Here is a 69,644-nt window from a genome sequence, read left to right on the forward strand (position 1 = left end):
TTGGTATTAGAATAATGCTGGCCTCTTGGAATGAGATTGGAAGTGCTCCCTCTTCTTCAATTTTCTGGAAGAGTTTCAGGAGGATTGGTGTTAATTTTTTAAATGTTTGTTAGAATTCTCCAGTGAAGCCATCTGGTCCTGGGCTTTTCTCTGTTGGGAGATTTTTTATTACTGATTCAATCTCCTTATTCATTATTGGTCTATGCTGATTTTCTATTTCTTCATGATTCAGTCTTGGCAGGCTGTGGCTTTCTAGGAATTTATCCATTTTATCTAGATTTTTCAATTTTTTTTTTTTTCTAGAGATGGAGTCTTGCTCTGTCACCCAGATTGGAGTGCAGTGGCACAATCATAGCTCCCTGCAGCCTTGACTTCCTGGGCTTAAGTGATCCCCCTGCTTTGGCCTCCCAAAGTGTTGGGATTATAGGCGTGAGCCACTGCGCCCAGCCCCAGTTTCTCATAAAAACACGTATGTAGCATTTAGGGCCCAGCAGGGTAATCTCCCTATATCTCAAGACCCTTAACTTAATCACAACTGCAAAGATCCTTTTTCCATGAGGTAACTCTTAGGGGCTGAAGTGTGTCTCCTCAAAATTTATATGTTGAAGCACTTACTCCAATACCACAGAGTATGACTGTATTTGGAGATAGGGTCTTTAAAAAAAATTTTTTTTTTTTGAGACAGAGTCTTGCTCTGTTGCCCAGGTTGGAGTACAGGGGCGCAGTCTCGGCTCACTGCAACCTCTGCCTCCTGGGTTCAAGCGATTCACCTGCCTCAGGCCCTGGAGTAGCTGGGATTACAAGCATGCACCACCACACCCAGTTAATTTTTTTTTTTTTTTTTTGTATATTTAGTAGAGATGGGGTTTTGCCATGTTAGCCAGGCTGGTCTTGAACTCCTGACCTCAAGTGATCTGCCTGCCTCGGCCTCCCAAAGTGCTGGGGTTACAGGCATGAGCCACCATATCCGGCCTATGTTATTCTTAAAGCAGTTCCCCTCTTAGAGTTTACAGTCTGGTGTAGAGAGGCAGAAAAAGAAGTATAATATATTTTGTACATGGTGACAGGTGCTCTGGAGTCAAAGAAGGCAGACACAGACTGGGCGTGGTGGCTCATGTCTGTAATCCCAGCACTTTGGGAGGCCAAGGCGGGCGGATCACCTGAGGTCAGGAGTTCAAGACCAGCCTGGCCAACATGGTCAAACCCTGTCTCTATAAAAATACAAAAAATATTTGCCAGGCATGATGGCGGGTGCCTGTAATCCCAGCTACTCAGGAGGCTGAAGCGGGAGACTTGCTAGAACTCGGGAGGTAGAGGTAGCAGTGAGGTGAGATTGCACCATTGCGCTCCAGCCTGGGTGACAGAGTGAGACTCCGTCTCAAAAAACAAAACAAAACACGGAGGTAGAGCCAGGTGAGGGAGTGCTGAGCAGGGGAGGAGGGTGCAGCTCGCAATTTTATTTATTTTCTAAATAGAGATGGGGTCTCGCTGTGTTGCCCAGGCTTGTCTTGAACTCCTGGCCTCAAGTGATCCTCCCACCTCAGCCTCCCAAAGTGCTGGGATTACAGGCACGAGCCACCACATCCAGCCCAATTTACAATTTTAGAAAGGGGTCAGTGTAGGACCCTCTGAGAAGGTGACACTTGAGTCAAGACCTGTAGCAGGTGAGGGAGCCAGAAACACAGATGGCTGAGGGAAGGGCGTTTTGGGCAGAAGAGATAGCAGATGCCAAGGCTGGCAGTGCGGTGACCTGCTGCACTCAAGGAAAAGTAAGATGGCCAGGGCAACCGCATAGCTCAAATAGCAGAATGTGGGGTCAGAAGAGCTGGTGCCATGCAAGAAGGGGCTTCTTGGCCATAGAAAGACCTCTGGCTTTGTGTCTGAGTGACATAGGAACCACTGCAGGATTTTGAGTAGATGCATGACCCGAGTTGACTTATGCTTTGAAAGAATTGCTTTGGGCCAGATGTAGTGGCTTATACCTGTAATCCCAGCACTTTGGGAGGCAGAGACAGGCGGATCGCTGGAGGCCAGGAGTTTGCGACCAGCCTGGGCAACACAGTGAGACCCCATCTCTACTAAAATTTAAAAAAAAAAAAAAAGGCCCCTGCTTGGTAGTGGGTACCTGTAGTCTCAGATACTCAGGCTCAGGAGTCTGAAGTGGGAGGATCACTTGAGCCCAGGAGTTTGAGGCTGCAGTGAGCTATGATCGTACCACTGCACTGCAGCCCAGGTGACAGAGCAAGACTCTGTCTCTAAAAAAATAAACCTTTTTTTTTTTTTTTAGACAGAGTCTCACGCTGTCGCCAGGCTGGAGTGCAGTGGCCTCACCTCAACTCACTGCAACCTCCGCCTCCCGGGTTCAAGCGATTCTCCTGCCTCAGCCTCCTGAGTAGCTGGGACTATAGGTACGCACCACCACGCCCAGCTGATTTTATTGTTAGTAGAGATGAGGGTTTCACCATGTTGACCAGGATGGTCTCTATCTCTTGACCTTGTGATCTGCCCGCCTCAGCCTCCCAAAGTGCTGGGATTACAGGCACGAGCCGCTGTGCCCGGCCAAAAATAAAAAATTTTAATTAAAAAAGAAAGGATTGCGGCAGGGAATGGTGACTCTTGACTGTAATCCCAGCACTTTGGGATTACAAATCCCTGTCTCTACTAAAAACACAAAAATTAGCCAGGCATGGTGGCACATGCCTGTAGTCCCAGATAGGAGGCTGAGGCAGGAGAATCACTTGAACCTGGGAGGCAGAGGTTGAGTGAGCTGAGATCACACCACTGTACTCTAGCCTGGGCAACAGAGTGAAACTCCATCTCAGAAAAAAAAAAAAAAAAAAAAAAGATTGCTCTGGTTGCTGAGTGGAGAGAAGGCTATAGGGGAGCCAGGGGAGAACCATGGAGCTCGGGAAGCTATTTCAGTAATTCAGGCAAGAGATACTGGGGACTGTGGTTTAGCCCTGAGACGTGGTGGGACTCTGGATATATTATTTTTTTTCCTTTCTCTCTTTTTTTTTTTTTAGACAGAGTTTTGCTCTTGTTGCTCAGGCTGTAGCACAATGGTGCGACCTCAGCTCACCGTGACTTCCTCCTCCTAGGTCCAAGTGATTCTCCTGCCTCAGCCTCCTGAGCAGCTGGGATTACAGGGGTGCACCACCATGCCCGGCTACTTTTTTTGTATTTTTAGTAGAGATGGGGTTTCTCCATGTTGGTCAGGCTGGTCTCGAACTCCTGACCTCAGGTGATCTGCCCGCTTCAGCCTCCCAATGTGCTGGGATTACAGGTGTAAGCCACCGCGCCTGGCTGACTGTGGATGTATTCTGAAGGTGGTGCTGTATTATTTGCTGGTGAATCCACTGTGGGGAGTGAGGGAAGAGCAGAGTCAGAGATGGTTCCAGAGTTGCAGGCCGGAACCTCTGGAAGATTAGGGCTGCCCTTTACTGAGATGGGAAAGGCAGGGAGGGAAAACCATGCTCCCTATGCCACGCCTATGAGATTTCCAGGTAGAGATGTTAGAATTGGCCTTGGATGTGCAAGTCCTGGGCTCAGGGGAGTGGTCCATGCTGGAGATGTCAATTTTCGAGTCACCCATGAATAGGTGGTATTAAATATTTAAAGCCACGAGCACACCAGGTGAGGTGGCTCACACCTGTAACCCCAACGCTTTGGGAGGCCAAGGCCAGGAGTTTGAGAGCAGCCTGGGCAACATAGCAATATTCTTTTTTTTTTTTTTTTGGCGGGGACAGAGTCTTGCTCTGTTGCCAGGCTAGAGTGCAGTGGTGCGGTCTCGGCTCACTGTAGCCTTCACCTCCCGAGTTCAAGTGATTCTCCTGCCTCAGCCTCCCAAGTAGATGGGATTACAGGCATGCGCCACCATGCCTGGCTAATTTTTGTATTTTTAGTAGATATGGGGTTTCACCATGTTGGCCAGACTGGTCTTGAACTCCTGACCTCATGATCTGCCCACCTCTGCCTCCCAAAGTGCTGGGATTACAGGCATGTACCACCGCTGCCCAGCCGCAACATAGCAAGATTCTGTCTCTATAAAAAATTTAAAAATTAGCCGGGCATGGTAGCATGCGCCTGTAGTTGGGAGGATTGCTCCAGCCCGGGAGTTTAAGGGTGCAGTGAGCTGTGATGGCACCACTGCACTCCAGCCTGGGCGAAAGACTGAGGCCCTGTCTCTAATACATAAATAAATAAAACCATGAGCTATGAGAAACCAAGACAGGGAGTCCACAGGCTGGAATGCTGGGGCTTACTGACTTTTAGAGGCCAGAGACCTGAGGAAAAACCAGCAGTGGATATTTTTGTTGAGTGAAGTAATGATGGATGGATGAAAGGATGGATGGACTGGTGGGTGGATGGATGTGTGGCTAGATGGATTGATGGATGGGTGGGTGGATAGGTGGGTGGATAGATGGGTGGATAGATGGGTGGGTGGGTGGATGGGTGGAAGGAGACATGGATGGATGGATGAATGGCTGGGTGGGTGGGTGGATGTGTGGGTGGATGGATGGATGGATGGATGGATAGGTGGAGGGATGGATGGATGGGTTGGTGGAGGGACGGATGGATGAGTTTGTGGACAGATGTATGTATGTATGTACGTATGTATGGATGTATGTATGGATGAATAGATGGGTGGGTGGTTGGGTGGATGGATAGGTGGAGGGATGGATAGGTGGAGGGATGAGTGAGTGGATAGAGGGATGGGTGGATGGGTGGAAGGGCAGATGGGTAGATGGATGGGTGGATGAGTGTATGGGTGGACGGGTGTATGGATGGATGGATAGATGGATAGATGAGTGGGTGGGTGGATGAGTGGGTGGATAGCTGGGTGGATGGGTGGATGGATGGATGGAAGGAAGGGTAGATGGGTGGATTAGTGCATGGATGGACAGATGGGTGGATGAATGGATGGATGAATAGATAGATGGATGGATGAGTGAATGGGTAGATGGGTAGATGGATGGGTGGATAAGTGTATGGATAGATGGGTGGGTGGGTGGGTGGGTAAATGGATGGGTGGATGGATGGACAGGTGGGTGGATAGGTGGGTGGATGGGTGGGTGGATGGATGGGTGGATAGGCAGACAGATGGATGGGTGGGTGGATAGATGGGTGGATGGGTGGATAGATGGATGGGTGGTTGGATGAACAGGTGGGTGGATGGGTGGGCGGATGGATGGGTGGGTGGATGGATGGATGGATGGATGGATGAATGTATAGACGGATGGATGGGGGATGGGTAGATAGGTATATTGATGGGTGGATGAGTGTATGGATGGATGGGTGGATGGATGGACAGGTGGGTGGATAGGTGGGCGGATGGGTGGGTGGATGGATGGGTGGATAGATGGATGGATGGTTAGATGGACAGATGGGTGGGTGGATGGGTGGGTGGATGGGTGGATAGATGGATGGATGGTTAGATGGACAGGTGGGTGGGTGGGTGGATAAATAGGTGGATGGGTGGATAGATGGATGGGCGGATGGGTGGATAGATGGATGGGCAGATGGGTGGATAGATGGATGGGCGGATGGGTGGATGGGTGGGTGGGTGGATGGATGGATGGATGGATGGATGAATGGATAGATGGACAGATGGATGGATGGATGGGTGGATGAGTAGATTGATGGGTGGATGAGTGTATGGATGGATGGGTGTGTGGGTAGATGCATAGGCGGTTGGATGGACAGGTGGGTGGATGGGTGGGCGGATGGATGGATGGATGGATGGATGGATAGATGGATGGATGGGTGGATGGGTAGATAGGTAGATTGATGGGTGGAAGAGCGTATGGATGGGTGGGTGGGTGGGTGAGCAGATGGATGGGTGGATGGATGGACAGGTGGGTGGATAGATGGTTGGATGGGTGGATAGATGGATGGGTGGATGGGTAGATGGGTGGAGGGATGGATGGATATCCTTTGCCACCACTGTAGGGCAGGCTGTGTCACCCCACCCTGGACTATTACAGCAACCCTCTTGTGCATCTCCTTGAATCGCACCGCTCACTCTCTCCTAATCCATCCTCCATAAGTCGTCAGTGCTGCCCTCTCCTACCAGACATTCTGGTTGTCCTGTCCTCTGCATGAAAGGCCTCACCCTCCTCTCTGTTCTATTCTTTGCCTGGTAAAATGTTTTTTGCCCTTTGTTGTTCTCTGGGAAGCTCTCCCTTAGCCTACCTCCACCAGCTTTCTCTTTCCCTCCCAGCTCCTTCTGGGATCACAAGGATCCTTGTGTGCAAACCCACATATGCTCCAGTCTGCACAGTGAGCTCCATCCACACTCTCCACGAACAGCTGTTGCCACGTTTCTGGCTTAGAGGTGTGCACACTCAGCACGGGGCCTACTCTCAGGAGGACGGCACAGGCCTGAGGCCGAGTGAGCCCTGGTACCCAGAGCGTGGTCCACAGGTAGAGAAGTGGGCTGCAGGTGACCGCATTCCCGGGCCCCATGGATTTCTGGCCTCAAGGGGAGGAGGAAGGGCCAGAATGGGAATGGGTGCATCTGAATAAGGGTGGAGCTGAACCTGCTGCTGGGTGTCCCCTGCATTTCTCAAGTCAAATGATGCCTTACATGGGCCACCCATGAGAGCTGGTCTTCCTCAGAGGGGACAGTTTCAGAGGAAAATGGTTACCCTTGACTGTCTTCTGACTTCTCTTAGGTAAGCCACCTTTCCTATCTGTCTCTCTCTCTCTCTCTCTCTTTTGAGACAAGGTCTTGCTCACTTACCCAGGCTGGAGTGCAGTGGTGCAATCATAGCTCACTGCAACCTCGAACTCCCAGGCTCAAGCAATCCTCCCACCTCAGCCTCCTGAGTAGCTGGGACCACAGGCATGCACCACCACTCTTGGGTAATTTTTATTGTTGTTGTTGCTATGGGGGTCTCACAGTGTTGTCCAGGTGGGTCTCTAACTCCTGGCCTCATTGTTAAAGAATAAGCCAAACTTGGAGAAAGATCGATGCCCCAGAAGCCGGCTGCAGGGGCTTTTGGTTGGCAACCTCTCAAATACACTGTGGGTGGTGGAGGTTCCCTAAAGCAGAGCCCTGATCCCCATCCAGGCCAGGGAGTTGAAGGCAGATTAAATCGATACGAAGGAAGCTAAGACACAGTTTCCTTTAAAGGTTTTCATTTATTAGTCATTTCTGAAGCAGTTAATTCTCTTTTCTTATTTAAAAAAAAAAGGTGTGTTTCATCCAGAGTTATATCAGAGTGATTAAAATGATTTTTCTACTGGGGATACAGCTCCCCCGATCAGAAAAAAAAATTTCTCTTTTTTTCAATGAACCACAAAAATAAAACCAAAAGAGAACATCAACAATCAAAAATAATCCCCAAATATCCAGGACAAAAAATAAAATATTTATTGATCTATCACAGCGAGACACAAAAAGATGGGCGGGGCAGGAGTGGGAACTGCTCTGAAGTTCAGTGGACCGAGGGAGGGATGGGGGGGATACAGTACTGCATGTGGGGACACCCCAGGTGGGGAGGAGATGCCTAGCACCCCAGTCTGCATAGCCCCGCACACCCTGGGGGAGTGTAGGATGGGGTGGAGGCAGGGCACAGGCTGCCATGACAGGTCAACCAGGTTGATGGTGGGTGCACCCAGCCAGCTAGTGGTGCCGGGCGGTCAACTGGGGACATGGATGGATGGACGGATGGGTGAATGGACGGATGGGCGGATGGATTCCACAAGAACAAGGTGGCTATTCCCAGTGTGGGGTGGTTTTCCAACCCAAAGGTGCCCCAGATGTGGGGAACAGCGATTGGTGGGGAGGAGACGGCCAAGTGGACGCAGGAGAGGAGGGATGCTATGGGCGAATCCAGCTTTGAGGCTTCAGGTGCTTGGGTACCAACTGGACGGCAGCCAAGGGTGGGTCCTGGTGGGCAGGGGGAGCTGGGACTGCCCAGGAAGTGTCTGCACCATCTTTAGAGGAGTCCCAGGGAGGGGGTTCCCCGAGGGGCCATCCTTCCCTCCTCCCTCCCCCCAGGAAGATAAGAGCACCGGCGTGTAGCACCAAGTTTCCCTGGAGATGGAGGCTGTGTGGAGGGGGAGCTCCTAGGTGGGAAGGGATGGGGTGGGGGGCCAGGACTACACAGCCCTTGCCTCTGAAGTAGGGGGCCTCCTGGTCGGGGCACTTGGCCACTCCCCTCTTATTTCCTTGCCCTGTGGATCTGCAAGGCCGCCCGGCCTGCCCGTTCCCTCCTGGGGTGGGGAGTCGGGGGGCATGGGATGGGGTTACAAAGGGTTTACATTCTCCACCAAGCAGTAGCACCAACGTTGATGAGGTCGTGAGTCAGGGGTCCTGGGAAGCTCATTTTCTCTTCCGGCCACAAGCTTTCCCCAGGCAGGCCGCACCTGGATGGGAGGAGGTGCACATCACCATGAGTCCGTCCCCTCTCAGTTTCGGCTCTAATCCCCGCCTGCTCTGACCCACTCGGTTGGAGGCTCCAAGAAGTCACCAGAAGCCAAGCCGTGGCCCCAGGCCAAACTCACACCTGATCCATGCCATCAACTTCCACTGGACAGATGGGGCCGGAGAAGCCCCCAAGATATTACTTGGATGAAACCAACACTTGCAGAAAAGGGGGCAGGTCATGGGACCTGGCTGGGGAAGGACTGGGCCTGGCACTGGCTCCTGGCTCCACTGCTCCAAGAAGCCTTTCGGGGAAAGGCTAAGGGCAGCTCCATCAAGGAACATGGGATGAAGGGAGAGTCAGTGTCTGCAGGAGATGGCTCTCTCAGGGAGTGGGGTGGACCCATACATCTGAGAGGGCATCGGATAAGTAAATCAAGGCCCAGTAGAGGGAGAGAGGGTCTTATCCACATAGTGTCTGAGCTGGGACCCAGACCCAGGATTCCTACACCTCCTGGGAATGGTCTGATGGGTGAACCCTGTTTCAAGGCATCAGTCTGCCTTAGGTAAGGCATCATTGTCTAGTGGCGGGCCCGGAGTAGTTCCTACCCTTGCTTGAGCCAGATATGGCTCCTTACCGCCACCTGGTGGCTGTGAGCAGAGAGTAGGGCAGGAACAGACATCTGTCTCTGAAGTTTTTGTTTTTTGTTTGGAGACGCAATCATCTTGCTCTGTCGTCACCCAGGCTGGAGGGCAGTGGTTTGGTCTCAGCTCACTGCAACCTCTGCCTCCTGGGTTCAAGCAATTCTCCTGTCTCAGCCTCCAGAGTAGCTGGGATTACAGGCGCACACCACCACACCCGGCTATTTTTGTATTTTTAGTAGAGACGGGATTTTGCCATGTTGACCAGGCTGGGGTCTCGAACTCCTGATCTCAGGTGACCCACCTGTCTCAGCCTCCCAAAGTGTTGGGATTACAGGCATGAGCCACTACACCCAGCCCTCTCTCTGAAGTTTGTCCCCTGGTTTGGGAAATGCCATGATAGGGCCACAAGCAAGACTGTCGCCCTGTTGAAAGCTGGGCACCCTGGAAACAGTCAGTTTGATTTTGCCTCTGCCCCTCCCACCCCGGCCTCAGCTGTCTCATCTGTGCAATGGGGAACAGGACTGCGTGGAAGGGAATTCACAGTCCTGAGTAACCACAGGGGCACGGCTGTGACTTCTCTGGGACTCCTTTTGGTATCATATGGAGGACCTTGCGGGGAGGCAAAAGAACCGCCCACACCCTCCCCAGAGGTGGATCAGCCTATTTTATTTTTGAAGCAGGATCTTGCTCTATTGTCCAGGCTGCAGTGCGGTGGCACAATCACAGCTCACTGCATCCTTGAACTCCTGGGCTCAAGCAATCCTCTCGCCTCAGCCTCCAGAGTACCTGAGACTACAGATGTGCACCACCACACGCAGCTAATTTTTAAAATTTCTGTAGAGACAGGGTCTCACTCTGTTGCCCAGTCTGGTCTCAAATTCCCGGTCTCAAGCGATTCTCACGCCCCAGCCTCCCAAAGTGCTGGGATTACAGGCATGAACCATCGCGCCTGGCTAGGTCTGCATCTTTTTTTTCTTTTTTGAGATGGATTTTCGCCCTTGTTGATCATGTGCAATGGCATGATCTTGGCTCACTGCAACCTCTGCCTCCCCAGTTCAAGAGATTCTCCTGCCTCAGCCTCCAAAGTAACTGGAATTACAGGCGTCCACCACCATGCCTGGCTAAGTTTTTGTATTTTCAGTAGAGACAGGGTTTCACCATGTTGGCCAGGCTGGTCTTGAACTCCTGACCTCAGGTGATCCACCCGCCTTGGCCTCCCAAAGTGCTGGGATTACAGGCATGAGCCACCACGCCTGGCCAGGTCTGCATCTTTGTGAAGGAATGTGGCTTAGCCCTAGGTGGTAGCTTCAGCCCTTGCTGCCCAGCCCAGGGCACCTTGCACGTCCCACGCCCACACCCTCTGCTTTCCCTGACTCTGCGGCTCCAGAGGTCCCAGCCCTTCTCCTTTCCTTCTCCTGCAATGTTTTCCTTCTCTTTTCCAGTTGACTTCCTGTAGCAGGCTAAGGGACTTTGGGAGGGACAGCCAGGCCTGGCCTGGGGTGAGCTTAGAGGGCCCTGAGTCCACACCCAGCTCTGAATATCTGTGTGGGAGGTAGGAGGGATGGGCAGGAGGTATCCATCCCCCTTCCCTAACCTCCTTGCTCCAGAACCCAGGCTGGTGGACCATCTCTCCACCTCTGTCTCTGCCCCTCCTGCCCTGCCTCTTTAGGGGGCTGAATCTCTACTCACCTTGGTATCCCAGGGCTCCCAGGGCCCCTCCAAAGGGCTTGGGGGGTTTTCCTGTGGATGGGGAGGACAGGATGGAGGAGGGAGCTGGGCTTTCCTGCCTTTCCCTTTCCCTTCACCTTGGACCTGGCCTCCATTATGTCTCAGCAGGTTCCAGAGTCCTTCCTGCCTCCAGCCTGCCCCTCAGCCCCACCCAGCCTGTCCCCCTCTGTCCAGCTATGCTCCTATGCTCCTTGCAAATCACAGATGCATGCTGTCTGTGGAGACCTCAGCGACTCAGCAGGTACCTCACCCCACCCCACCCCAGTCAGCCCTGACACATTTCCCAGTTTTGGCCTTGCCCACGTGACCACTCAGCTTCCCCTCCCAGCCCACCCTGCTTGCCCTGACCTTATTCTTCCCTTACACAGCTTATTTTTCTTTCTTTTTGAAATATTTTAGGCTGGGCATGGTGGCTCATGCTTGTAATCCCAGCACTTTGGGAGGCTGAGGCAGGTGGATCACTTGAGGTCAGGAGTTCGACACCAGCCTGGCCAACATGGTGAAACCCCATCTCTACTAAAAATACAAAAATTAGCCAGGTGTGGTGGCGGGCGCCTGTAATCCCAGCTACTCAGGAGGCTGAGACAGGAGAATTGCTTGAACCCAGGAGGCGGAGGCTGCAGTGAGCTGAGATCATGCCATTGTACTACAGCCTGGGCAATGGAGCAAGACTTCATCTCAAAAAAAAAAAAAAAAAAAAAAAAGAAAGAAATATTTTGTAGACATGGGGTCTTGCTATGTTGCCCCGGCTGGTCTCGAATTCCTGGCCTCAAGCGATCCTCCTGCCTCAGCCTCCCAAAGTGCTGGGATTACAAGCATGAGCCACCTCACCAGTCTTTATTTCCCTTTCTATGGGACCTTGTCAATCTCTTCAGTTAGACAGTAAACTCCAGGGTGACTCAGGTCCCTGTCTGCCTCTGGGGGCCTTGTCATGGGCCAGGCCAGGAGCCTCAGGAATCAAGATCCTGCCTAGCGCTGGATCCTGCCTAGCGCTGGAGTTCCAGCTTCCATGATTCCCCTGTGGGCTCCCTGAACCCCCCACGCCAGGGGGCCAGCCCAGGTCCATGGTCACTCCAGTCACCCCATGAAAGGAACTCAGGGGCTCCCTGCTTGAAATGGGCCCCACCAGGCATCAGGTGACTTCTTGTTGTAGACTCACCACCAACTCCCAAGCCTCCAGCGCCGCCACCTGCAAGGCGAAGAGAGGGGCTGTGAGTGTACCCACTTCTGGGGCGCCCGTCAAGCCCTCTCAGACAGCATGGGTTCAGCCTGAGGCTGGGGGCGGGGGCAGTGTGGGCTGCAAAGGGCCAAGTTCTGGGCTTGTGTGCCCTGGGCTCTGCCTCTGCTCACTGTGTGATCATGGAGCAGTCCCTGGCACTCTCTGAGCCTCAGTTTCCCCCCTTTACAACATGGTGGAAAAGCTATCTGTCCTCCATGGACCTTGAGGAGCACGAAATGTGATTTTTTTTTTTTTTTTTTATTTTTTAAACGGAGTCTTGCTTTGTTGCCCAGGCTGGAACGCAGTGGCGCCATCTCAGCTCACTGCAACCTCCGCCTCCTGGGTTCAGCCGATTCTCCTGCCTCAGCCTCCCGAGTATCTGGGATTACAGGTGTGCGCCACCACACGTGGCTAATTTTTGTATTTTTAATAGAGACGGGGTTTTGTCATGTTGGCCAGGCTGGTCTCAAACTCCTGACCTCAGGTGATCTGCCTGCCTTGGCCTCCCAAAGTGCTGGGATTACAGGCGTGAGCCACCACACCTGGCCATGAACTGTTTTAAAAAACCGAACGTTCCCTGTTTTTGTAAGAGGTCAGCAAGAAGGAGGGGAGGCTCTATGTTCAGCTCGGGGTCCAGCCTCATGTGACCTGAGGCTGTGGGGTCCACCTGTGGGTGCTGGCTCAGCCCTTCTGAGCAGGAGATGACACAGCAGAGGAGGGAGGAGGTGGCTGGAGCTCTAGAGCAGGGCCCAGGGGCAGGGAGCCTGGCGTACCTGGGAAAATGGGAGACAGTCCGAAGCCGGGTCTCGCTGCCACTCCTGCAGGAGAGATTTTGGGTTGGTGGGTTGGTAGGGGTGGGAACTGGCTCTACCTCATCACTCTCTGCCTGCACCGGCTCACCCAAGACCCTCTGTCTGGGATCATCTCCTCTCCATCCCCCTACTATATAATTTTTTTTTTTTTTTTTGAGACAGAGTCTCCCTCTGCCGCCCAGGCTGGAGTGCAGTGGCCGGATCTCAGCTCACTACAAGCTCCGCCTCCTGGGTTTACGCCGTTTTATTGCCTCAGCCTCCCGAGTAGCTGGGACTACAGGCGCCCGCCACCTCACCCGGCTAGTTTTTTGTCTTTTTTAGTAGAGACGGGGTTTCACCGTGTTAGCCAGGATGGTCTCGATCTCCTGACCTCGTGATCCACCCGTCTCGGCCTCCCAAAGTGCTGGGATTACAGGCTTGAGCCACCGCACCCGGCCTATATAATTTTTTATATTTTATTTTATTATTATTTTTTGAGACAGGGTCTTGCTCTGTTGCCCAGGCTGCAGTGCAGTGGTGCGATCTTGGCTCACTGTAAGCTCTGCTTCCCAGGCTCCAGTGATTCTCCCGCCTCAGCCTCCCGAGTAGCTGGGATTACAGGTGCCCACCACGTCTGGCTAATTTTTGCTTTTTTTTTTTTTAGTAGAGACTGGGTTTCACCATGTTGACCAGACTGGTCTTGAACTCCTGACCTCAAGTGATCCGCCCACCTAGGCTTCACAAAGTGCTGGGATTACAGGCGTGAGCCACCGCGCCCAGCCAGTCTCCCCCATTATAGCCAGAGCAGCTTTCTCAACACAACGTGCCCCCACCTAGCAACCAGGTGTGGCACCCCGTGGCCTCAACCCTGAGCTCAGCCTGGCACTGTCCCCAACCTTACAGCTTGCCCCTTTGCCCAGTACATCTGCAGTCCTAGAGTATCCTCTCCAGTCCCAGTCTCCTGTCCTTGTGTGGACATGGGCTCCGGGAGTCCCCACTGCTAGACAGACAGGCCCTCTCTAGATCTGGGCAGAGCTGAGGACTACATAGCAGAGCTGGCCACCCCTACCTCCAAGTGGGAACTACCCGGCACCCCCTAGGACACCTCCAAGGCCAGCAGCACCTGAGAAGAGGCAGGTGGGTTCAGGACAAGCACCCCCATTTGGAAGAGGCCCTGATATCCCTGCTGGGTTCTGGGGTAAGGGATGTCCCAGACAAGATCTTCAGAGGTAGGGGGAGCCAGAGGGAGGCCTGAGCTGGGCTGGGGGAGGGTGGTGATGGGCATAGCAGGGGGTGCAGGCCACTGGCAGGAAGGCATCAGAGGGGAACTCACCGTATTTAGCTGCTTTGGCGGCTGCAGCTGGAGACACACCTGGAGAGATGAGGCACATGATGGCTCAGGAATGCCACCTGTCAGGTCCTGTCTCTTTTTTTTTTTTTTTTTTTTTGAGGCAGTCTTGCTCTGTCGCCCAGGCTGGAGTGCAGTGGCGTGATCCCGGTTCACTGCAACCTCAGCCTCCCAGGTTCAAGCGATTCTCCTGCCTCAGCCCCCTAAGTAGCTGGAATTACAGGCACCCACCACCATGCCTGGCTAATTTTTGTATTTTTAGTAGAGACGGGTTTCACCATGTTGGCCAGGCTGGTCTTGAACTCCTGACCTCAGGTGATCCACCTGCCTTGGCCTCCCAAAATGCTGAGATTACAGGTGTGAGCCACCGCACCTGGCTGGGCCCTGTCTTCTGACCTACTCACCCTTTACCGTCTGCCCACGGACTCATCCTCCCAGTATCTATCCCCCCATCCTTCCTTCATCTGTCTAGGGTCTTGCTCTGTTACAGCCCAGGCTGGAATGCAGTGGCTCGATCACAGCTCACTGCAGCCCTGAACTCCTGGGTTCAAGTGATCTTCCTGCCTCAGCCTCCCAAGTAGCTGAAACTACAGGCACACACCACGCCCGGCTAAGTTTTAAATATTTCGTAGAGATGGGGGTTGGGGGGGTAGGGTCTTGCTAAATTGTCCAGGCTGGTCTCAAACTCCTGGCCTCAAGCAATCCACCTACCTAAGCCTCCCAAAGTGTTGGGATTACAGGCATGAGCCACCATGCCCGGCCCCAAAAGTCCTTAACTGTTAAGCTCCTCTTGTGTGTCTGGTCTTGTGGAACTCACAGGAAGAGCTGTGCAGGCCGGTTTAGAGGGGGAGACACAATGACAGCCCAAGAAAGGGGGAAACGGCCACGCAAGATCAGCCACAATGGCGGAGACTTAGGGAAAGCAATTTCTTTCTTTTTTTTGTTTTTTAAGACAGAGTCTCGCTCTGTCGCCCAGGCTGGAGTGCAGTGGCCGGATCTCAGCTCACCGCAAGCTCCACCTCCCAGGTTTACACCATTCTCCTGCCTCAGCCTCCCGAGTAGCTGGGACTACAGGTGCCCACCACTGTGTCTGGCTAATTTTTTTGTATTTTTAGTAGAGATGGGGTTTCACCGAGTTACCCAGGATGGTCTTGATCTCCTGACCTCGTGATCCACCCTCCTTGGCCTCCCAAAGTGCTGGGATTACAGGCGTGAGCCACCGCTCTTGGCCAGGGAAAGCAATTTCTCTCCAAGCTTTGATTTCTTTCTTGGAGAATGGGCAACTTCCACCGCAGTGGTCATGTGGGTTGAAAGAGAGGAGAGGGGGAGGATTGGGACCCTGGCAACCAGGGATAGCCCCAGCTCCCGTTTGCCACATTCTTTGTTTTTATTTTGTTTTGGGAGGAGGTCTTGCTCTGTTGCCCAGGCTGGAGTGTGGCAATGCGATCTCAGCTCACTGCAACCTCCACCTGCTGGGTTCAAGCGATTCTCCTGTCTCAGTCTCCTGAGTAGCTGGGATTACAGGCATGCACCACCATGCCCGGCTCATTTTTATATTTTTAGTAGAGACATTGGTGGAGTTGCTGGAGCCCATGTTGGCCAGGCTGGTCTCGAACTCCTGACCTCAGGTGATCCACCCACCTCTGCCTCCCAAAGTGCTGGGATTATAGGCATGAGCCACTATACCTGGCTTCTTTTTCTTTTTCTTTTTCTTTTTTTTTTATGACAGGGTCTCACTCTGCTGCCCAGGCTGGAATGCAGTGGTACCATCTCAGCTCACTGCAGCCTCCGCCTCCTGGGCTCAAGTGATCCTCTGGCCTCAGCCTCCCAAGTAGCTGGGAATACAGGCACCCACCACCACGCCTGGCTAACTTTTGTATTTTTGGTAAAGATGAGGTTTCACCATGTCACACAGGCTGGTCTCAAACTCCTGACCTCAGGTGATCTGCCCGCCTTGGCCTACTAGAGTGCTGGGACTGTAGGTGTGAGCCACCGCACCTGGCCGAGAGGACGTCTTGAGCAAAGACGTGGCAGGGCTGGGAAAGAAAGTCTCTGTCTCTGTCTCCATCTCTGTCTCTCACACACACACACCACGCACTCACTGATTTCAGAACAACTCTTACCTCCAAGGCCCCCAACACCTGGGACGGCTCCAAGCCCTCCGACTCCGAGTCCTCCGACTCCGAGTCCAGCGGGTCCCCCTAGGCCTGTGGAGAGAGCTCAGCATTGGACTCTGCCGGTCAGAAAGGTGGGACTGAAGCCTCAGCCTGCGGAGGGTGGAGGTGTCCTCTGGGGACCCAGGTGGAGCCTGAGCTCTCCCGGCCTTCAATGGCACAGTGGAGCCAGGAGGTGTCTGGAGCAGGAAGTCTGAGTCTACAGTGCCTGGTCAGAGGCTCCTCCCACACCCTGGGGGCCTGGGGGTCTGGCAGCAGCTCCCACCTCCACCCAGTGCTCACCAAACTGGGCGGCTTTGGCAGCAGCTTTGGCTGCAGCAGCAGCGGCGGCAGGTCCGGCTCCTGGGAATACAGACCGAGTTCAGGGAGGGACTCAGTACTGATTAGCCTCCCTCCCCAGCCAGCCCTTCCTGGGGTTTCAACTCACCCACCACACCGCCTGGGATGCCTACTCCACCGAGAGCCCCAACCCCTCCAAGGGCCCCAGGCACTCCGGCTCCTGCGTGGAGAGGAAAGAAGATGAGTGGTCCATTTCTGAACAATGGATCTCCCTGCCCCAGGAACAACAACACAAGCAGACAGGTGGCAGGGGCCATGTGACACAGGGGAGCAGCAGCGGACAGGAAGTCCAGTCCTTGTTTTGTTTTGTTTTGAGATGGGGTTTTGCTCTGTCACCCTGGCTGGGGTGCGGTAGTACAATCATAGTTCATTGCAGCCTCCGACTCCTGGGGTCATGCGATCCTCCTGCCTTAGCCTCCCGAAGGTGTGCGCCGCTGTGCCTAGCCTTAAAAGTTCTTTTGTAGGCCGGGTGCGGTGGCTCACGCCTGTAATCCCAGCACTTTGGGAGGCTGAGACTAGTGGATCACCTGAGGTCAGGAGTTTGAGACCAGCCTGGCCAACATGGTGAAACGCGGTCTCTACTAAAAATACAAAAATTAGCCAGGCGTGGTGGTGCGTGCCTGTAATCCCAGCTATTTGGAAGACTGAGGCAGGAGGATCGCTTGAACCTGGGAGGTGGAGGCTGCAGTGAGCTGAGATCGTACCACTGCACTCCAGCCTGGGCAACAGAGCAAGACTCTGTCAAAACAAACAAACAAACAATGGCAATAGTATCTACAGCAGGCACTTAACATTCTGAGTGCTTCACACTTAGCAGCCCATTTTTTATGCATTGCAGCAGGAAAGGTAGGCACTATTGTCATTCCCATTTTGCAGATGAGAATGCTGAGGCAGAGCAGAGGTTAAGCAGTGTGCCCAGGGCTTCAGGGGCGGGAAGTGGCTGGGGAGCCTGCACCCTTCGTGGCTCCACCACGTGACGTCACTCTGTTTCCCTGGCAATGTCTGTTGACTCAGGCCTGCCAAGCAGTCAGCAGTGAGCAGGGGAGGAGGCAGGGCCGCTGGGGGTCAGGGCTGAAGAAGCCAGGATTTTCCGAGGTAGAAACTGGCCCCAAGTGGACCTGCCCGGTCGGTTGGTGGATCCCTGGGGGAGTCTTCTACCTCCCCCTAACTCTGCTCACAGGAGGCCAGGAATGCAGGGGCTACAGACAGCATGGGTCTGGCCAGGTGGGACTGCCACGTCTTCTGGGCTGGCTCGTGGCGGGAGCAGTCCTGCTGGCAGGACAGGAAGGCAGGCGGGGGGCCGGGGGTGCCCAGATGAGGAATACCAGCTCCTCTGCTCGGGCCAGAGAGCTGGGGTGGAGTCAGAGACTGTCCAGACTCCTCATACCCACAGCAGGCCCAGCCCCTTCCTGGATGCAGGGACTATGAAACTGTCAGGGTCAGAGCGGGCTTAGGGACAGTGGAATTACCTCCTGGGGGGCAACTGGGATTTCAAGGGTGTTTTTGGTGGTCACAGGGGTTGAAGGCACCACAAGCATTTAGTGGACAGGGGCCAGGTTTTTAAACTGTCATAAATGTGTCCTAGAAACTGCCTTTTTTTTTTTTTTTTTTTTTTTTTTTGAGACAGAGTCTTGCTCTGTTGTTCAGGTTGGAGTGCAGTGGCGTGATCTCGGCTCACTGCAGCCTCCATCTCCTGGGTTCAAGTGATTCTCCTGCCTTAGCCTCCCGAGTAGCTGGGATTATAGGTGCGCACCACCACGCCTGGCTAATTTTTGTATTTTTAGTGGAGATAGGGTTTAACCATATTGGTCAGGCTGGTCTGGAACTCCTGACCTCAGGTGATCTACCAGCCTCAGCCTCCCAAGTACTGGGATTATAGACGTGAGCCAACATGCCCGGCCGAAACTGCCTTTTTCTATCGTGACCACCCGAGTCCTGTGCTGTCAGGGACTGTGTGGTGGTGGCAAGGGAGCCACAAGTGGTTGTGGGGTACACTCACCATATTTGGCTGCTTTAGCGGCAGCCAGGGCTCCAGGTACTGGGGAGAAAGAAAAGTCGGGGGGTGGTCAGCAGCCGAGCTCTGTACCTGGGAGTTCTACCGCCTCCTCTAGGAAGCCCTCCCTGACCTCCTTGGCCTTTTGCTTCCTCAAAGCCCTGAAGCTGTACAGGCACAGAGCTTTAGGGCTGAACAATGCCTCTGCCTTCCATCTGGCCCCTCCTTCTCTCCTCAGGCCTAGCATGGCCTGCCTGAGGCTGGGGACAGAGTGGGGCTCAGTAACCAGCTGGTGAAGATCTGGAGTTCCTAGTGGCCCCCTGGCCACAGAGCACTACTGAAGGGGAGCCACGCTGATCTACCTGCTCCTTCCCTGGTTGGAGGGCAAGCTTTTTCTCAGTCTGCAGCCCTGCCACCCCTCTACTGAGGAGGCAGATACTCTGCAATTGGGCAGCCTGGGGTCTCTTGGCCTGGTCTGCCCTCCTCCCACTGTCCGTTACCCCCAGATACTTAGGAGAACCTAACAAGGATTTTACTATGCACCCCTGGGTGGTGAGGGGGTGCTGGGGAGGTGCTGGGAGTAGGAGGGATCTCGTTCCCTGAGCTCAGGGGACAGGCTCCGCCTAACCCCTAGAAGCCCCCTCACCCGCACCTGCCCCGAAGCCAGGAACACCAGCACCAACTCCAAGCCCAGGAACGCCGACACCAACTCCAAGTCCAGGAACACCAACACCAACTCCAAGTCCAGGAACAGCACCAAGCCCAGCTGCAGCTCCTGCAGACAGAGGGCAGTGGTGGCGACAGCAGGCAGGGAGCATGCCCCTGAGGAGGTGTCCTGCCCAGGGAGCTGAAACTAGTCCCAAAGGAAGGGGCCCAGATCCAAGCAGCAGCCTCTGCCCTGGCCGTTGCTCCTAACCAGCTCTGGGCTCGTTGGGGAGAGGAGAGAAAGGTGGGTGAGGCACTCACGGAGCTGGGCTTTGGCGGCTGCCTTGGCAGCAGATTTCGCTGCCGCTGGGGCTCCCACTCCTGGAGGAAGAGAGAGGGGATTAGAGATGGAGGTGGGGCCGATGGAGGCTTCGGGGGCCCCTCAGGCTCACTGACTCATGAAACTCACCTGCAACTCCACCAGGGCCGATGCCAACGCCAGGAGCTACGCCAACACCAGGAGCCACACCAACGCCAGGAGCCACGCCAACGCCAGGAGCCACGCCAACACCAGGAGCCACGCCAACGCCAGGAGCCACACCAACGCCAGGAGCCACACCAACGCCAGGAGCCACGCCGACACCAGGAACTAACCCTGTAAGATTGAGAAGAGCTGATCATTAACCAAGGCCCAATCAAAGAGGACAGAAGCTTATGGAAAGAGGGCTGGAGCCTCGGCCCTGGCATAGATTTGCTGTGTGACCATGGATCAGTTACTTTCCCTTGCTGGGCCTCAGCTTCCTCATCCCTAAAATGAAGTGTGTGCAGGCTCAGGAGTTCATAACCTTGTTTTTTTGGAGACAGAGTCTCACTCTGTCATCCAGGCTGGAGTGCAATGGTGCGATCTCGGCTCACAGCAACCACCAACTCCCGAGTTCAAGCAAGTCTCCTGCCTCAGCCTCCTGAGTAGCTGGGACTACAGGTGCGCACCACCATGCCTGGCTAATTTTTTTGTATTTTTAGTAGAGACAGGGTTTCACCGTGTTGGCCAGGCTGGTCTTGAACTCCTGACCTCGGGTGATCCACCTGCCTCGACCTCCCAAAGCGCTGGGATTATAGCTGTGAGCTGCTGCATCTGGCCAGGAGTTCTTAACCTTTTCAGGGACAAGGACCCCTTGGAGATTTGAGGCTGATGGAGGCAGATTTACATTATATAAGGGGCTTTGTAAGACAGAAAGGCTTTGGGTTCAAATCTCAGCTCAGCCACCGTTTAGCTGTGCAACTGTAGGCAAGTTACTTAAGCTCTGGGAACCTCAGTTTCCACATCTGTAAAAGGGAAAAATAAACTCAACTCTATAAGATTGTTTGTAGGCCAGGCACGTTGGCTCATGCCTGTCATCCCAGCACTTTGAGAGGTCAGCGTGAGAGAATTGCCTACAAATTTTTTTTCTTTTTTTTTTTTTTTTTTGAGACGGAGTCTCGCTCTGTCGCCCAGGCTGGAGTGCAGTGGCCGAATCTTGGCTCACTGCAAGCTCCGCCTCCCGGGTTTACGCCATTCTCCTGCCTCAGCCTCCCAAGTAGCTGGGGCTACAGGCACCCACCACCTCGCCCGGCTAGGTTTTTATATTTTTTAGTAGAGACGGGGTTTCACCGGGTTAGCCAGGATGGTCTCGATCTCCTGACCTCGTGATCTGCCTGTCTCAGCCTCCCAAAGTGCTGGGATTACAGGCTTGAGCCACCGCGCCCGGCCTCTTTTTTTTTTTTTAAACTGGGCATGGTGGCACGTGCTACTAGGGATACTAATGGGGAAGAATCGCGTAAGTCAGGAGTTTGAGGCCTGCAGTGAGCTATGACGGCATCACTGCACTCCAGCCTGGGCGACAATGTGAGACCCTGTCTCAAATAAACAGGTAATAAAGATTGCTGTGTGTGAGAATTTGGGCCTCAGCAGGCCTGCAGTTGAAATGCTGTCTGGCCTATTCAGCCTTAGAGATTCCGATCTGAACCTTTTAGCCCACAGGTCCCTAGTGCCAAGGCCTACAGACCCCATGCCCAGGGCCTGATATACAGTTGAGCTCTACAGTTGGTGCTGCTACAATTTGCCGTGTTCAGAAAAGTGTGGGCACCTGGGGCTACCAAGGTGGCCCTCAAATATAGCAAAAGATGGGGAACAAGAAGTACTGCAGCCTGGGCGTGGTGGCTCAAGCCTGTAATCCCAGCACTTTGGGAGGCAGAGGTGTGAGGATCGCTTGAGCCCAGGAGTTTGATACCAGCCTGATCACCATAGTGAGACCACTGTTGCTACAAAAAAATTAAAAAATGAGCCAGGCATGGTGGTGGGCACCTGTGGTCGCTGCTTGGGAGTTCGACGCGGGCAGATTGCTTGAGCCTGGCAGGTTGAGGCTGCAGTGAGCTATGATTGTGGCACTGTACCCTAGCCTGGGTGACAGAGCTAGACCCTATCTCAAGAAGAAGGAAGAAGAAGGAGAAGGAGAAGAAAGAAGGAGAAGAAAGAAGAAGGAGAAGAAAGAAGAAGGAGGAAAAGGAGAAGAAAGAAGGAGGAGAAGGAGAAGGAGGAGAAAGAAGAAGAAGGAGAGAAGGAGAAGGAGGAGAAGGAGGAGGAGAAGAAGAAGAAGAAGGAGGAGGAGGAGGAGGAGGAAGAAGGAAGAAGAAGGAAGAAGAAGGAAGAAGAAGGAAGAAGAAGGAAGAAGAAAGAAGAAGGAGAAGAAGAGGAAGGAGAAGAAGGAGGAGGAGGAGAAGAAGAAAGAAGAAGGAGAAGAAGAAGAAAGAAGAAGGAGAAGAAGGGAGAAGAAGCAGGAGAAGAAGAAGAAAGAAAAAGAAGAGGAAGGAGAAGAACGAGAAGGAGGAGGAGGAGGGAGAAGGGGAAGGAGGAGGAGAAGAAGAAGGAAGAAGAAGGAAGAGGAGGAGGAGGAGTACAAGAAGGAGAAGGAGAAAGAGAAGGAGAAGGGGGAGAACTGGAGTCCGTCAAGGGGAGCTGGAGCTCAGCATGAGGTCAGGTCCCTCATAGCCTGGGAGGCACCAGGGACTTTAGGAAGAGGGAGGCTCACACTGCTCACCCTGCTTCCCTAATCAGAAACATCACCCACACTCCTAGAGGTCATCAGTGGACCAAAAGCTCTAAGGAGGTCCCACCCCAGAACGTGACAGCCCAAGAGGGGTGGAAAGGAAAAGGGAGCTGGGCGGTCAGATCCCAGATCAGGGCACATGAGAAGGCAGCGCTCCGTGAGCCGATGGCAGGGGTGAGGAGGACTTACCAAACTGGGCGGCTTTGGCGGCTGCTTTAGCAGCTGCAGCTGCTGGGGTCCCCACTCCTAGAGGTGTGAAGAGAAGGGGTGAGGGAGTGGTCTCTCGCACCCCTCCCTGCTTCCCATCTCTAGGCTCAGTCTTCCCGTTTGTAAAATGGTGCAGTCGACCTTGGTCAACTCCAGGGACCCTTCCGTGAGACAAACTAAACCGGTCTCTGGGCTGGAGAACACAGCTCACCTGGCACTCCTCCCACGCCCGGCACACCTGGGACTATGCCTCCGGCACCTGGCACCAACCCTCCCAGCACTCCTGCTCCTGCAGCACCTGGGGGAGTGGAGAACTTTCAGCCTTGCCCCTCCCAGTGCTCACTTCTTGGGGGAGCATGGGTGGGTGGGAGAATCAGGGGAAGAAGAGAACGGCTTCCCGGCACCTTCGTTTCTTTTTATTTATTTATTTTTATTTTTGGAGTCGGAGTCTCCCTCTGTCACCCAGGCTGGAGTGCAATGGTGTAATCTCTGCTCACTGCAGCCTCTACCTCCCAGGTTCAAGTCATTCTCCTGCCTCAGCGTCCCAAGTAGCTGGGACTATAGGTGCCTGCCACCATGCCCAGCTAATTTTTGTATTTTTCAGTAGAGACACGGTTTCACCATGTTGGCCAGGCTGGTCTCGAACCCCTGGCCTCAAGGGATCCACCTGCCTCGGCCTCCCAAAGTGCTGGGATTACAGGCGTGAGCCACCCAGCCTGGCCAGGCACCTTCGGTTCTGGGGGTGGGGGGTGGGGTGATGAGCAGGTCACCAACAGTCCTAACAGGAAGCATCTGAAAAGGACAGTAAGAGTGGAGTGTGGCTTTGGAAGATGGGGCAGGGGCCTCGTGACCTTGGTCCAGGCCATTTCAGTCCCGGAGGCCTGGGAGTCAGTTTGCCCTGAGGTTGGTCCTTGAGCCCCGCAGGAGAGCAGGGCTTGGGGTCAGGCAGGGCAGGGGCACTTACCGTACTTGGCAGCCTTGGCGGCAGCTGCTGCCTGAGCTTCAGCTACAAGGAAATGAGAAAGAAACAGACCCTCAGAAGCCTGGCCTGGGTCTCCTCCGAGCCGTGTTTAAAGCTCTTCTGCCCTGTAAGGCATGGACGACCTCCCTTCTCCCCCAACTCTTCCCTGAGCACATTGAAGCCCGATCTACAGTCCCCACTGCCCCTGCAGAGCTGAGCAGACAAGAAACCCGCCCCCATCTCTTCTCAACCCATGTCCCCAGATGTGACGAAGGCTCACGGGAAATGCCAGCTCCTGGGACACCTCCGACTCCGGGAACACCTCCAACTCCGGGGATGCCTCCGACTCCGACACCATAGCCGGGAAAGCCAAAAGTAGGAATGCCTCCAACTCCGACTCCGGCCCTGGCCCCTGCAGAGGGAAGGGAGCCAAATGGAAAGGAAGCTCTGAGGGATGTTGATGGACTGGGAAAGAGGATGCAAGTTTCCCCCAGGCCTTGTCCATAAAAGACAGAAAACTGGGATGCCTGGGTTCCCCGCAGCCTCCACCATGAAGCCTTTACAAAAAAATTTTGGGCCAGGCGCAGTGGCTTATGCCTGTAATCCTAACATTTTGGGAGGCTGAGGCGGGTGGATCACCTGAGGTCAGGAGTTCGAGACCAGCCTGGCCAATATGGTAAAACTCCATCTCTACTCAAAACACAAAATCAGCCAGGTGTGGTAGTGTGCACCTGTAATCCCATTTACATGGGAGGCTGAGGCAGGAGAATCGCTTGAGCTGGGATCACGCCATTGCACTCCAGCCTGGGTGACAGAGTGAGACTTCGTCTCAAAAAAAAAATTTTTTTTTTGGCCGGGTGCGGTGGCTCATGCCCATAATCCCAGCACTTTGGGAGGCCGAGGCAGGTGGATCATTTGAGGCCAGGAGTTTGAGACCAGCCTGGCCAACATGGCAAAGCCCTGTCTCTACTGAAAATACAAAAATTAGCCAGGCATGGTGACGTGGGTCTGTAATCCCAGCTTCTTGGGAGGCTGATGCATGAGAATTGCTTGAACCTGGGAGGCAGATTCAAGTGAGCCAAAATCATGCTACCGCACTCCAGCCTGGGCAACAGAGCGAGTCTCTATCTCACAAAAAAAAAAAAAAAAAAAAAAAAGAAAAACAATTTTAATTCATTTTTTATTTTTTGTAGAGATGGGGTCTTGCTATGTTGCCCAGGCTGGTCTCAAACTCCTGGCCTCAAGTGATCCTCCTGCCTTGACCTCCCAAGTAGCTGGAAAAAACAGGCACATGCCACTATGCCCAGCTAATTTTTACATTTTATGTAGAGACAGGGTCTTGCTATTTTGCCCATGCTGGTCTCTAATTCCCAGCCTCAAGCGATTCTCCTACCTTGGTCTCCCAAAATGCTGGGATTACAGATGTGAGCCACTGCACCCAGCCCCACCATGAAGCTTTTACGGACACTCTTCAGTCCTCCTCCGGCCCCTCTCCTCTCTGAGCACTTGGGGAAGCCCCCCTTGGTTGGATGCAGAGAGACTATTGGCAGGATCCCCAGACAGTTTTGGGCTCCTCTGAGAGGGCCTTGGCCAGAGCAGGGAGGGTCAGGGTCACTGTCCCCACTGGGAATGCCATCCTGGGACTTTCCCACCACTCAGCCCCGTGGCCCTGTGGTAGAAGACAAACGGGGGAGACATCGTCCTGAGGCCTGCCGGTGACTTGCTCGGTGACCCTGGGCAAGTCACTTCCCTTCTCTGGGCAAGTAGAGGAGAGTCCTTTAGTTCTGGTAAGTAGAGGTCAGGACAGTGGGGGGCAGAGCTGTCAGCATAGCACTCACCGTATTTGGCTGCCTTCGCAGCTGCCTTAGCAGCTGCAGCTGGTGACACAGCCCCTGGAGAGACCAAGAGGGACACAAATGCTCAGGAGAGATTGAAGGAGAGCTGCACAGTATGTATCCGTCTGTCTACCCATCTGTGTGTTGGGCCTTCTTCTTTCATGCCAACATAGAGTTGGCTATATCTCCATTTATGCACTGATGATGTCCCCCACCTGCCCGTCTGTATACCCAGCCACCTCCATCATCCATCTACCCAATGACCCACCTCTATACTTGTCCATTTGTCTTTTTTTTTTTTTTTGAGACGGAGTCTTAGTCTTGTGGCCCAGGCTGGAGTGCAATAGTGTGATCTCAGCTCACTGCAATCTCTGCCTCCCCCGTTCAAGTAATTCTCCTGATCAGCCTCCCAAGTAACTGGGATTACAGGAGCCCACCACCACGCCTGGCTAATTTCTTTCTATTTTTAGTGGAGGCAGGGTTTCACCATATTGGCCAGGCTGGTCTCAAACTCCTGACCTCAGGTAATCTGCCCATCTTGGCCTCCCAAAGTGCTGAGATTACAGGTGTGAGCCACCCACGCCCGGCTGTCCATTTGTCTGTCTATCCTTGGATCTCAATCCACCCACCCAACCACCTAACTCTCTGTTCACTCATCTATCTACCAGCTTATCCCATCTGCCTATCTATCCATTCGTCTAACCTATCCAACCATCCATTTTGCATTTGTCTGCCTACCCTTCCACCCACCCATCTATTCATCTGCCCCTCCAACCATGTGCTCATTCATCCATCCATCTACCCATCCATCCATCTACCCATCCATCCACCCATTCTTTCATCCAGCCTCCCATCCATCCATCCCCCATCCATCTACCCATTCATCATCATTCTTCCATCCATCCTCCCATCCATCCATGCCCCCATCCATCCACTCATCTATCCATCCCCCACCCATCCACCCACACATCCACTCACCTACTCATCTCTCCACCCATTCATCCATCCACTTATCCATCCATCCATCCATCCATCCACCCACCCACCCATTCATACACCCATCTATCCATCCATTCATTCATCCACCCACCCATTCATCCATCTACCCACCCATTTATCCACTTATCCATCCATCAACCCACTTACCCTTCTATCCACCATAAACTGAACACCTACTCAGCTAAGGGCTAGGAACATGGAGTTGAAAAAGACACGGTTCCTGCCCCCCAGAGAACACTGATAACCAGAAGGTCAACTGGAAAATATGATACTGGTTAGAAGCTAATTAGCAGATTGGTATAACCCAAGGAAGAGAAGATGAGGGGATGACATGTGGTCAAGGGTATGGGCAGATGGTTAAGGTGTTAGGGAGAATGCACAAATTTTGGCAATAGTCTCAGTATTTCTCTCTTACACACACACACACACACACACACACACACACACACACACACACACACACAGAGCCCAGCTCACCTGGAACCCCAGCACCTGGGACAACTGGAATGCCAGCTCCTGGGACACCAACACCTGGAATGCCAGCTCCTGGGACACCAACTACTCCCGGGCCAAAGCCTGGCCCACCAGGCACTAAGCCTGCAGCAGCTCCTGTGGAAGAAAAAGCATTGTTTTCCTAACTTATGGGAACCTCAGAGGGGCTCCAAGGGTGGTTAGTAGAGTATGGAAGTGACAGTTGGTCCTGAGTGCACGACTGCAGGTGGGTTGACATTTCCTCTGCATGGATCCAACTCATCAGAGAGATGCAGAAAGACTAAGAGGGTCCCTAAAGAGCTCTAGGGATTTGAATCTGTGGGCTGGAGGAGGGTGATCTCTTTCTTTTTCTTTTCTTTTCTTTTTCCTTCCTTCCTTCCTTCCTTCCTTCCTTCCTTCCTTCCTTCCTTCCTTCCTTCCTTCCTTCCTTCCTTCCTTCCTTCCTTTCCCTTCCTTCTTTCCTTCCTTCCTTCCCCTTCCTTCCTTCCTTCCTTCCTTCCTTCCTTCCTTCCTTCCTTCCTTCCTTCCCCTCCCTCCCTCCCTCCCTCCCTCCCTCTCTCTCTCTCTCTCTCTCTCTCTTTCTTTCTTTCTTTCTTTCTTTCTTTCTTTCTTTCTTTCTTTCTTTCTTTCTTTCTTTCTTTCTTTTTCTTTCTTTCTTTTCTTTCTTTCTTTTTCTCTTTCTTTCTTTCTTTTTCTCTTTCTTTCTTTCTTTCCTTCTTTCTTTCTTTCTTTCTTTTTCTTTCTTTTCTCTTTCTTTTTCTTTCTTTTTGTCTTTCCTTTCTTTCTCTTTCTTTCCCTCCCTCCCTCTCTTTCTTTCTCTCTCTTTCTTTTTTTCTTTCTTTCTTTCTCTTTCTTCCTTTCTTTCTTTCCTTCCTGCCTCTCTCTCTCCCTCCCTTCCTCCTTCCCTTCCCTTTTCTTCCCTTCCCTTCCTTTCCCTTCCCTTCCCTTCCCTTTCCTTTCCTCTGTCTTTCTGTCTCTCTTTCCTTTTTTATTTGAACGAAATTCTCACTTACCCAGGCTGGAGTGCAGTGGCATGATCAGAGCTCACTACAGCCTTGAACTACTGGGCTCAAGCCATCCTCCCACCTAAGCCTCGCAGGTAGCTGGGACCACAGGCATGTGCCACCATGCCTAGATAATTTTAAAATAATTTTTGGAAAGATGGGGTCTCAGTATGTTGCTCAGGCTGGTCTCAAACTCCTGGTTTCAGCCTCCCAAATTGTTGGGATTACAGGCGTGAGCCACTGCGCATAGCTAGAATGTGATCTATTTCTAAAGCACAGTCAGAATTCCCTCCACTGGGCACCCACTTAGTTGATGCAGCAGACACCTGTGGGCCAGCCCTGGAGGGGATGGAGTGGGGGGAGCGAGGTCCCCTCTGCAGGGTCCCCTCCCTCTGCTGAGTTAATCAGGACAAAACAATAGAGATGGCATCTCAGGTAGAGTGATCAGAAGGAGCAAAGGTAAGGAGGCATGAACAATGCGTATTTGGGAAGGGACAAAGACCAAGTCCATTCAGCTTTAGGGCTAGGGTCTCCGAGGTCCATGCAGGGGCCCGAGCTGTGGGATTGCCACCCCGGGAGGCACTCACCGTACTTGGCTGCCTTAGCGGCTGCTGCTGCAGCTGCAGCTGCAGCTGGAGCCCCAGCACCTGAAAACACAGCCACAGAGGGTGAGGTCCTTGTCTTGTGGCCATCTCAAGGACACACCCACCCCCTGCTGGGACAGATGTTACCTGCGATGCCTCCAATTCCAGGAATTGCCCCAGGCACGCCAGGAACACCGCCAACACCAGGGAGGACTCCAGCACCTGTTGAGATGGGGACAGTGCAATGTACTTTCCCAAGGACCCTCCTGAGGACAGGCAGGATGGCCACTTAGACACCGGCATTTTCACCAGTGCGATCTCATCCAGGAATGGGGCCCAGGTGTCTCCAGATGGGCCTGTTTGGGGAGGCCCCCACCGGACTCTACAGTTCCTTGAGTCTCCCCCAAAGTGTCCATTTCAACACGCTCATTAAGGGACGTGCATGTTTTCAGACAAATCCCATTCTAATCACTGCCACATACTGAGAAACCACAAGTGACCGCTCCCTGGGCCAGAGGGGCCCCTGCAGGAATGTTCAAGACTTCCTCTCCCTGTGTTCCGAAGATGCAGCCAAGTTTGTAATCCAAGCGCCTGGCCGCTTGGCTCTGGCAGCCCCTCACAGCCCTGCTCTCCCGCTCCCACATTCCAGCCATCCCACCAGCCGCTGGGGCCAAGAAGCCTCCGGTGCTGGGAGGGGGGCCTGCAGGGCTTCCGCTGGGAGGCCCAGCTCCAGGCTTCTCCCCACATTCCCGCTCTCTCAGACTGGTGGGGAGATAAGGAAAGGGCTTCCCTGGGGCTGAGGATGAAGGAGGACTTCAGCCCTAGTGGTCTGACCCTGAGGTGGGCACTACCTGGGGTGGGGGACAGATGCCCACTCCACTCACTGCATGGGCACAGGAATACCACATTCCATCTGCAGCCATGCTAGCCAAGAGCTCACTGGCCTGAGCAGTGAGTTAAAAATTTTATAGTACACATTAAATTGATATATAACTATTAAATGTTTTAAATGCTTATATATGCACCACCTAAAATTATCTTTCTAACCACCATGGTACCCATTCCCTCTGCTTGGCCTCCTCTTTCCTGTTTTAACCACATAGTAAGCTCCATCTTTATTTTTTAAGGCCTGAATCACACATCACTTTCTCTGGGAAGCCCTTCCCCAGGTAGAAAAAAATGCCTCCCATTTCTTGACTCCCACAACAGTGGCTATATTCTCTACAAGAACTCTTGCTTGTTCCTGATCTCTGAGATGGATGTGTGGGAGGAGGCAGTGAGGGAGGGAACAAAGGAGACATGGATGAACGCATGGAGGAATGAATGGATGAATGAATGAATGAATGAAGGAAGGAAGGAATGGATGGATGGGTGCATGGATGCATGGAGGAATGGATGGGTGGGTGCATGGAGGAATGGATGGAGGTATGCACGGAAGAATTGGCAGATGGATGGATGGATGGAAGAATTGATGGAGGGAGTGATGGATGGATGGACTGATGGATGAATGGATGGATGGATGGATGGATGGATATATGGATGAGTGGATGGATGAGTAAATGGATGGATGGATGAGTGGATGGATGGGTGGATGCATGGAGAAATGAATAGATGGGTGGATGGATGCATGGGTGAGTAGATGGATGGATGGATGAATGGATGGATGAATGGATGGAAGGATGGATGCATGCATGGAGAAATGGATGGATGGGTGCATGGAGGAATGGATAGAGGGATGCATGGAAGAATGGGCAGATGGATGGATGGAGGGAGTGATGGATGGATGGATGGATGGATGAGTGGATGGATGGGTAAATGGATGGATGGATGAGTGGATGTATGAATGGATGGATGGATAGATGGATGCATGGAGGAATGGATGGATGAGTGGATGGATAGATGGAAGAATGGATGGAGGGATGAACTGATGGGTGGGTGGATGGATGGATGTATGGAGGAATGGATGAATGGATGCACGGAGGAATAGATGGTGGGTGGATGGATGGATGGATGGATGGAAGGATGGATGCATGCATGGAGAAATGGATGGATGGGTGCCTGGAGGAACAGATGGAGGGATAGATGGATGCATGGAGGAATGGTTGGATGGACGAATGGGTGCACGGAGGAATAGATGGATAGATGATGGATGGATGAATGGAGCGAGGGAGTGATGGATGGATAAATGGATGGATGGATGAGGGGATGGATGGATGGATGGATGGATGGATGAGTGTATGGATAGATGGATGCATGGAGGAATGGATGGATGTGTGGATGGATGGATGGAAGAATGGATGGAGGGAGGGATTGATGGATGGATGAATGGATGGATAAGTGGATAGATGGATGGATAGATGGATGCATGGAGGAATGGATGGATGGATGAATGCATGGATGTGTAGATAAGTGGATGAATGGATAGATGACTGGATGGATGGATAGATGGATGCATAGAGGAATGAATGGAGGGATGGATGGATGGATGAATGAATGGGTGAATGAATGAATGGATGGATGGATGAATGGATGGAGGGAGAGATGGATGGGTGAATGAACAGGTGGATGAGTGGATGGATGGATGCATGGGTGGGTAGATGAGTAGATGAATGGATGGATGGATAGATGGAGGCATGGAGGAACGGGAATGGATGGAGGGAGGGATAGATGGATGGATGAAAGGATGGTTGGATGAGTGGATGGATGGATAGATGGATGCATAGAGAAATGGATGGAAAGAGGGAGGGATGGAGAAAGTAATAGACAGATGGAAGGATAAATGGATGCATGGACGCATGGAAGAATGGTTGGAGGGAGGGATAGATAGATGGGTGGTGTTGAAAATTTTGAGTAAATGGGGATAAGTAGGGGCCACTTTGGTCATTCATCTATGAGGCAGGCTCTCAATAGTAATGGGAATGGAGAGGCTAGGGGGCTGGAGGCCACCAGGTGGGGACTCCAGGGGCACTCACCCAACTTTGCTGCCGCTTTAGCTGCCGCTGCTGCTGCTGCCTGAGGGCCAACCCCTGGGGAAGGGGAGCAGAGGGGAGAGATCTTGAAACAGTGCTCCTGTATCTCCAGAGCCCACTTGTTTCCAGTCCCGAGAGAGCCAATCCACTGACATGCGGGTATATGTGGGGGCTTCAGACCTGGAAGAGGCTGACGGAGCTGCCCCACCCCTCCCCCAGGATCCTGCTGCAGGTTTTCACCAGGGTCTGGATGCAGGGTGGGCTGCTCTGCTTTCAGGAGAGAACCTCACCCACCCCAGGGCTCTGGAGCCCCGAAGATCAGTGATCCCTTGGCTGGAAGTAAGGTAAGGCTTTCCTTACCTGTCCCGGTTGGGTAACCAGCCTTGCCCGCTGCACCAGCCACTCCTCCGGGCCCATAGCCTGCAAAACAGAGAGGCTTGGTGGTTATTTGTGCAGACGTCACTACTGCTGCCCTCCCCCTCCCCCTGCCTTGCCCTCGGGGCCCAAGCTGTCCTGAGTCTGCACCTGTCACTCCTAGCTAGAGTGAAAACAAATACAAATATGTGTATGGAATTGTTCTGTCCATTTTACAGATGAGGACACAGAGGCTCAAAGAAGGAACACAGCTCACCTAAGGTCTCATTATTGATAGGTGGGAGGGCAGGGATGGAGACCCATGCTGAGTGCAAAGTCCATGCCCTTTCCTCCTGAGATTCCCACTCCAAGACCCCAACCCTGCCCCAGCGAGGTGCTCTCCTGGCCCAGGGCTGGAAGCACAGCACCCTTGCTAGGACCCTGGAGTAGGAAAGAGCTGGAAGCCCACAGTCTAGAAGGGTCTCACTCACCGTAAGGTAGTTTCCCCGTGCTGTAGGGCAGTCCATAGCCACCTGGAGAGAGGACAGAGCAAGCTCAGGGGCTTCCCCATGCCTTGCTGGGCTCCCACCAACCTGGGTGGACAGATCTGCTCCCACAGGTGCTGAGGCCTGAGACCTCCTACACCAGGGTCCTAGGCTGCTCCCAGGAGAGCAGAGGTGCTGGGTGGAGGAGGCAGAGGACACTTCTGCCCCTGGGGCCCGATGGAACACCCATCCCCCTACAAATTCAAGCCCCATCATGTCCCTGGAGTCTGAGTATTTTCCTTACACCCCCTCCCCAGTGGAAAGCATCTCATTGTCTAAGCTGATTGCAGAGGTAGGGGCAGGAGCACGAGGGGGTGGATGTTAGAGGGATCTTTCCAATTAACCGTGTTCCTTTCTAACAGCATAATAGCTTCAGATCGGGGCTATGGGTCTCTGTGCATGAGCGTGCGTGTGTGAGTCCAATATCTGCAGATGACTTTCCCATGCTCTCCTTGGCTGGTGACCATATAGGGGCTTCAATACCCCTTCCCTGCCACCAGAGACACCTGTACCCAGGCTGACTTCTGTGCAGGGAGGCGCAGTGAGTGGTGCATTTTTTCTTCTTCTTGTTTTCTTTTTTTGGAGACAGAGTCTCACTCTGTTACCCAGGCTGGAGTGCAGTGGCGCGATCTCAGCTCACTGCAACCTCCGCCTTTCAGGTTCAAGAGATTCTCCTGTCTCAGCCTCCCCAGTACCTGGGATTACAGGTCTGCAGTATCACACCTGGCTAATTTTTGTATTTTTAGTAGGGACGGGGTTTCGCCATGTTAGCCAGGCTGGTCTTGAACTCCTGACCTCAAGTGATCTGCCCGTCTTGGCCTCCCAAAGCGCTGGGATTACAGGCATGAACCACCGCACCTGGCCGAGTGGTGCATCTTGAATCATCCCTCTGACTTACCGGGCAGCTTGGGGGCCTTGATGGGGTACCCCAGTGGGACTCCAGGTTGCTGTACCCCAAAGGGTCCAACTCCTGTGGGATTAAAGAGAGCAAGTTGTGGTCCCAGCAGCCCCTTCCAAACCCTCCTCCACTCACTCCACTTTCTGCTCAGACAGAAGGAGCTTGCTACAGCATCCAGAAACCATTCTGTTTTGAAGGACTCCCTGAATCTCCATCATGGGTCAGTTGAGAAACTCCCAGCAACAGGCCACTTCCTCCAGGAAGCTATGGGATTCTCTCCCTCCTGGGGCCTGCGGCCCTTGGCACAGGCTGGCGGGTTTTCTGGACTCCTTTGGACTTTGGGCTGCTATGCCAGCAGAGGCAGCAGGCCTGGGATGGGTGCCACTTTGTGCTACAGCCACTGCAAGGCCTGGCGCAGCAGGCATGGGGGAAATTGGGCAGGCTTGGATAGGATCTTGGGTGCCCAGCCCCTCCCGAGGTAAGAGCGTCTGCCTGGCTGGCCACCCTGCTTCTCCCACCAGCCTTGCCTCACCTGGGATTCCGGCAAAAGCTCCACCTACACCTGTAATGATAAAAAGCTGTCACTGCAGCCCTGGCACTGTGGACACTGGGCCAGACAGTACCAAGGGGCCAGGAGGCCCAAGGAATGGCCAGTTCTTCCCAGACCAGTCTCGCATGCTGCCCTCACATGAACTCTGGGGTTTCTTTTTTCGGAGACAGAGATTCGCTCTTGTCGCCCAGGCTGTGGTGCGATAAGATCACAATCTCAACTCTCTGCTTCCCAGGTTCCAGCGATTCTCCTGCCTCAGCCTCCCAAGTAGCTGGGATTACAGGTGCAGGCCACCACACCCAGCTAATTTTTGTATTATTAGTAGAGATGGGGCTTCACCATGTTGGTCAGGCTGACCTCAGGTGATCCACCCACCTCGGCCTCCCAAAGTGCTGGGATTACAGGTATAAGCCACTGTGCCCAGTCTTTTTTTTTTTTTTTTTTTTTTTTTTGAGATGGAGTCTTGTTCTGTTGCCCAGGCTGGAGTGCAGTGGCATGATCTCGGCTCACTGCAGTCTCCGCCTTCCAGGTTCAAGCAATTCTCCTGCCTCAGCCGCCTGAGTAGCTGGGATTACAGACACGCACCACGACACCTGGCTAATTGTTGTATTTTTAGTAGTGACGAGGTTTTACCATGTTGGCCAGACGGCTCTTGAACTTCTGATCTCATGTGATCTGCCTGACTTGGCCTCCCAAAATGCTGGGATTACAGGCATGAGCCACTGCACCGGTTTTCTTTTCTTTTTCTTATTTGTTTTGTTTTTTTTGGAAACAGGGTCTCTCTATTGCCCAGGCTGGAGGGCAGGGGCATGATCTTGGTTCACTGCAACCTCTGCCTCCTGGGTTTGAGCGATTCTCCTGCCTCAGCTCCCAAGTAGCTGGGACTACAGGTGCCCACCACCACACCTGGCTAATTTTTGTATTTTTAGTAGTGACGAGGTTTCACTATATTGGCCAGGCTGCTCTCGAACTTCTGACCTCAAGTGATCCGCCCACCTCGGCCTCCCAAAGTGCTGGGATTACAGGCATGAGCCACTGCATCTGGCCCTCTTTTCTTTCTTTCTTTTTTTTTTGAGTGGGGAACAGGGTCTCTTTCTGTTGCCCAGGCTGGAGTGTAGTGGTGTGATCATAGTTCACGACAAACTTGATCTCCTGGGCTCAAGAGATCCTCCTGTCTCAGCCTCCTGAGTAGTTGGGACCGCGGGTGTGTGTGACCACGTCTGGCTAATTTTTTAATCATGTTTTTGTAGAGATAAGGTCTTGCTATGTTGCCCAGGCTGGTCTTGAACTCCTGGGCCCAAGCGATCCTCCCAGCTCACCCTCCCAAAACACTGGGATTACAGGTGTGAGCTAGTGCGCCCAGCCACAGTCTGGTGTTTCTCGGCACTAGGCTGCCCAGGGCTGGAACCTAAAAGGTGTCACCCAGAGGGCCCTGAGCCAGTCCAGGATCCCACCCCATTTCACACCCAGGGCCAGAAGGTGGTGGGAGAGTCCCCACCATCAGCTCTCTGTCCAGACAGCTGCATACCTGGAGCCTTGGGCTTAACTCCTGTTCCAGTGGGAACTCCAGGGAGCACCCCCACACCGGGGAACCGAGCTCCTGCCGGGGGACAAAGCAGTGAGCATAGGAAGGCAGGCCTTGCAGGCCCTGCTGGGAACCCCTCCCCTCCTCAGGTCCCCCAGCTGACCTCCCTTGGGACCGACTGTCAGTGACAGGCACGGCTCACGGGGTGGGTGGAGAAAGGACCTGTTTAGTGCTGACTTTCCTTCCCTGTCTGGCTCAAGGTCAGAAGATCTGAGTTTTAATCCTATTTCCCAGCCATGTGAGCTTGTGCCTCAGTCAGCCTCATCTCTATGCTGGAGTTAATCACAAAAGCCGTCCCGACCACCCTCCGCAAAAAAGGTAAAGAGAGGGACAGCGGCTGGGTGATGCCACTCGCCCGTAGACCAGGGAGGCCCATGCTCTCTGGGGCTCTCGTTCACAACCCAGGCCCCCAAAGCAGCCATCCAGCTACAGCTGGGACCATGCCAGCGTCTTCCACCTCTCCCGTCTCCCCTGGGGCTGGGCAGCCTTGGCTCTCAGCATAGCAGGGGAGAGAGGGAGGAAGGGCCACTCTGTCAGCAAATCCCACAGAACAGCCTAAATCTGGGCTTTTGGGGGAATTCAGGAGGTCACATGTTGGGTGAGGTGGTCAGGCCCTGGCAGGGGAAAGGAGGGTGAGGGGCAGCTCTTTAGGATCTCCTGCAGGGCAGACTCATTGGGTGGCCCCCTGGTGACTCACAGCTTTTGGGAAACAGCTGGTCACTCTGGGGTCTGTCCTCAGGGGCCTGCCTCGGGCTGTGATGATGATCTGTGCCTGGGATCAGGACTTGGGTGGGGTGCAGGAAGGATGATTGACCTTTAGGGGATGGACAGACTGCCAGGGACCTTATGTCTGTTAGCCTGAGCTTTGGTGTTTGGGAAATGGCTCAGGTCAGGACCCAGGGCTTCTGGTGGCCTCCGCTTTTCGGGGAGGCGAGGGGAGAACTAGGGAGGTTGAGGGGGCTGCTTTTCTGTTTCTTTTTCTTTTTCTTTGTTTTGAGACAGGGTCTTGTTCTGTCACCCGGGCTGCAGTGCAGTGGCGCCATCATAGCTCAATGCAACGTGGACCTCCTGGGCTCAAGCAATCCTCCCACCTCAGCCTCCTGAGTAGCTGGGACTACAGGTGCACACCACCATGCCTGGCTACATTTTTTTGTAGAGATGAGGGTCTTACGATGTTGCCCAGACTGGTCTCAAACTCCTGGCCTCAAGCCATCCTCCCGCCTCAGTCTCCCAAAGCAACAGGATTACAGGCATGAGCCACTGCGTCCTGGCTGCTTTCTTCCCATACAGTCCCTGTTTCCCTCCTTGCCCTCACCTGTGCCTGGGAGCACTCCACCGGGGTATACACCGGGCAGCCCCACACCTGTGGCCAAAAGAAAGCAAAGTTATGAGCAGTAGCTCAGCCTCCAGGGATTCCCTCCCCGGCCCTCCCCACCCGGGCAGCTCCAAGGCCCTCAAACCCACAGCCCCTTGCCCGACAGGGGCAGCCAGGGACAGACGTGGGGTGGCCACAACCCTCCTCCCACCAGTTTCGGAAGTCATCTGCAAACTCTTCGGCGTGTGGATTTATCTCTGTCTCCTGGAGCCTGTTTACATGGCTGGGCCAGCCCACCTCTGGCTAACAGCTTCCAGATGTCCCTCCCTGCTGTGTAGACTCAGGCAGTCTTTTGTTTAACCTGAAGTCACTTCCTAAAGGGCTTGGTTAGGCAGAACGAGTACCAGATGGGGAGTCAGAGGACACCGGGCTCCCCTAGCTCTGTCAGGGCTTGCCGCAAGCCCTTCCACACTGACTCGCCTCTTTGAGCCTCAGTGTCCCCATCTGTCGCCCGACAGCCTGCCACACAGCCCGTCTCTTTCTACCCCAAGATCCTGGGAGAAGGGCCCAGGAAGTAGGCCAGGCCCCTCCTCCCCATTTCACAGACGCAGGCACCACACTTTGGGCCTGGCTAGTTTCTCTGCCCGACTGAAGCCAGGCCCTGCCCTTCCTCCCCGAGTGCAGTGGCGTGGAGAGGGCTCTGCCCCTCCCTGCCCTCTGTCCTCCAGCCCCAGGAACTCCGCACTGACCCGGCACTTTCCCAGGCTTCACTCCGGCTCCAGGCTGAGGAACCACCGCACCTGGTACAGAAGGGGCCACATCAGAGTTGGCTCCGCCCAGGCCTGCAGGCTTGACCCAGGCAGTTCGGGCGGACAGCCATCGTACCTGTAGACACTCCTAAGCCACCAACGCCGCCAACGCCACCAATGCCACCAACTCCTGGGACACCACCGAGCCCAGCGCCTGCAGAGCCAGGATAGGTGAGGCATTGCACAAGGAACAGTGGGGAGGCAGAAGGGCCCGGGGCTGCATGTGAGGGCCTGGCATTGAGGTCTGGCCCCGTTACTCACTCACCTGCAGACTGGGCACAGCTAGCTGCCTCCCTGAGCCCCAGTAGATTGCAGCTAACAGCCCCACCCACCCCGTTCCCAGGCCTGAGTTGAGGGAAGGTTCTTTGCAAAGCGGAGGGGGCCCCATGGCAGCCAGAGAGCTTGTGGCATGCCCCAAAGAGCACCACTCACCAGCCTTGGCAGCTTTGTAAGCTGCAGCAGCGTCAGCCACTCCACCAGGCACCAGAGCTCCCGGAAAGGCACCTGCAGGGAAGGCGCCGAGCCCTGCGGAGGGGAGGATGGGGTGAGGTCCTGAGTTACCACACCCATGAAGACTCCTACACTGGCCCTGCCTGGCCGTGCCCCACTCAGGAAGCAGATTGGAGGCACTTCTGCTGTCTGCCAGACATCAATGCCTGCAGGACATCTATGTGAGCACTGCTCACCAGTACTGGATTTTTTTTTTTTTTTTTTTTAAAAGATAAGGTCTCACTGTGTCACCCAGGCTGGAGTGCAGTGGTGCGATCTCGGCTCACTGCAGCCTCAACCTCCCAGGCTCAAGCAATCCTCCCACCTCAGCCTTCTGAGTAGGTGGGACTACAGATGCATGCCACTGTGCCTGGCAATTTTTTTTTTTTTTTTTTTTTTTTTTTTGGTATTTTTTGTAGTGACAGGATTTCACCATCTTGTCCAGGCTGGTCTCGAACTCCCGGGCTCAAGCCATCCGCCCGTCTCAGCCTCCCAAAGTGCTAGGATTACAGGTGTGAGCCACCGTGCCTAAGCACCATAACTAGATTCTGTGCTGGGGTTAATGTGTCGGACAGCTCTGACAAAACTGTATGGCTCTTTTTTTTTCCCCTTTAGAGATGGGGTCTTGCGGCCGGGCACAGTGGCTTGAGACTGTAGTCCCAGCACTTTGGGAGGCCAAGGTGAGTGGATCACTTGAGGCCAGGAGTTCGAGACCAGCCTGGCCAACATGGTGAAACCCTGTCTCTACTAAGAATACAAAAATTAGCCGAGTGTGGTGGTGCACGCCTGTAATCCCAGCTATTTGGGAGGCTGAGACACAAGAATCACTTGAACCCGAGGCGGAGGTTGTGGTGAGCTGAGATCGAGCCACTGCACTCCAGCCTGGGTGACAGAGTGGGACTCTGTCTCAACAACAACAACAACAAAAGAGATGAAGTCTTTCTCTGTCGCCCAGGCTGGAGTGCAGTGACATGATCATAGCTCTCTGAAGCCTTAGCCTCCTGGGCTCCAGTGATCCTCTCACCTCAGCCTTCCTGAAAACTGCATGGATCTTTTGGGGTCAAATTTCCCCACCCCTCCTCTAGAATGCCTTCCTGAACCCCTGCTGAGTTAAGTGACTCCCCTGGGCTTCCTTGGTCCATGGGGCTTCCTCCATGCAGCCTTCACTACTATGTTATAAAGGAACCCAGGTACTCAACTGCCATTTCCTCATGTCCTGGGCAGCTGCTTGGGGCAGGTGGTATCAGCATCAGTCCCCATCAGTGCCCAGGACGGAATCTGGCCTGTACCCTTGTTCCATGACTGTGCTCCATACCAGCCCTGGGTTGAGCTCAGGGTCTGGTCCCCACAAAGGGCATCTTGTTTGGGTGTCAGTACTCACCTGCCCCAAGGCCAGTGCCCGCAAGCCCTCCGGGACCTGTGGATAGGAAAACAGAGTCAGGCGTATAGGCAGCATTCCGAGGCCCAGAGTGGGAAGGGTCTCATGGAGTTAGGGCAGTGCTGTGATCAGCCACTCAGGTCCCTGGGCTGGTCCCTAAGCCTGTGATGCTCAGGGTCGATCCTGATAAAATAGCATTCACCAGTAGTTTAGTGAGCGACTACTATGCACAGTGCAGGTGTCGTTGCACCGATCCCTAACAAGCCTGGGCCAGCCCTGTGCTTCTCCTAGAAGTCCTGCTGGCTAACAGGATTCAGCAGGGCTTTCGGCAAGGGCTGGGACAGAGCAGAGTCTGTGAGCGAGACCTCACCCAGGCCAGTGAGATCTGTCTTCTGCTTCCTTGCAGATATCTCTTGACTCAGTCCCCTCCCCTTCACCTACATTGGGGAACTCCTGTGTCCCCACTACCCATCTGTCCTTCCATCCAGCCTGCCCTGCAGCCCAGGAGCCTCCTTGCTAAGATGTTTATGAGGCATCAAATGGGTCCCTCTGGCTGTCTCCTCCCCACATCTGGGCCCAATCGCTTCGTCTCCCGCGCCGGGAGACATTCCATTGCCTTGGCCAGGACCAATGGGCCATCAGGTCGGAGTTCACAACCGTGCCAGGTTTGTTTCTAATTATGTGACGATCTCTCCTACAAGTGCCAGTCCTGAGCCCCAGGGGCGAGTCCTCTCCGGGGATGGATCCCAAACATGGAACCCGCTGTACCCTGGATAGGTCCCCCTTGGCTTTCCCTGGGTGTGGTCTCTGTTACTAACCACTCCTCGTCCCTCATTTCCTACTAGTGGGACCTGGACCCTTCTGAAACTCAGCCAGGCTCATGTAAGAAGCGTCTCTGCCTCTGGGCGGGAGCGCCTGGTGATCAGGCAGAAGTCACTTCCCAGCACTCGGGCCCTGCCCCACCAGCTCTGGCAGTCACTTCTCTCAAGCCAGGCCTGTTTCCTGAGCTCTGAGAGGGCAAGAGACATGCTCAGACCTGTCCACAGAGGGACTGACAGCGGAAGCTGAGGACTGCACAGGAAGTGAGAAGAGGCTGGGACTGCAGTGGGGGGCAGGTGGCTTCTCTGGAGCCATCTTCCTTTTTCCCATGATCCCAGCCTGAACGTCCTGTCCTGTGGCCTGACCACTTCTGTCTCTGCCTGCCCTCCTTCCTTTGCACTCACCTGCCCCAAATGCCCCAAGGATTCCAGCACCTGGAAAGGAGGAGAAAGTGGGGAGGGGCTGACCACAGCTGGGAGTCCAGGGACCTGGCCAGCCCCATCCTCCTTTCTTTCTGGAATCAGAGAGTTCTAGATTCAGACCCTGCTGCTGCTACCCAGCCTCCATGAGCACAAGCAGGTCAATTTGCCTCTCCGATCAGGCTCAGTTTTCACCATCTACAAAATGGCCATTATATCGCCTGCCTTCCTGGGACCAGTGAGTATGTGCGCAGAAAGCACCTAGTGTGTGCAACCTACCCAGGGCGCACAGTGGGTGCTCCCAGGTCCTTCTTGTCCTTGCCCGTGACCCTCTCAGTGGGCGACTGGCCTCTGGCTAGTGCTCAGGGCGTGGGGCGTGCAGACTCCCAGCTGCCCGGTCCCCCGCTGAGAGCTGAGGCAGGGCGGGGCCAGCTTGGACCCGCGGTGGCGCCCACGTGGAAAAGCAGCTGCCAGGCCACCCACCCTCTGTCACCAAGGGATTAATTGTTCCCAGGCATGACACGCGCTGCCTGTGCCCCATTCCATTCTGCCTGGGCAGGCCCGGACATCCAGGCAGCCCGGATGTGGGGGCTTCCCTGGGGGTGCCATGGGGGCTCTGCCAACCCTTTTGTAGCCCTGAGTCTTTGGGGAGGTCATGGAATCCAGCCCCTTGCCTGGAAATAGCGCCCTTTTTATCAGAAGGAGATGCTCTGACTTTCCTTTGGACTGACTCCTTCACCCTGAGCTGGAAGTTCTTTCAGAAGTCTAACCTAAATCTTTCATTAACAAAAGCTTCACTTTCGCAACTACACATCCTGGAACTCCATAGGGAGTTGTCTGTCTTTCCTCCGGTGTTTAACCACAGCCTGCTCTGTGTCTCTTGCTGCTAGTGGGATCAATGAATCTACCTTCCAGCTTTGCAGGCACAGCCTCCTCAATTTGGGTCTTCCAGGCCAAGCACAGACCTACCTCCGCACCTCTGTGCCACAATCATCTCCCCGTCCTCTCTCCACCATCAAAGACCCTGCTAAGAACTCTCACCCACTCCAGGAGGACAGGGTATAGGTGCTGGCAGGGATAAGTGGCAAGCCCCCAGGGTCTCCTGGCCTTGCAGAGCCCTGTAGACCCCAGGCACCCCATTCTCCCGCCTCTTCTGGCCCCAGCCCCGGTGTTTCACAACCCAGATGGACTTTCAGCGCAGGGGAATCTGGGTCTTGAAGATTCATTTGCACTTGGATTATCAACGATCAGGATTTCATAAGAGCTCTTGGACATCTAAACTGTGTCCTGGAGACTCGGGCTTCTGAGCCAGGGCAACACAGCTCAGGGTGTGGGGCGGCCAAAGTCACATGTGGAGCGTCTCATGCCGAGGGGCCATCAATCTGGAGAGAGACGCTGTTTCCTCCACCTGCTCCTTATCCGCCAGTATTTCCCGGAGGGACCTGCCCCGCCCTCCTTCCTGGGGGTGCATTCCCCAGAGCTGACAGTGGACCCTCGTGGCAGATCCCAGTCCCTTGGGTGAGGCCAGGATAGATCCGGCCACACCTTCTTACTGGAAAACTCCATGGTCTGGACACAGCTGGAAGGGGCCTGAGATTAGGAGGGGAGCTTATCCGGGACCAGGGTTGTGCTCAGCTTGGGCTTGGGGTCAGGGCTTGGCCTGAGGCCAGGATTGGGGGTCCTATGGGACCAGGGTCAGCAGGGTCAGGGTTCAGCCTGGGGTTAGGCTCAGGGCTTGGACTGGGGTTGAGCTTCAGCTTGAGACAGGTGCTCTGTCTGGAGTCAGGAGAAGGGCTCAGAATGGCATCAAGGTCAGGGCGATATGGGGTCAAGGGCTAGGAGATCACTCAGGGGAAGTCTGGGGCTGAGGATCTGGGGCTGAGCTCCCAAGGGTCATGTAAGGCTTGGAGGCCACTGGAACCGGAGCAATCCCTGACGTTGCCTCTAGTGCCGAGGCTCTGAGACAGCCTCTCCTTTGCAGAGAGGAGTTTCTGGACAGCTGGGTGCACACACAAGCACGTGTAGGGTAGATGCTAGACGCCCTCACACAGGGAGGACGTGGAGCTGCTTGCAGCCTCCTGTTCCTGGAAGCCCTGGGACCTGGCCCAGGCCTACACATCCTTGGGAGGCTAATAGGTGTCCACACCTCCCTCCTTCCTCCTGCCCGTTGGCTTCCTTGTCCTGTTCCCGGCTTCCTTGTCTCTTTCCCAGTTGGGTAGGTTCCTCCCTCCCCAGCCCCATCGCTCTCTCTCAGTGCTCGGAGGCCTTGGGTCTTACCTGGCTTGAGAGGTTTGCCTCCAGGCCCCAGCGCTGCAGATGGAAGAGAAGATAGTGAACGAGGGGGCCCAGCTCATCCATCTACTACTTATCCAACCCCCGTCCCAGGGAAAGTGTGGGCAGTGTGGAATCTCATGCCCCAGGTCGTCCCTTTCAGACACGGAGCCCCTGGGAACCTAGCTCTACTTCTAACTCATGGTTTATGTTCTTTCAGCCCCAGAGTCTCAGCCTCAAAATGGGATGATGGGCCGGGCGTGGTGGCTTACGCCTGTAATCCCAGCACTTTGGGAGGCTGAGGCAGGCGGATCATCTGAGGTCAGGAGTTTGAGACCAGCCTGGCCAACATGGTGAAACCCTGCTCTACTAAATATATAAAAATTAGCCAGGCGTAGTGGCATGTGCCTGTAATCCCAGCTACTCGGGAGGCTGAGGCAGGAGAATCACCTGAACCTGGGAGGTGGAGGTTGCAGTGAGCCAAGATTGCGCCACTGCACTCCAGCCTGGGTGACAAGAGCAAGACTTTGTCTCAAAACAAAAAAAAAGGATGATGGTGCCTGTTCAGCTGGCTTGGCAGGGAGGGTTTTGAGGATCAAAAGAAATAGGAAGGGGCTGGGCAAGGTGGTTCATGCCTATAAACCCAGCACTTTGAGAGGCCGAGGCAGGCAGATTGCTTGAGGTTGGGAGTTTGAGACCAGCCTGGCCAACATGATGAAACCCTGTATCGGCAGGGCGCGGTGGCCCACGCCTGTAATCCCAGAACTTTGGGAGGCCGAGGCGGGTGGATCACGAGGTCAGGAGATCGATACCATCCTGGCTAACACGGTGAAACCCCGTCTCTACTAAAAAAGACAAAAAGTTAGCCGGGCGTGGTGGCGGGCACCTGTAGTCCCTGCTACTCGGGAGGCTGGGGCAGGAGAATGGCATGAACCCAGGAGGCGGAGCTTGCAGTGAGCCGAGATTGCGCCACTGTACTCCAGCCTGGGCGACAGAGAGAGACTCCGTCTCAAAAAAAAAAAAAAAAAAAAAAAAAAGAAACCCTGTCTCTAGAAAAAATACAAAAATAAGCTGGGCGTGGTGGCACACGCCTGTAGTCCTGGCTAATTGGGAGGCTGAGGGGGGAGAATCACTTGAACCTGGGAGGCAGAGGCTGCAGTGAGCTTAGATCATGCCACTGCACTCCAGCCTGGGCGACAGAATGAGACTCTGTCCCTCCCCCGGCCCTACCCTCCTCCAGAAAAAAAAAAAAAAAAAGAAAGAAAGGAAGGTAGAGAGCACCAGGGATAAAGTCTAGCACAGGCACTGGGAAGGCCAATGGGTTCTGGTTCTCAAGGAAGCCTCTTCCCCCTGCCTGGACGCTATCTGTGAAATGAGGGAGTCCTTGATGCTTGGGTCTCCTACGGTTATCAGGTCTGAGGATGCGTGTGGCTTGGGTGAAACTCAGGCCCCTTCAGTGAGGAACAAGTGTGGTTTCTGAGCTCACCTCCTCCTCCAAGGCCTCCGAGACCAGCCCCTGTTGGGGGAGAGAGAGAGAGAGCATCAGTACTCCTGCCAGGCAAGCCGGCTGCCACCCCCAGCTATGGGTGAATCCACCCCTGCCTAACGCGGGACCTTGGGCAAGCCCTGTCCTCTGCAAGCCTCAGTTTTCTCTTCTGCTTGGCCAGCAGTCCAGTGCCAGTTTGTATCTGGGGGAGTGCTAGTGTCTCTCCCCACTTCCATGTCACTTCTGCACACTCAAATACTTTTTAAGTATTGAAAGTATTACTTTCGATTTTTCTTTTCTTTTTTTTCTTTTCCTTTTTAGAGACAGGGTTTTACTCTGTCACCCAGACTTCAGTGCAGTGGTGCAATCATAGCTCACCACAGCCTTGAACTCCTAGGCTCAAGTGATCCTCCTGCCTCAGCCTCCCCAGTAGCTAGGACTACAGGCATGCACCACCATGCCCAGCTAATTCTTTTTTTTAATTTCTATACTTCATTTTCATTTTTCTCAACATAGAACATGGCTAAAATTTTTAATTTTCGTGTGTGTGTGTGTGTGTAGAGAGGGGGATCTCCCTATGTTGTTCAGGCTGGTCTCAAACTCCTGGCCTCAAGCAGTCTCCTTTCTCTGCCTCCCAGAGTGTTGAGATTACAGGCGTGAGCCACCATGTCCAGCCTGTATGCTCTTAATAGCTGTAAATCAGTGTCTTGTTAATTGCATTTTAAGTGGGCATGACTTCCGGTAGGTGTGTCCATGTTCCTACCTTCTGTATTGTCAAAGTGTGCATCTATTACGGACATCATCATCATCTGCATGACTTGGGTGTGTGGAAGTTTCATGTACATTACCTGGATAAAAGACTCCTCCAGGAACTCCACCAGGAATGGCCCCAGGGACTCCTGGAAGGAAACAGGTAGAGTCAGTCCTCCAGGAGCCAGAACTATTAGGTTGGTGCAAAAGTAACTGTGGTTTTTGCCATTACTTTCAATGGCAAAACCCAGAATTACATGGAAACAAGAATGACGCTGATGGCAATAATGACATTGCTTGTCTCCAGAGCAATTTACAAAGTGTTTACTTTGTGTTTACAAAGTGTGTTCTCATTCTTGCTCTTTGAAATCGGCCTGTGAAGTTGGAAGGGCAGGGCTTACTGTCATCATTTTGTTTTGTTTGAGACTGAGACAGAGTCTCGGCCTGTTACCCAGGCTGGAGAGCAGTGGCGGGATCTCAGCGCACTGCAACCTCCGCCTCCCCGGTTCAAGCGATTCTCCTGCCTCAGCCTCCTGAGTAGCTGGGATTACAGACGCATGCCACCACGCACAGCTAATTTCTGTATTTTTAGTAGAGATAGGGTTTCACTATGTTGGGCAGGCTGGTTTTGAACTCCTGACCTCAAGTGATCTGCCTGCCTCGGCCTCCCAAAGTGCTGGGATTACAGGTGTGAGCCACCACTCCCAGAGACTATCATTTTAACAGACGTGAAATCAGGTTCAGAGAGGTTAAGGGACATGCCTGGGGCCACACAGCTGGAAAGAGACGGAGCCTGGATTCGAGCTCAGGCCAGTCCTTTATTTTCCAGACAGAGTCTTGCTGTGTCGCCCCGGCTGGAGTGCAGTGGCGCGATCTTGGCTCACTGCAACTTCTGCCTCCCAGGTTCAAGCGATTTTCCTGCTTCAGCCTCCCAAGTAGCTGGGACTATAGGTGTGCACCCCCACGCCTGGCTAATCGATTTTTTGTAAAGACAGGGTGTCAGTATATTGCCCAGGCTGGTCTGGAACTCCTGGGCTCAAGTGATCCTCTTGCCTTGGCCTCCCAAAGTGCTGGGATGACAGGCCCCTGTGCCCTGCTGCCAGTCCTTGGAGTATGATGGTTCTTGCTGGTTCTGTCAGGGAGAGGGCTGGGGTGGAAGACACCGGGTCTGAGCACCTCTCACCAGGCAGCCCACTCTCTTCCTGAGCTGAGCTGCCGGGTAGAGGCCAGAGCTTTGGGAAGGGCAGGCCGGGCTGCTACAGCAAGCATTAAGGAGGTGCAGCTGCCAGCACAAATGCAGCCATTCCCACACTGATAGGACGGCGTGAGGTCAGCGTCCTCAGCCACTGGGCAGCCGAGCTTGGGTGGGGCTCTGGCCGTCTGACACGGGCTGTCTTAGGAGGCGCCGGGGCCGCAGGGGGACGCCGTGAATGAGCACAGTGAATAGTTTCCTAAGGAAAAGCGAATTCACCGGCCAGGCAGGATCACGAGTTCAGTCCCCATGGACCAGTGAAGCCCTCACTGGGGAACGCTGTGATGCTGGATCCAGACCCTGCCTGAGCCATCACCATGGCAACAGACGGGGTCCCAAACCCGGGCCCTGGCTCCACCTCAGAAGGCCCCCCTCTGAGCTTGACAAGCCACCTGCCAAAGCCCCAGCCCAGCCCTCCCTCACTGCTTTTTCTGAAAGGAGCTGAGAGCCCCGTGGGGCAGGGGCGTGGCTGGGGGATGGTGTCTCTGCAATGTGTTCAGGGAGGCCTTGCAGCCAGACGTCTGGCCTCCAAGGCCTGGCGACGCTGCACAGCTGGGCTTGCTGGCCCCAGGGCCCTGTCAGCCTCAGCTGCAGCCCAGCAGGGTCAGGGCTGTGGAGCTGTCACAGCCGCCTGTGCCAAGACCCCGGCGCCACCCCCTCTCAGGGCTTGTGGCTCCTCAGGCACTGCAATCCAGGCCTAAAGTGTGCGAGTAATCTGGTCAGAACCTCAAGGCTTGGAGTGGTGGCCCCAGGGGGGCTGGGCCTGCTGGGAAGGAGCACTTGGGTCCTGTCATCCGTTGCCAGCACACACATGGCCCGCCTCGGGCCTCTGATGCCTTCCCTGGCTCCGGCCTCCAGCTCTTAACAGTCTCTTATGTGTCTTTCTCTGCTTCGGCCTCTCTCCTTCCTCCTCTCTCTCCCCCTCTCCCTCCTTCTTCATGTCCCTCTCTCCCTTCCTCTCTACTCTCTGGCTCCAGAGCAGACTGCAGGGAACAGTGTGGTGGAGGTGGGGGGAAGAGCAAAGCGCTCAGAACAGACCCCTCTGGCTTCTAATTCTGCCTTCGCTGCTTCTTACCATCTGTGTAACCTTGGGCAAGTCACTCAACCTCTCTGAACATCGGTTTCCTTTTCTGCGACACGGGGAAGATAATCACTTGGTTGCTGCAAGGTTGCAAGGTTGCTGCAAATTGTAAAAGGGTTCAAGTAACAGGCTATATCCTCTTCTGGAGCTGGCACACAGTAATTGCTCAAAAATAAAAAGACAGTGGCCCTTACGTTTCATTTTCTTCCCATTTCACTGCACAGTCCATTGTGCAGGGCCAGGTATACAGTAGTTACTCAATACATGATGGGTGAATTAAGGAGAGGGGAGGCAGGGAGGTTGTCTGTGAATCCGGCTCTAACCTGTTTCATCCCCGTCTGCCCTGGGAGTCCCCCTGCCTTGGGCTTGTTGAGCCCCTAGGCCTGGCTGAACCCTGACTTCCTTTCTCCTGGGGTTCTGCCCTCCTGCACCCCAGGCACTTTCTGGGGGGAAAGACTTAGCTTCCCCTCCCCCAGATCTCCTCTGTCCCCACTGTCCACCCCCACCATTCAGATCCTGATGACGGTGGTGTTTGCCAAACTTCACGCCTGAACCGTGATAGCCTGGGGAGCCCGAGGTTTTAATCCCCATTTTGCAATGAGGGAATGGAGAAGGTTTAGGGGCTGCGAAGGATCCCTGCCTCTCTGCAAGTGAGAGGGGTGAGAATAAAATTAGACAGCACTGGAAATTGGAAAGGGCTTTGAAAAGGTAACAGCCGCTTCCCCAGGCCCCACAGGGCATCCTCACTTCTCCCTCCACTCCTTGGCACAAGCCGTTTCTCCTGCCAGGAATGTCCTTGCCTCCGTCCAAGCCCTACCCCTGCACCAGGGCTGAGCTCAGACTCTCCCGCCTGCCTTTCCCGAGCCCACGGCTCTCCCTGACTGTGTTGCTCAGCTGGCCCTAAGCAGTTGGCCTCGAGAACACTTGTCTTGTTTTATGTGGTTTTGGCATGTTTCACTGACTAGCCCAGGGTGGAACTTGTCTCTTGCATCTTAGAATCACGATCCTAGACTCTCAGGGATCATAACAGTCTTCTGGCCTGGGCTGGACCTCCTTCCGCAAACATCCTTCGTGTTCTGCTTGCCTACCTTCCATGACAGGAAAATCACCACCTCCAGATACTGTCAGCACTGACTGCAGACAGGACTTCCTCCGACTGAGAGTCTGCTCTTCTGTCTCTTCGGTTCTGCCTGCCAGAGCCTGTAGTCTGGGACTTACCCCTCATCCACGGACAGCTCCTCCAACATTTACCTTTCTTTCTTATTTATTTATTTTTAAATGTTCATTTATTTATTTTTTAAATAGAGATGGAGGCCTCCCTATGTTGCCCAGCTGGTCTCAAACTCCTGGGCTCAAGCAATCTGCCCACGTGGGCCTTCCAAAGTGCTGGGATTACAGGCATGAGTCACTGCACCTGGCCCCATTTACCTTTCTCCTTAGGTCTAACTCAAATGTCACTTCTGCCGGGAAGCCTTCCTGGATTTCCCAAGGCTCCTTCTGGCCACCCCCAACCCAGTCCTGTCTGCTTCTTTCATCATGGCACATCTATTTACACATTAGCTGCCTCTCCACTAGACAAAACATGGTGTAAGTAGCGAGAGGGAGTATTAAACCTTAGCAATGTGCACTAATTACAAGGATCCACGAGCCCAAATTAGCAGACTCTGAATAAGATAATAGATTATTTTAAAAATGTCCATTCCCACGGTCCTTTTATTTGATGCATTTTTTTCCCCCAGATATTACATTGCTGGAACCTCTCATTGGCTCTAGGAGATACTTCAGGCAGGGCTGTTTCTCTCCATTTTGCAGCCAGGGAAACGGAGAACCAGCAAGCTGAAGTGCCTAGTCTGGGACCCCTAGCTGACCCCAAGTCACACGTAGGGCCATTTGCCCGGGCCCTGGGCTCCAGGTTCAAAGAGTTGGAAGCAGCCTGTTTGGGAGCGAGCCTGGGGCCAGCCGGCCTTGGCAGGGGGCTTTGCCAAACCAAAGTCCAGGGGACTGACTTGGGGAGCAGATAAGACCACACCAAGCTGTTTGTTGTTTGCATGCAGAAGGCTGCCAAGGGTTTTCAAAAACAAGCTGTCCTCCACTGGGTGACTGTGTCCCCTCCCACACAGGGCACATGTGCCCTCATGCCAGGGCCTCAGCAGATGCACAGAGCAGAATCAACCTCTAAACCAGTGCTTCTTGGCTCTGGCGACCCATCGTCACCTGGGGAGCTTGAAAAGTCTGTGTCCAGGTCCCTCCCCAACCAAAACAAGCAGGGATTTTTGGGTGGGAAGTCTAACAGATAGCTAGGTTGAAAACCCCTGTTCCTGCTTAAGGACGGGAAAAAAAATAATTAAAACAAAATATTTAAAAAGAGGCAGTGGTTCATGCCTGTAATCCAAGCACTTTGGGAGGCCGAGGTGGGAGGATCACTTGGGCCCAGGAATTCAGACCAGCTTGGACAACACAGCGAGACCCTGTCTCAGTTTAAAAAAATAAAAATAAAAAAGGAAAATAAAAGAAAAGGAAACCTCTGTTCCAAACCATCTTCAGTTTTTCCTGAAATCAGGAAAAACAAACAAAAAAACACCAAATCCCTGATACTATTTCTGGGAGATGGAAAAGAATTATCCCTGGGTTAATTTCTCATGCTCACTTTTGAAACAGCCTGGGGGCTGGGCAGCTTGTCCCCTCCTCCTGCTCCCCCACTTCTGCAACAGGGTTCCTTCCTTGGAGCTGCTGAACTTGCGTAAGTGACACCCTCCTCCTTGAGGGAGAAGCCAGGCTCCCCCAGGACAGCCAGGTGAGTGGCAGTGAGCGTGTGACCGAGCGCCTCACTCCTCGTGTTGGCTCACCGACCTCTGCAGACTTCAGTAGCACTTCTGTGCAAAACCCCACAAGAGCTCATCAGTTCACACACCCCTTATTTGGACCTAGCAAGTCCAGCCACCTGGGACAGAGCTGAGATTGATCTCTGTAAAGTGCGAGGCCAGCTGGGCGTTTAGCAGTGTCACTGAGGACACAAGGAGAGAGCTGATTCTGCCTAGGTCACGGCCGCTTTAAAGGACTCAGCCCCAAGCCTTCCCCTCCCCAAATGTTGCCTGCTAGCTCACTCCTAACCCTCTCGCCCTTTGAGCTGGGGCAGAGAGTTGGCTGATACTGACCCCCAGGGACTACCTTAGCCTGCCGGAGCCTCAGTTTCCTTGTTTGTCAAGTGATGATAATAATTTCTAATTCTCAAGGTTCCTTGATGATGAACTGCCGCCCTATAGGGGGTGGCCCCATCTGGGAAGGAGGGTGGCTGGGTGTTTGGGGGCTACACCTGGGGAGGAGGCTGAGATGGACCCGGGGTTGCCACTTTCAGGCCCTGGCTCGTTGCCCCTGCCGGGCCCCGCCTGTGGGTACCCACGTCCCTTGGCCCCGTCCAGGTCCAGCAGCGGACACTGCACGGGAAGCTGTTCAATCTCACGGAAACAGCTGCAGCTCCTGCCCCGGCCCCTGACTCCGCCCTGTGGCCCTCCTGCCCCCGACTCGATGCCTGGTTCTCATGGCAAGGAGGACTCCCAAGGAAACCAGACCCCACCCAGGCACCCCTACCAAATGCCCTCCTTTTTCCCATGCCAGGGGAGCATCTTCAGTGCTCCCCCGTTGGCCGCGGCATAGCAGCCCCACAGGGGGCACCCTCAAACCCCATAACCAACTGTGCCTGGGTTGGGGCACATAGCAGATGGCCCAGCAGTGCCGCAAGATCCACTCCAGCCTCTGTCACAGCCACCCTGCCTCTGCCAGGAGACAGACACCTTCTCCAGCCCGCCTTTCCACGCTTGCATGCCACATCGCACACACATTCACACACACGGATGCACACACTCCATAACACACACAGTGACAGTCCACACCAGTAGCACACCTGGATGCCAGATCGCCCGTGTCTACATGTGTACATGTCTGTCAGGTGGCAGATTTTGCACACACTAAGGAGCAGCTCCATAGACCTCCTCCAAATACATGTATACACCTGTCTGAGGATGAACCTGTGAGCAGACACGTGTACCTTTCCAGAAATCCCTTCCCCTGTTCAGTGACACAGCCGGCCATCTGCACACGTGCACACCTGTGCATGCACATATACATATACGAGCACACAGCACGCTCGTTCCTGCGCGCGCGCGTGCGCGCACACACACACACACACACACACACAAATGCATACCAGGAGTCCACGCCCGCCTCAGCAGGGAGAACACAGCAGCAGCTTCCCAACCTGCAAACCCATCCTCAGCGGAGCCCTGGCCTTCCTCACAGGGGGATCCCGACTTCCCAGGGATCAAGGAACTTGCTGAGGTCACACAGCTCACTGCGGTTGAGCTGGCATCAGCCCAGGTTCCCTGTCCCCAGGGCTGGTGTGCACCCCAGCTGTGTTCACAGGTGTGCAGACTGTGATGTCTCCAGACCCAGGGGTTCCTGCTAGGCCCTCCCCCAGGATGCTCTGATCCCCCTACGGGGCGGGCACCCGCGCACCTGAGTAGGGGCCCCCTCAGCCTCACAGGGCAGCAAAGCTGGATGCCGGGTTGGGACTATTCTGAGGGTGTCTGTTTGACAGGTTCCTCCTGGGCACACGGCTGGCTCCTGGGAGGGGCAGTTCCAAGGACCCAGTGGCTGAGGGGCTCCCACCTGGGACCCCTTGGAGTTCCCAGGGATGAAGGTCTCCCCCTTGTGTGTCCAGTCACCTGGCCCAAAGGGCCCGCTGGGGACAGGGGCGAGGGGCCCTTACCTCCAGGCCGAGAGGGGTGGAGGATGGACAGCAGGAGCAGGAGGACTCCGGGCCGCGGGGCCGCCGCCGTCAGACCCGCCATCTCGGGGAGAAATGCCCCAGCCCGCTCTCCGCACCTCGTTTTATCCCCCAAGCCTAATTGCTGCCTCGTCGGCTGCGAGGGAAGGAGGGAGGGAGAGAGGGCGGGCGGGAGGGCGGGAGAGGGGGGAGGCCTGGGGGAGGGGGCCCCGCGGGGAGGGGACAATTACGAAAGGCCCGGCTCACAAGCCTCCCAGGCCCGGGCTGCTGGACTGCGAGCTTTTTTCCTTGACACACACACGCACACACATGCACACAAGCGCACACTCACACACACACACTTTCCCCCATCTCTTTCCCGCTTTCCCTCTGCGACTGTTCTTTCGCTGCTGGCCCTGTTCCCGCCAGAAAGAGCGAGGGGGGCCTCTGCCAGGACAGCCCTCGGGAGAGGAAGCAGGAGGGAGGGCCTGGCGGCCAGGCCAAAAATCCCAGCCCCAGCCAAGGCCCGAGTGGCCAGGCCCCCGCCCCTCCGGCTGGGCCCCGGGCCCAGTGTGGGGACACGGGCCAGCTGTCCCGCGCCTCAGCCCCCACCCCGGCCCTCCAGACTCCCCAACACCCCCAGGCCTGGCTAGAGACAGGTTCTGCCCACAGCTGGGGAGGCGAGCTATTGGGCAGCTCTGGAGACTCAGGGGGTGCTATGTCTGTAGAGGTCGGGGGGCTGCAGGTTGAATGGTCTGGAAGGTAGGATCGAGTTGGTATGGCTCTGGGAGGGATCTGGGGGGAGGTAGGGGACCCTGGACAGGGCTGCATTCTGCAGGGGCCAAGATCTCAGCCTCCCACCTGAAGCTGGGGAGGAGGTGTTGGGCGGGTCTGGGGTGGATGCCTGCAGAGGCCAGGGGGCTAGAGGCAGGGGAATGGCCTGGGAATTAATGCCATGTTGGTGCTGTCTCCAGGGGCATCTGGGGCACATGGAGGATCCCGACACACAGGGTTCTATTCTGCATGAGTCAAGCTCACAGCCCTATACCCAGCCCCAAGCAGGTCTCAGGGTCTGGCAAAAATCAGCCTGGATCCCCAGGTGCTCTGTGGGGGAACAGGGAGGTGGGAGCCCCGGCAGACTGAGAGGCAGCCCAGCTTCCCATTATCACTGGGCCACCTCCCATCCCCACACTGCGCGCAGCTAGCGCCCAGACCAGCCTGGGAGCTTCTGGACTGCTGTTCTCCCGGTCCCCTCTGGGAAGGCTGACGTTCCTCTGCTGGCCAGGAGGGGGCAGCCTGCACTGAAACAGCTGGGACCACATTCCTGGAGAACTCTGCATTTCTGCCCCCAGGACGGAGCTGGATGGGGACCCTGGGGAATTTTTGGGTTTGGAGTGTGGGATGGAACAGGGGAGGGTCATGTCCCCCAGCCCTCACTTCCCACTACTGCTAGTGGAGAAGAAATGTGAGACCTAGAAAATAGGAGAGGGAAACTTGTCCCTTGTCCTAGGTCACAGCTGGTCAGGGGACAGCATGGAAGCCACATGCCCTGTGGGCTTTTCTCTGCACCACGATAGCTCCAAGGGATGAGTTAAAGGCCCCTTGTGCAGGCAGGAGTACTGTGGCAGTCTGGGGTGCCAGCAGGGGTGGCCCGGCATGGAAAGGTCAAAGGCAGGCATTGGTCAAAGGCAGGCATTGGTGGACCTAAAAGTAAATTTCTGGCTCTAGCCTTTCTGGTGGGATAACCTCTCCACAGAGCGTCAGTTACCTCATCTGTCTACAGGTGATCAGTATTCCTAGCTAAGAGATTATCGCAAAGACAAATACAACACGGTCCTACTTTTCTGCTAGATCAAAAATGCTCTGTGTTCAGCTGGTACCAGGACTGGTGTCAATACCACGATTGCCATCACTCGCTCGGCAAGCGTTCTGCTTCTAGGACAGCTATCAGGCTTCGGTCTATACGGGGCCACCCCAGGACCCTGGACAAACCCTTCCCTTTCCCTGGGTCTTTGGAGGGAGCAGCTCTGGAATTTTGGAAGGTAGGGGCATGCCCGGAGAATTGTGAGTTATCTTGAAGATGTGCACACACAGCCAGTGTACAGCTGTTATGGTATGTGCTTATTTGGGGGTACTTTGAGGGTAAGCTGATGGAGCTTATGCTGGGGTTAAAGTTCCCCCCAAGCCACTCTTTGTGGGTAGGGGTAGGGGCTGCTCAGGGGCAGGGTCTGAAGCCCGATGCCTGGGATGTGCCTACTGTAGGGGAGGGGAAGTCAGTGCTGTATCTGCGTGCCTTCCGCTTCCTGGGAAGGAGGAAGGCAGGGGGTACTGTGGGGAGCTGGACCCCTCTCCTCTCAAGGCAGTGACGTGGGCAGGAACCAGCTTTCAGACTTGCAAACCGCAGTCTGCACAGAGTCTTTATTAATTCCAGGACAGGGAGAGAGTCCGGAGCCAGGGGGAGAGAGCTTGCAGTGGGGGGATCCAGGAGGGGTGTGGAGGGGCACTCGCAGGAATAGACTTGAGGTGGCTGGAACAGACCTCTCCCCCGAGGCCTGGGGCCCTGTGTCCTGCCCCCAGCCTGTGTACTGCTCCTGCTTAGCAGCCTCTGCTCACTGGAGGAGCTCCACGAACATACACGCAACGCCGTGCAGTCTGATGCATGCAATACATAATGTAAGGACTGGAGATGACAGTCATCAGCCACCATTCATTCATTCATTCATTCATTCATTCATTCACTTGTCCATTCAAGACCCATTAGTGCTCAACTTGCTTAGTATCACCTCCTTGCCTACCCGTATGACTAAATAAGGTCATACATGCAGAATTGCCCACAGAGGGCTACCGGGTGCACCTGGCTGCCTGGTAACCGCTGATCTTGCGGTTATCATTGACAAGCCTTGCCCACTTGATGCCTGGCTCAGTGCTACCAAGGGGCAACCAGATGAGTCACCCACAGGCCATCTCTGTCTTCCAGCTCCTCTGGGTGCACCCATTTTGGAAGGACAGAGTTCCCAGTCTGTGGATGGCTCTGTGAACATCATTGCTTTGCTCAGACACCCTCAGTCGCTATCCAGACAAAGTTCAGATTTCTTTTTTCTTTTTTTCTTTTTTTTTGAGACAGAGTCTTGCTCTGTCGCCCAGACTGGAGTGCAGTGGCGCGATCTCAGTTTACTGCAATCTCCGCCTTCCGGGCTCAAGGGATTCTCCTGCCTCAGCGTCTCAAGTAGCTGGGATTACAGGCACCCACCACCACGCCCAGCTAATTTTTGTATTTTTAGTAGAGACGGGATTTCACCATGTTGGCCAGGCTGGTCTCAAACTCCTGACCTCAGGTGGTCCGCCTGCCTCAGCCTCCCAACATGCTGGGATTACAGGTATAAGCCACCACGTCCATCCCCTCCTATGATCTTAAATTTACTAGTAGCCATGTGAAATAAAAGAAAACATAAGTAAAACTGTTCTTAGTAATATATTTAACACAACATATCTCAAGTATAATCCTTTTCAACATGTAATCAAAATAAAAAATATTGAGATATTTTGCATTATTTTTTGCACCAGGTCTTAAAACTGGTGTGTATTTTGCATCGAGGGTGCGTCTCAGTTTGGACTTGTCACATTTCAAGTGCTCCGTTAGCCACACGTGGCCAGCAGCTGCCACAGGGACAGTGCTGGTTTAGACCGTAAGAGGACTGGTGAGATGAGCCCACCTTAGTTCTTTTTTGGTTGTTTGTTTTGTTTTTTTGAGAGGGAGTCCTTCTCTGTTGCCTAGGCTGCAGTGCAGTGGCGCGATCTTGGCTCACTGCAACCTCCGGCTTCCCAGGTTCAAGCAATTCTCCTGCCTCAGCCTCCCGAGTAGCTGGGATGACAGGCATGTGCCACCATGCCTGACTAATTTTTGTATTTTTAGTAGAGACCGGGTTTCTCCATTTTAGCCAGGCTGATCTTGAACTCCCGACCTCAGGTGATCCACCCGCCTCGACTTCCCAAAATGCTGGGATTACAGGCGTGAGCCACCATGCCCAGCCAGAGCTAGCCTTAGTTCTGACGCACTTGGAGGGGAATCTGGATCCTGCTATGCAGAGGTTCAAAATGAGATGGGGCTTGAGGACAGGGCAGAGGGACAGAGAAGGAGGGATGTCCTTGGAGGCTGGCAAGGGGCACCCGTGACAAGCAGCCCCAAAGGAGAGGCCCTGCCTTCGTGCTGGTGACCGAGCCAGAGAGGGCGGCTACCTATTGTGGGGTGCCCGGCGGCATCGGCCCAAAGCCAGCATCTCAGCTGGAAAATGAAAGCGACTTCTGAAGCTCCTCTCTTTCCAGAGGCCACCAGGGACCCCTCAGATGGCCGGCCAGGAAAGAAAGGGGTCTGGCGCGGGCACAGGTGTCACAGGTAAAGGGGCTGCAGCCGAAAATAGATTGAATGCCCGTGGGTCTGGGACATTTGCTGGGTGTGCGTTCATCACACAGAGTCAGCCCAAAAGAAGGACAGGCTGTGCTTCGAGGGGGTGCGTTGGACGTTGTGGGACGGAGGCTGAAATTCTGGAATTTGGTGCTTCTGCAACCCCCCAGGCTGGGGTTGGGTTCGGAAGGGTCGGCAGTCGTTGTTGTGGTTGTGATGGGGACTGATATTGATTAGTGTATGAGTTTGGCCAGATTATCTAATAATAATGACGGATAGTGGCATCGACAGTAATTAACCCCTAGAATCCCTGGTTTCGTCCTATGAAGACGGCGATCTTCATAACCATTTAAGAGTACAAACGTATCTGTAAGAATTTGGTATACAGCAAGTGCTTAAACATGGGAGAGGGGTCCATGACACCATTTCAGGCCACTGATCATGACTGGGTGGAGAGGTAGGCATAGGAGGAAGCCCCATCCTTTTGAGTTCTGCACCCCGCAACCTCCAGGCCATGCCGTGTTTCCTCTTAGCCCCGGGTGTTTGCGTGTCCGAGTCATTTGTCAGTCTGGATCTTTGGCCAGTGTGAGCCGGGGGTGGGGAGGTGGGTGTCCCGGACGGGCTGTTCTGCCCTGTGCTGTTCCTACAGTGCCTGACGGGCTGTCTGTTGCCATCTGGAGGGAAACATTGTGAGTCGGCCCAGCTCTGTGCACCCTCTTCCCATGGGACCCGGGATGGAGGAGTCCAGAGCACGCCTCTCGTTTGCTTCACACTTGACCGTTTACAAAGCACACTTCCATTTTCCACTGGGGATATTATTATCCCGGTTAACAAGCAGAAGGGTTAGGAGCCCTGTCTATGAACTCGGCACTACCCGAAAGAGCATCTCGGTGTCTGCCTTAGATCTGTTTAATTTAATTTAAGCCAATGTCACACAGGTCGGTGGCAGTGAATTCCATCCCAGTTGCTGGATCTGTCTTCCCCCACTTCCACCCCCCACCAAAATCCAGCTATCTTAGAGCCTGGAGATAGTAGGGGCCCTGACTCCCTGACCCCCTTGTTGGAACCTGTGTGCTCCTGTGCATCCCAAGACTGTGCTGGAGTCTGAGGCTGGGAAGCTCGGGGCTGGACCACCTCCAGAGGCGCTTCCAAGGTAGTGGCCTGCAGGACATTCTGTCATCTCCAGGCTGGCAGGAGATGTTCCCAATCTAAGATACTCACTCTCATCTCAAAGATGACTTCCGGCGGCTTTTTCTTGCAACTTGGGGCTTTGCTTGGGAAGTGGCAAGAGGGGAGGGTTACAGGGTGGATAAGCACAGATATTCATGACTCAATCAACTATCCTGCCACACAGGTGAGGAAACAGATCCTTGAGGAAACGCGTGACCGGCGCAAGGTCACCCGAAAGCGCTGTGACCCGGCGCTCAAGCCTCTAGAGTATGTCCCTCCCCCAGCCACACTGCTCTAGGGTAGAGCGATGATCGGCGCCGCAAGTTCGGCTCAGCACCTGGAAAGCAAAGCCTTCTCTTCCCTGGGCTGGGCACATCGTGGGACCCAGGGCTGAGCTGCCTGCTCCCCTGAGCTGGCTCTAGGAACCGGTGGGCAGAGCTGCTGCGGCTCTCACCCCACCCCGAGCGCCCTCCCTGGAGCCCTTATCTCCCTGGCCTCCCGCAGCCCTCCGTGCTCAGGAGCCTTTCCAAGCGCCTGAGCCGGGGGAGCTCTCTTCCTCCTGGTTTTGCCCGTCTCCATCCCCACACCACGTTCGGCTGCTCCCCGCCCTGGGCAGAGCCCTCCACCCATGCCCGGAACCCTCAGCTGGCCTGATCCCTGTGGCGCCAGGCGGGTCCCGCAGGGCGGGCAGGGCAGCTGCCAGGATGCCGGGTGGGAGGCAGGCGAGGCTGGGCCAGGGGCTCCCGCTGGGCCTGGAGTGATCCGCTCCCTTGTTCATTCAGTTCTCCACATTCCTGAGTGGCCTGCTCAGGTTTGGGGAGGGGCGACAGGCATAGAGGACACCAGCACCTGCAGTCCTGGGAACGGAGGGTCAGAGCCTCCAGGAGGGGAGGCAATCAGGAAGGCTTCCTGGAGGAGTCGATGCTGGAGCTGAATCCTGTTCCTGTCTCTCAAAGGGAGTTGCTTGTTGCTTTCCGGTGGTGTAGGAAAAAGCAGGAAGGCCGAAGGCAGCCCTGACCAGGCACCCAGACTTTGTCCTCCTGCCCACCCACAGGGCTGCCTGCAGGGAGCTTCTGAGAGCACAGACCCCACGTGTCCCCGCCCTGCTTAAAGCCCGCCAGTAACAGACTCTCAGAGGACGCTGGTCCTTCCTACTCGGCCCAGGCCACCTCAGGGCTCCTATGAAGGACTTTCACTCAATCAGCACCTTTCAAATTTCAGGTTGTGACCCATTAGTGGGGCTTGAAATCACTTTAGTGGGCCAGGAATGACATTTTCATTTATTTATTTATTTATCTATTTATTTATTTAGAGACAGGGTTTCACCCTGTCACCCAGACTCAGCTCACTGCAACCTCTGCCTCCCGGGTTCAAGCGACTCTCCCACCTCAGCCTTCCGAGTGACCGGGATTATAGGCAGCGACCACTGTGCCCAGCTTAGTTTTGTATTTTTTGGTAGAGACGGGGTTTTACCATGTTGCTCAAGCTGGTCTCGAACTCCTGGCCTCAAGCGATCCGCCCACCTCGGCCACCCAAAGTGCTGGGATTACAGGCATGAGCCACCGCGCCCTGCCAGGAACAGGATTTTCAGATGGGATGGAATGTCATAGAACAGAATGGAGTTAAATAGAATAGAAAAGAACAGAATAGACTAAATGCAAATGATCAAATTCAACGCTATCTCTCGCGCTTTTTCTTTTTCCTTCTTTCTTTTATCTTTTGAGACAGGGTCTTGCTCTGCTATCCAGGCTGGAGTGCAGTGGCATGATCATAGCTCACTGCAGCCTCAAATCCTGGACTCAAGTGATCCTCCTGAGTAGCTGGGACTGCAGGTGCATTTCATCACACCTGGCTAATTTTTTAAAGTAATTACTTAAAAAAAGATAGGAACAGGGTCTCACTATGTTACTCAGGCTGGTCTCAAACTCCTGGCCTCAAGCGATCCTCCCGCCTCGGCATGATTACAGTCATGAGCCACGGCGCCTGGCCTGCACCTTTGTTTAAGTTTATGTGTTTGCATGTGTGTACTGGATCGTGATGAATTGTTTTTTCTGCTCAGCACTGTCAAAAAGTCTAAAAGGCATGGTTGCCATGACTATTTACACATCATTCTCTCCATCTACCCTGAGGGCTATTGTCATTCCTATAGCAAGCATCTGCAATGCAGCTGAGGGAATGAATGTGTGAGTGAAAAAAATGAGTAGGGATGGGGGGAGACGCCTATTGCTATACACCTCCCCAGCCCCCTTGGTGGTCACAGATCAGGCCCCTGCCAAGCAGATAAGAGCTGGGTGCCGAGGTCTTGGGCCCCCAGCTTGGATCACAGGTGGGGTCACGGTTCTCAGGTGGGGCCATGTCTGCTCCTGACCCCATAAGCCCTCCAGACTCCCAGGGGGACAATCAACTGGCTCAGGTCCTCAGAATCCCGAGGACGGGACCAGGCATAGTGGCTCATGCCTGTAACCCCAGCACTTTGGAAAGCCACGGCAGGTGCATTGCTTTAGGTCAAGAGTTTGAGACCAGCCTGGCCAACATGGCAAAACCTTGTCTCTATCCAAAATACAAAGATTAGCCGGGCAAGGTGGTGCACAACTGTAATCTCAGCTACTTGGGAGGCTGAGATTGAGATCGCGCTGCTGCACTCCAGCCTGGGCAACAGAATGAGACTGTCTCAAAAAAAAAAAAAAAAAAGACCCTGTCTCCAAATATAGTCACATTATGAGGTCCTGGGGGACTCAGAGGACTTCAACATGTGAAGTTTGGGGTGACACAATTCAGTCCATAACAGAAGGCTTGTGGGAACCTGGGAGAGGGAGGGGCCTCCTCCTTCCTCCCAGCCCCAAGTGCAGTAAGGGAATATTCTGGAGCTAAGACCTGCAGATGCCCTGATTGCTTTCTCAACCATCAGCATGCCCACTGCAGACCTTCCCTTGCCCTCTCCTGAAAGCAAACCTCTCTGGTTTAGGTTTGTGCCTGGGCTGGAAGGGTGGGTTTCCGGAGTTGGGAGCCCCTCCCAGAACCATATTCAAAATATCCTGGTTAGGAGAAAAGCCCCCACCTGCACTGACTTCTCAAGAGGTCCTTCCTGGTCACACTGTGTTACTAGGTGGTCTGGGTATGATGCCCGGCGAGGGGCATGTGATTGTCCCCGGCCCTTTCTTTGGTTCAGGCTGGGCTACCTACTCTTCCATCAGCCCAGATTGGTGGGAGCCCTGGTTCCCCTACCCTGAAGTGTGTATGGGAATTCTCGGGTATTAAAAAAACAAAAAACAAAAAAAAACACACCTGAAAGTGATAATGTGGATTAGGGCGGGGAGTCATGCAGAAGCAGTGCCAGATGGTGCAGTCTAGGAGGGCTTCCTGGAGGAGGCGAGAAATGGCTTTAGCTTTCAGCCTGAACTGCCCTCCTTCCCATTGTCAGGCACCATGCTAGGGGCCTCTATCACAATAACTGGTTTAATATCAGACAAACAGGGTGGTGCTATTATCCCCCTCAATCTTTTTTCTTTTTCTGGTTTTTTTTTTTTAGTTTGTTTTTTAGATGGAGCCTTGCTCTCTTGCCCAGGTTGTCGCCCAGGCTGGAGTGCAGTGGCACAATCTCCACTCACTGCAACCTCCACCTCCCAGATTCAAGCAATTCTCCTGCCTCAGCCTCCTGAGTAGCTGGGATTACAAGTGCCTACCACCGTGCCCGGCTAATTTTTGTATTTTTAGTAGAGACAGGATTTCACCACATTGGCCAGGCTGGTCTTGAACTCCTGACCTCAAGTGATCCGCCCGCCTCGGCCTCCCAGAGTGCTGGGATTAGAGGCATGAGCCACCGCACCAGCCTCCAGCCCTCTCTGCATCTCTATCTCCCTCTCTGTCCATCTCTACATGTTCCTGTCTGGATCTTTCTCTGCACCCTGGGGTCTACTCCTGCAGGGTCTGAGGCTCTCGTTACCTGGGTTTGCATGACATTGTTTATCCAGAGGAGCTTCAGCTGCCTGAGCTCTCCTTCCAGCTCCCAGAGGAGGAAGCATGCTCAGTGGGGTGGTCCCCGTGGCCCCTCGTGCAGGTTTTGGCTTTCGGCTCCGGGCAGACAGTGCTTTTCTCTGCCTTGTGCTACCATCCTTAAAACCAACGGGGCAGCCTGGATAGTCTTCCTGCTGCCCTCTGCCCCTCCCAGAGGAGGAGACTGAAGCCTGCTGGGGACATAGCAGTGAGGGTGAGTGTGTCTGTGTGTGTCTCTGTGTCAGCATATCTGTGGATGTGTGGCACTGTGTGTGCGTGTTGTCGTGTTGACCTGCCAGACAACATCTGCTCACGCAACTGCTAATGCAACTCATAAGAGTATTTTATTTATTTTTGAGACAGGTTCTTGCTCTGTTATCCAGGCTGCAGTGCAGTGATGCTATTATAGCTCACTGCAGCCTCAGTCTCCCGGGCTCAGGTGATCCTCCCACCTCAGTCTCCCGAGTAACTGGGATTACAGGCGTGCACCACCACACCCGGCTACTTTTTAAATTTTTTGGAGTTGGGGGGGTCTCACTATGTTGCCCAGGCTGGCCTCGAACTTCTGGCCTCAAGTGATCCTCCCACCTTGGCCTCCCAAAGTGCTGGGATTACAGGTGGGAGCCTCCATGGTGGGCTCCCAGTGTGATTTTAACTTTAATTTCCCTGATGAGTAATGATGATACACACTTTCTTTTCTTTTTTTTTTTTTTTTGAGACAGAGTCTCTGTCTGTCGCCCAGGCTGGAGTGCAGTGGTGTGATCTTGGCTCACTGCAAGCTCCGCCTCTCGGGTTTACATCATTCTCCTGCCTCAGCCTCCCAAGTAGCTAGGACTACAGGCGCTCGCCACCACGCCCGGCTAATTTTTTTGTATTTTTAGTAGAGATGGGATTTCACTGTGGCACACACTTTCTCACATGCTACTTGGGCATTTGATTATCCTTGTTTGTGAAGTGACTTTTTACGTCTTATGCACATTTTTGAAAATGGGATTGATATTTCCTTACTGATTCGTGGAGTTCTTTATGTTGATACAATTCTGCAGTTAGCTGTATGTGTTAGAAAGATCTTATCTCAATCTTTGGCTTGCCTTTATTTATGTTTATTTTGATTGTTTGTAGAGATGGGTGTCTTGCTATGTTGCCCAGGTTGGCCTTGAACTCCTGGCTTCAAGCGATCCTCCCACCTTGGCCTCTCAGGACACTGGGATTATGAGTGTGAGCTACCATGCCTGGCTTGGCTTGCCTTACTTTTAATGATGTGTTTTTTTTTTTTTTTTTTTTTTGGAGATGGAGTCTCGCTCTGTCACCCAGGCTGGAGTGCAGTGGCGCAGTCTCGGCTCACTGCAAGCTCCGCCTCCCGGGCTCATGCCATTCTCCCACCTCAGCCTCCCGAGTAGCTGGGACTACAGGTGCCCGCCACCACACCCGGCTAATTTTTTGTATTTTTAGTAGAGACAGGGTTTCACCGTGTTAGCCAGGATGGTCTCGATCTCCTGACCTCGTGATCCGCCCGCCTCGGCCTCCCAAAGTGCTGGGATTACAGGCGTGAGCCACCGCGCCCGGCCAATGATGTGTTTTGATGACTACAATTCCTTGATTTTAACAAAGTCAAATGTATCTGTCTTTTCTCTGGGGGTTAGTGCTTTGTCTGTCCTGTTTAAGAAATCTGTACCCATCCGAAGGTCATGAAGATAATCTCTTATGCTTTTTTTTTGGAAGCATTACAGTTTTACCTTTCACAATTAGGTCTATGATCTGCGTTGATACAGAGCATTTTAAATCTCCCCGGAGCCAGGAGTTGGCCTGTCCGCCCTCACCCTTCCCACAGCGTGGTGGCCCCAGCGTTTGGAAAAAAGCTCTTCTCTCCTGGGTCGCCAGCTGCACGGCCTCTTTCGAGGGCCCCAGCCCTTCCTCCAGGCCCTGGAATTCATAAAAGCTCTGAGCTGCCTGTGGTTTTCAGGCTGAGAGCTGGTTCCAACGCCTGTTAGGATTCAGGCAGCAAGTTGGGGGCCACCATCCTTTCTTCATGTGGGTTTTTGTGCTCCCCCTCCTGGTGGTGGAGAAGCTCACACATTCAAGGAACTCTGAGGGTCCCCAGACTGGAATAAGGAATCTCTCTCTTTGTCTCTCTGTTTTTTTTTTTTTTTTGAGACAGACTCTCACTCTGTCGCTCAGGCTGGAGTGCAGTGGTGTGATCTCAGTTCACTGCAACCTCCACCTTCTGGGTTCAAACGATTCTCCTGCCTCAGCCTCCCAAGTAGCTGGGATGACAGGCCCCTGCCTCTGTGCCCTGCTAATTTTTGTATTTTTAGTAGAGATGGGGTTTCGCCATGTTGGCCAGGCTGGTCTCGAACTCCTGACCTCAAGTGATCTGCCCTCCTCAGCCTCCCAAAGTGCTAGGATTACAGGTGTGAACCACCGTGCCCAGCCTGGAATTAGGAATCTCTAAAGAGCCTTGGCTGGGCGAGGTGGCTCACGCCTGTAATCCTAGCACTTTGGGAGGCGGAGGCAGGTGGATCACTTGAGGTCAAGAGTTCGAGACCAGCCTGGCCAACAAGGTGAAATCTCGTCTTTACTAAAAGTACAACAGTTAGCCAGGCATGGTGGCACATGTCTATAGTCCCAGCTGCTTGGGAGGCTGAGGCAGGAGAATCACTTGAACGTGGGAGGTGGAGGTTGCAGTGAGCCGAGATCGTGCCAGTGCACTCCAGCCTGGGTGATAGATTGAGGCTCCGTCTCAAAAAAAGAAAAAAGAATCTTATCTAGTCTCTCCTTACTCCTCCCTAAACCCACCCTACAGCCTATATTTCTCCTGCTGCCTCTCTCTTATGGGCTAGAGGAGCTCACTGCAACCAGGATGGCAGATAGATTCCATCACCAACTGTGTTTGATGGGCAATGGCCATCAGAAGTGGTGTTAAGAAGGATTCTGAGGATATCCAGGCTCAGCAGATGCGAATCACACAGTCAATGGGTCATGTCTGCTGGGAGCAAGAGGTGGGAGTTACGGCCTATACTCTGTGTCTTGAATGACCCTGATCTAGTCTAAATCCCTTATTAGGATTAATCCAAAGTAGAGTTTAAATGATTCATTCAATAGTACTCAGGCATTAATTAACAGAGATAGTTTGTCTGGGTACAGTGGCTCACGCCTGTAATCCCAGCACTTTGGGAGGCCGATGTGGGAGGATCCTTTGAAGTCAGGAGTTAGAGATCAGCCTGGGCAACATAGTGAAACCCCCATCTCTGCAAAAAACAAACAAAACAATTAGCTGGCTATGGTGGTATACGCCTGTACTCCAGCTATTCAGGAGGCTAAGGTAGGAGGATCACTTGAATCCAGGAGTTCGAGGCTGCAGTGAGTCATGACTACGCCACTGCACTCCAGTCTGGGCAACAGAGTGAGTCCCTGTTTCTAAAAGAAAAATAATAATAATAATAATAATAATAATAATAATAAGAAGAAGATAGTTTAGAAGCTTGGCTATTACCCATTTAACAGAAAGGCACTTACTTGCTTATTCAGCTAATACTGATTTAGCAACTTCTAATTTCTGTCCCTGTGCTGGGCATTGAGAATATGACGGTGAATCCAATCTAGTCTGATGTCTGCCTAGTTCTGCGTTTCTCCCTTGACTCTAATATTCAGTGTATGGACTTAATAAGTCAGCCATCTCACGGGACAGTCATTTACCATCTGGTGAGCCAGCTGTTCCTCCGGTGGGATTATAGTAAAATTTTTTAAAAATGGGGGCCAGGTGTGGTGACTATGCCTATAATCCCAGCAGTTTGGGAGACTGACACAGGCGGATCACTTGAATCCGGGAGTTCGAGACCAGCCTGGGCAACATGGCAAAACCCCATTTCTACAAAATACACACACACACACACGCACACACACACACACACACACACACACACACTTAGCCAGGCTTAGTGGCGTGTGCCTGTAGTCTCAGCTGCTTGAGGGCACTGAGGCTGGAGGACCGCTTGAGCCTGGAAGGTGGAGGTGACAGTGAGCCGAGATCATGCCACTGCACTCCAGCCTGGGTGACAGACTGAAACCCTGCCTCAAAAAAAAAAAAAAGGAAGTTCGTAGGTAACCAGGGTTCTGAGGTTGTAATGTTTCTCTCCAAGTACCTTTGCAGAAAGAGATCCCCAAATGAGGCCTGTAAATGAAAGGATGTGAAAACACAAATTACTAATGAAATGGACCAGGGTTTCTTTGATAGTCCTTGGAGACGGTTCGGGCACCATTCAGCAGCCATTCCTCCCCTGGTTCTGCCGGCCTGCAATGCCTATCTCCTTCTAAGCCGGCCTCAGGACCTTCCACCCTTCCCCGGACACACCCTTCCCACTACACCCCTGTGGTTAAAAGCAGAGGTTCTGAATCCACACGGTGCAAGTTCAAGTCCCTCTTACTCCACTTTAGCACTTTGACGTTGAACAAGGTATCCTCCCTGAGCCTCAGTTTCCTCCTGTCTTAGAGAGGCTGTGGCAAGAAGTCAGGGAGCTCAAGCATTGCATGTGCCTGGCACAAAGTAGCTGCTCAGCAAAATCTTAGCTACAGCCCCGCTCAGATCCCTGGCTCAGGGCCATTTGGAGAAACTGGGGCAGTAAGAAGAGGTGTGGCCGCGTCCTGGGGTTCCATAGAAAATTCATTTCTGCATCCTTTACGTGGAGCTTTGCACTGAGTCTGGGACGTGGTAGAGACTCGATCAAGGCCCGTAACGGGTGGGAGAACCAGGGTTTTGTTCTCAACCTTCGGCTTCTTTCCCTGTGGAAAAACCCTGCTTTGTTTCAGGGAGTGAAGGAGCGGGGCCTGTAGGTTTTCTGGACCAGGTGGGCTCGGAGGAGGCCCTGCAGTCTCTGTCGGATGAGAGGGGCCCCAGGAGGTGAGCCCCGACTGACCCTGCAGCACAGCCACTCCCTGGGGTCCAACCGAATCTCCACCGCCCACCAGACCCCATGTTCTAGGCTTCAATGATGTCCACCGCCCTGGCTGGGCCCCAGCCAAGCCCTCACTCGCTGGTGAGGGCCAAGCCGAGGCCGTGCCAGGCTCAGCGGAGGCCCTTGGCCAAGAACAGCAGAGCCATTCTCAGGAAAGCTGAGGGATTAAGCTGGGAGGCCAGCAGGGACTCAGGTATCCGCCCTCTGCCCCAGCTTGGCCATGGGAGGCAGGGCGACCTCACAGTTGTAAAGCAAAGGGACTGACCAGAGCCACCCACCCGGGGACCTGAGGACACAGTGTGGCCTGGCCCAGCTTGCTCCTGCGGTCGCCTCTGGGGACGAGTCGAGACCACATGGACCGATGCTGAAGAACCCTGGCCTAGGACCTGTCCCTGATCTCAGGCCCGCCCTACCCTGGTGTTGGAATCTTAGCTCCTCTGGGTCTCCTGGGGGCTGTGCTCACCTGGAGGGATGGGCACGATGATGTGGATGGCTCACTGCAGAGAGTCCCTTCTGCTGGGGCCACCTTTGTGTCTGGCTGGGCTAGTGTGGGGCGGACAGGCCTGGCCGTGGCTGCTGGGTTATAGCGGCAGAGGCGATTGGAGTCAGAGGGCTATGTGTGTCTGCCCAGTCCCTGGGCGGAGGGTCTCCAGCTTGGCTCTGGTAGGGGTCCCTGAATTCCTAGGGATCTCTCTCCTCCACCTCCCGCTCTGGAGGGGCATCTGCTGCTCCCTCACTCCCCGTGGGTAGAATGTGGTTCCCGAATCCCTGTCCCGTCCAAATCCAACCCACGCTCAGGACTTTCTTGCCTCTAGGAACCCCAGACTGGGCCATGTGTTCCCACCTGCTCCCAGCCGTCTACTCTCCCTCCAGGGTGACATTGGCTGCAATGAACTGCTATCATCTGCAGACAGCCCTGTCTCCCTCACACTGGAGCCCCTACCGGGCAGGGCCGCCCCCTTCCCTTTCTTCTCCCCAATCTCCCTCTCCCCACCTGGCTAATCCAATGTCCCTGGGCCATGCTGGCCGCTGGCTGGGCCCCACCAGAGCAGGTGGCCGCCTGACCTGGCCTGGTCCCTGTCTGGGCCGCCTCTAGGCCCCTCCCTATGGACCCAGGCGGATGGGGTGTCTGCAGGGATGCTGACTCAGATGTTATTTTGGGCTCCCCTTGGGCCCGGCGGGCTCTGGGGCCTCAGGCCTGTTTAGACGGCTGGGCCGGATGTGACCGATTCCAGGGCCCTGGGCCTCCACTGACCGGGTGAGAGCCAGGCCAAGGTGGATGCCCTGAGCAGGGGGCAAGCAGGTCGGGCAGGCCCGGCGGGTCCAGAGACCCCAGGGCCAGCCTAGGCTCCCTCCTGGACTCCAGCTGCCTGGAGGCCCTGCCTTCCTCATACCTCATTCTCAGCTCCAGGGGTCCCAGCTGAGGGCCTGAACCTGGGGACTGCCATTCTAGGGGCATGACTGAGAGGTTATTTTCTTTTTATTTTTCTTTTTTTTTTTGAGACACAGTCTCACTCTGTCATCCAGGCTGGAGTGCAGTGGCATGATCTCGGCTCACTGCAACCTCCTCCTCCTGGGTTCAAGCGATTCTCCTGCCTCAGCCTCCCAAGAAGCTGGGATTGCAGGCCCCCACCACCATGCCCGGCTAATTTCTGTATTTTTGGTGGAGACAGGGTTTCACCATGTTGGTCAGGCTGGTCTCGAACACCTGACCTCAAGTGATCTGCCTGCCTTGGCCTCCCAAAGTTCTGGGATTACAGGCGTGAGTCACCACGCCTGGCCCTGGAGGACTGTCATTCCCAGAATCCCTGAATTAGATTGCCAGCTGGAGAGGGCCAGTCTCCAAGGGCATAGCCTTAGTATCCCCTCGGCCCCAGATACACACCTGTGCCCCCAAGTTAGCGGACTCATTCCCAGAGACACAGAGACGGGCACATTCCAACCTGGGTCTCTAACTCCCAGAAGACGCCCCCTCTTCAAAGCTGCCACCAAAGCTGCTCAGTGGAAGACCAAGGGACAAGTGCCCTGGGCTCCCCATGCCCCACATGGGCTCTGCACCGGCTGTCCCGGGCATTCAGAAAGCTCCCTCCGCTCAGTGGGTCTCAGCTTCCTCATCTGTCAAAGCCACTGTTTGGGCTCCATTGGGAGCCCACGGGCCAGGACAACCCCCAGATTTGCTGTTGTAAAGTGGTTGTCCAGGCAGGGGCAGCTGGTACTGCTGGTCTTGTGGGCAGAGCTTCACCATCCAACCCCCTGGGGTAATATATAATTCTATTATTTGTGTTCTGAGAAGCTGGCTGTTATATCTAGAGGCTTGATTAAGGTAATATTCTGGCTGGGCGCGGTGGCTCACGCCTGTAATCCCAGCACTTTTGGAAGCCTATGTGGATGGATCACCTCAGGTCAGGAGTTCGAGACCAGCCTGGACAACATGGTGAAAACCCATCTCTACTAAAAATACAAAAAATTAGCCAGGAGTGGTGGTGCACTCCTGTAATCCCAGCTACTTGGCTGAGGCAGGAGAATCATTTGAACCCAGGAGGCGGAGGTTGCAGTAAGCCAAGATCGTGCCATTGCACTCCGGCCTGGGCAACAAGAACAAAACTCCACCTCAAAAATAAATAAATAAATAAATAAAAATAAATAAAATAAAGTAATATTATTTCTTGGTCACCCAGCCCAGATTGCAGTGGCACGATCACAGCTCACTGCAGCCTCAACCTCCCGGGTCCAAGCAATCCTCCCACCTCAGCCTCCTGGGTAGCTGGGACCGAAGGTGTGTGCCACCATGCCTGGCTAGTTTTGAATTTTTTTTTTGTAGAGGGGGAGTTTCACCATGTTAGCCAGGCTGGTCTCGAACTGCTGACCTCAAGCAATCTGCCTGACTCGGGCCCCAGGCGGGAAATGTTCAAGGAAACGTGCAAATCCTTAAGCTTGGCCCACCGGGGTGGGCTGGAGTGTGCAGTTAACCCCT

The 69,644-nt window shown here is 54.1% G+C and overlaps 1 protein-coding gene across 9 annotated transcripts; it reads right to left on the reverse strand.

The window, feature by feature from the left end:
- Positions 1-7,352: 7,352 nt before the first annotated feature.
- ELN (elastin) lies at positions 7,353-52,325 on the reverse strand. Of its 9 annotated transcripts, XM_037990503.2 has the most exons (35): positions 52,157-52,324; positions 45,157-45,207; positions 44,309-44,338; positions 42,829-42,861; positions 39,317-39,352; positions 37,879-37,971; positions 37,523-37,600; positions 37,387-37,437; positions 36,638-36,685; positions 35,266-35,337; positions 33,720-33,749; positions 33,188-33,259; positions 32,236-32,277; positions 31,751-31,810; positions 31,394-31,447; positions 28,569-28,643; positions 28,425-28,484; positions 26,819-26,950; positions 25,346-25,399; positions 23,788-23,919; positions 23,511-23,552; positions 22,758-22,844; positions 22,529-22,585; positions 19,723-19,908; positions 19,575-19,634; positions 19,261-19,383; positions 18,615-18,653; positions 16,704-16,775; positions 16,559-16,618; positions 16,226-16,309; positions 14,088-14,126; positions 12,737-12,781; positions 11,904-11,933; positions 10,706-10,756; positions 7,353-8,373 (listed from the first exon to the last, which is right to left on the reverse strand). In XM_037990503.2, exons 1-35 carry the CDS (start codon positions 52,236-52,238, stop codon positions 8,330-8,332), a joined length of 2,304 nt encoding a protein of 767 aa, XP_037846431.2. In that variant the 5' UTR covers positions 52,239-52,324; the 3' UTR covers positions 7,353-8,329. The 9 variants fall into 9 exon arrangements, with proteins under 9 accessions (XP_037846431.2, XP_037846432.2, XP_037846435.2 ...); XM_037990504.2 differs by lacking the exon at positions 44,309-44,338; XM_037990507.2 differs by lacking the exon at positions 35,266-35,337.
- Positions 52,326-69,644: the final 17,319 nt, after the last annotated feature.

The sequence above is a fragment of the Chlorocebus sabaeus genome, chromosome 28 (genome assembly GCF_047675955.1).
Source record: "Chlorocebus sabaeus isolate Y175 chromosome 28, mChlSab1.0.hap1, whole genome shotgun sequence".
Lineage (NCBI taxonomy): Eukaryota > Metazoa > Chordata > Mammalia > Primates > Cercopithecidae > Chlorocebus > Chlorocebus sabaeus.

What these genes read in the sequence shown, in the direction of transcription:
- ELN (XM_037990503.2), bottom strand. Translation starts at nt 52,238, where the DNA reads ATGGCGGGTCTGACGGCGGCGGCCCCGCGGCCCGGAGTCCTCCTGCTC. An exon ending in GGGCGTGGGAGGAGTGCCAG is followed by an intron (nt 22,586 to 22,757) that starts GTGAGCTGTGTT and finishes TCACACCTCTAG; the next exon opens with GAGTGGGGACCCCAGCAGCT. An exon ending in CGGCCCTGGTGGAGTTGCAG is followed by an intron (nt 19,635 to 19,722) that starts GTGAGTTTCATG and finishes CTCTTCCTCCAG; the next exon opens with GAGTGGGAGCCCCAGCGGCA.